Source organism: Danio rerio, chromosome 21 (genome assembly GCF_049306965.1).
Source record: "Danio rerio strain Tuebingen ecotype United States chromosome 21, GRCz12tu, whole genome shotgun sequence".
Taxonomy (NCBI): domain Eukaryota; kingdom Metazoa; phylum Chordata; class Actinopteri; order Cypriniformes; family Danionidae; genus Danio; species Danio rerio.
The window spans coordinates 31547826-31619914 of record NC_133196.1 but is presented as its reverse complement, the minus strand read 5'-3'; the positions used below and the strand labels follow the sequence as shown (position 1 = coordinate 31619914).

Here is a 72089-nt window from a genome sequence, read left to right as displayed (position 1 = left end):
TGATCCAATGGGCCAGCCTGACCACCCGCTGGTGAACTTTCAAGCCTCCGCTGCCTAGACTGCGGCCTTGCACAAGTTTGGCTAGAGGAGAACTGGTCGTGCCCAACTGAGCCTGGTATCTCTCAAGGGATTTTATTCTACACTTTCGTCAGTTGGTGAAGTTTCTTCCATGTCACTGTCGCCACTGGATCGCTTGGCTACGATTGGTGGATCGGTGGATTTGCTCTTCAGTGTTTGGACTTTCAGCAGTGACATTTACTGCTTCAATTCTGAAAACTGGACTGAAGCAGCTTCAATTTACAAGAACTTCTATGTTAAGCTGATATGACTTCATTGATCTACATTGTAAAAGTGCAATAGAAATAAAGATGAATTGCATTTGAACATGTGAATTCAGACCTTGTTGAGCATTTGACACCAGAATTAGTAATATTTTAAAGTTGGGTTGTTTCTGAGTCGGCTAATAGTTACAAATATTTATTTTTCCAACAATATGCAATTCAGAAGTTTAAATTTTTATTGTACATGTATGTTTTAGTGCTTTGTGTGATTTATTTATTTTTAATGTGTTGATTTTATTGCTTAATGTAATTTTCACACATTTTCCTTAAATGCTTTAAGCATTATTAATGTTTTAAAGAATGGAATATTTTGTAATTGTGTCTGGTTTAATGTCAGTAGTACTTAGTACAATTGGGGTTTTTTTTCTCAACAATATGCAGGTCAGACACTTAAATTAGTTTTGTACATGTATGTTAATGTGCTTTGTCATTTTCAATGTTTTTTTTCTTAAAATAAAATATTTTGAATGATTGAAATGTAATGTTTTTACACATTTTTAAGCTTGTTTTAAGCATCTCCAATGTTTTAAATAAAGAGTGTTTATTTTGTTAATATTTTGTAATTGTGTCTTTTTTAGGTCTATAGTATTAAAATAATATTAATAAAATTATATTATAAAATATTTAGGACAAAATTAAAAGGTTTACAGTAGCTAACTGTTAACTTAGGTTTTTACAGTAGTTAACCATTTTCAACCACTACGGTAACATGCTGTAAACGGATTTACAGTTGTATACTATAAATCTAAAATACAGTAACTTACTGGCAACAGTGTTGCCAGTAAGTTACTGTAAAAACCCTTTGAAATGTCTAACAGTGTATCCTGCTAGCCACTGACTCTGGCGATTCTGTTGTTCTGGTTCTTTTAAATCTGTCAGCAGCATTTGATTCTGTTGATCACTCTATTCTGCTGTTCAGATTAGAGTCAGTTGTGGGCTTGAAAGGCACAGTCCTTAAGTGGTTTAAATCTTTCTTTCTGAAAGAAAGTTTTCAGTTAAATTAGGTAACTTCTCATCCTCATTTGCTGATCTCACTCGTGGCCTCCCTCAAGGCACAGTCCTAGCTCCCTCAATTTTTTCATTATATATGCTTCCGCTAGGGGCCATCTTAAGAAGTCATGGAGTGTCACAAAAAAGTGAAAACTGGTTGTTTTTGTGTTAATTTGCTCAAAATAACGCAAAAACAAACAATTTTCACTTTTTTGTGAATGATATGTGTCCTAATAGTGTTTATAGAAGTGTCAACAACAGCTAAAAAAATGTGCTTTGGTGTTTCGTGACCCTTTAAGTTTATAGTTTTAAAATGCTAACATATCGAGACTAAAAAGTGAAAAACTAATTGTAATTTAGATTTTGCTTCAGACATTTTCTTTTCTTTTTAATGCAGATTGCTGAATTTATATCCAGAATTTTTGCAGGATTCATGAAATCAATTTGTTACTGATAACTTGCAGGTGGTTTTTTAGGGGATTAATTTGATGTCTGAGGCCTGTTGCACAAAACAAGTTGAACAAACTTGGTATAAACCTTCTCTGTTTAACTCAAGGTTTAAACATCAGTTAGTGACTTTGGACCGCATGCAGCTAATTCTGATTAGATGTTCATCAAAGGAGCGATATGGGTGAATGTGCCCAGCAGCAGCAACATGACGTCAGATTGAAGTTGTGCCCCAATGTCAGAGGACGTTGAATTTTTTTGGTGGAAATGAAAACCGGGTTGACATCAGAACCTAACGTCAGTGTCGAACATTGAACAGACAACGTTGGTGGCTCTCGCAATTTTGGTCACTTTTCAACACAACCTAAAAACAACCAAATATCAACGTCTAATGATGTTACAGCTTGATGTTGTGTGGACGTTACCACTATGATGTCTATCAGACGTTGGATTTCGGTTACCATACCTGACGAATAAATGTCAATATTAAATCAACCAAATATCAACGTCATTTGACATTGTTTTTTAACATTAAAATACCATTGTCATTGGATGCTGGCTACATATTTAATTTTGATCACTTAACATCACAACCTAAATCTAACCTAACAATAATGTTTAATGACATTGTGTGCCAGCTGGGTGCACCCTATTCTGTCACTGAGGAGATGATTGTTATTTCTGTTCAATGCCCGCACAAAAGTATTCTCATATCAATACCTGTATTCAGATTGTACCACTGAAGAAACATGGACTATTTTGAGAATGCTTTCTGGTATTTTTCTGCACAAGTCAGGAACCTTGCTGAATGTGGAGGAACAAACAAAGGTTTCGGGGGTTTGGAAAGACAAGAGGGTGAGTATCATATCATAATTTTCATTTTTGGGTAAATTTGGGTGATGTACCACTCTCACTCCTGCCATTGTGTGTCACTGTACGTGTGAGAAGGGGTCATATGAGGTAGGGCTGGGTGATAAATTAATGCAAATTTTCACGTGCATTTTGTCAGTAAAGCCAGTTAGTAACGCTTCAGCAAATATATCCAGGTGGAGCAGCTTAACTTCATAGACCCATAGTACACTAGTAAGCTATGCAAAAATCATTTTGTAAATAGAATTTAATAAAAATAATAATGACATCAAGATTTTCATTCTGTGATTGTGGTTTGGTTAGCTATTCAATGAACTATGGCTCTGTGAAATAAATGTTGCATATGAAAATACCACTTGTAATAACATGGTTTTACTTCAAACTCATGTCAAAACTTAATGATTGAATAATTCCATAGCCGTGAGTCACAGTTCATGCTATTAGTCACATTAAATTTCCCGAGTTTCTTTGTGGGCGTTTGGAGGGGTTCATGGGTTTCTGTAGGACCACTCTCTAATCCATGGTTCATGGTTCATGACAAGATGTATATGACACAGTACAGTAGAGTTAAAACCAGAAGTTTACATACACTGTATAAAAAGGCATATAACTATTAAAAGAAGTCAGATGTTAATGTGACTAAACTTTTTCTCTTTTAGGTAAATTAGGATAATCACATTTGTTTCTGTTATGCTTAATAGCAGAATAATGAGATATTTCTTGAGAAATTGTTATAATAAAGTCGTTACATACAAGATAATTATTATGCCTCTGAAAAAGCTCAGATGATGGTGTCAAGGTTTTTGAAGTTTCTGATTGGCAAATTGACCACATTTAAGGTAATTGGAGGCACAACTGTAGAGTAGTATTTAATGAAAACCTCAAACTCACAACTTCCTTGTGTGACAACATGGGAAAATCAACAAGCCAGAATCAACAACAAAAAAGCCAGAATACAATTTGCTAAATTACAGTGAAAAAAAAAAACTAACTTTTGGAGACGTGTCCTTTGGTCTGATAAAACTAACATTGAAATGTTTGGCCATAATGGCCAGTGTTACATTTGGTACATTTGGAGGACAAAGGGGAAAGCTTACAAGCCTAGGAACACCATCCCAACTGTGAAGTATGGGAGTGGCAGCAGTTTTGCTGCAGGAGGGACTGGTCCACTTCACAGCATAGATGGCATCATGAAGAAAGACCATTATGTAGAAATACTGAAGCAACATCTCAAGACATCAGCCAGGAAATTAAAACTTGGCCACAAATGGGTTTTACAAACAGACCATGACCCTAAACATACTACCAAATTAGTTAACGTGCTTTAAGGACAACAGAGTAAATGTTTTGGAGTGGCCATTACAAAGCCCAGAGCTCAATCCAATAGAAAATTTGTGGGCAGAGTTAAAAAAGCTTGTGCGGGCAAAACAGATGTGACTCAATTACACCAATTCTGCCTATAGGAATGGGTCAAAATTCCTTCAAACTATTGTGAGAAGCTTGTGGGAGGATACCCAAAACATTTGACCAAAGTTATACAGTTTAAAAGCAAAGCTAAAAAAAAATACCAAGGAAATGTAAGTAAACCTATGACTGTCTAGAAATCAATACAAAATTCTCAAAAAATTCTCTCATTATTCTGCAATTTAGCAAATGTAAATGATTTAGGTAATCCTAACAGACCTAAAATAGTAAACGTTTAGTATGATTTACCATCAGACATTTTTTTAAAAAAATAGTTATGTTCCATTTTTTAGAGTGTATGTAAACTTCTGGTTTCAACTGTATTTATAAGGCAGATTTGCTCAATACGTTTGCAACCTAAATTCAATTACCCACCCAAATTTGACCATTTGAGGAGTTCAACCCTTTATAACGCCACCTACAGCTATTTTTGTTTTCTTGACATTGCATCTTGACAATGTTTTGAAGAGGTGGAAAATCAATAAAATGCCTGATGGAATTGATGCAAATTAAAGCATCAATTGATCTACAGGGGTGTAAATGATAAACAACGTATTCATAAAGGCATGATTCGGTGACTTTGTATAATTCAAATGATTTGTAGGTAACCCGATACTACAGATCGTAAAAAAGCACCAAATTGTACACAAATTGTCAAGAGAGTTTCCGACTGTACTGCGTTTTTGAGCAGTGAAACATTGGAAAAAGTGAATGATATATATTGACTGGAGGAAACACATCGCCTTGTTTTCGAAGCCAAAGGCAGTTATCAAATTTTACACATATCTGTCTTTTATCCGTCACAGAAGAAACAACATTGGAAATCTGGTTATGTGTTCTTGGCAACATCTCTCACTACCTGCATGGACAGTGAATCACTGAAATAGACTGTTGTTGGCATGAGCTCCATTCTTTCATCGTCCATGTCAGGGAAAAAGTATAAATCTTAGTGATAAACGCTACAGCCTCTGAGTTTTATTTAAGAAGGTGATGTGGTTCCTCTGTCTAATCATTCAAAGGAGTGAAAGAACAGCCTGTGCATGTTTGGATCGGACCGCTGTGGTATTTCTCCTCTCTGGTGAGCTCTGATTTCAAGATGAAGGTGTGGAAAACAGAATATTAGTCTCCAGATGATAACCTGATATGAGAGACGTTTGGGTCATAAAACTCTCCAAAATGTTGCTTCACCTTCAAAATGTGCTAATCGGTTCCCAGATGATTCGGCATCATTGTCTGCTCCCATCTACTGCCAAACGCCAGATAGCCAGAGGATGATCTCATTAATTGTGGATTATTACAAAACATTTCACTCACATTAATTGGGATATTTACTTCACAACACAACTGGTGATGCTGAGTTGAGGAATTTGCTTAGATTTCGTTTATGGCTTTATAATGAAAACAAACGGAATCAAGATTACAATGTCATTGTGGTTTAGCACAGTGGTGGGCAAACTTTTTAGATTCAAGGGCCACAGTTTTGTAAACCAAGTGAAGGGCCACATGTCAAATCCTTCAAAAAATAACTTTTATTGATAGCGGTAGTATGCATGAAACATGTAATATCGGACAGAAACATGTCACATTAACACAAAACTGATTTTTTAATAATTATTATTGAGTCAAATTTAAAAGTCAAATGAATTTGTACTGCTATTTATATTCATCATTACTTATCAATCATCATAAAACAATAAAATAATCTCTTATATAATATAACAATAATAATAATAATAATAATAATAATAATAATAATGTAATAATTTTTACTGTGAAGAATAGAAAAGATATTGTCTGATTGATAGAAACAAAATATCATATTAACACATCAAAAATAATTCTTAAAGTTCAGAACTATTCAGTCAAATTTACGATAATCTAATTTGCACTGCTTTTAGAATTTACAGATCAATCATCATAAAACTTGATAAAACCACAAATCTTTGATAAAAGAACTTTTTAAAGTGAATGTATGCAAGGTAAACCACACATTTAACCAACAATTATTTTATAATTTGAGTCAAATTCACAACATTGTCATTTGAGCTTGTATTAATATGCTCATATCGAACATTATCAAACTACAAGATAAAACGGAAGAATCTTAGTCATGTTTTTATAAGTGTGTTTATGTGAACACTGAGCATGAAAATAAAGTTATTTTAATATCAACAGCAACACTCTCGCAAAATATCCAGCTGATTCAGTCGTTGCCTAACGACATAAAAAAGCGCACCACACTCCTTTTTTTCTTGTCACCAAAAAGGCAGTGCGGTGCACCTCGTGTTTTTGGAACGTAAATGGGCGTTCGGTGTGATCGGCCTCTTAGGTTGTAATCTTAAAAAACAGCAATACTTTCTTGGCATATTAGACATACCGCTTTCTGTCCGATATTGGTGAAGAAGTATCTTGTTGTCCATTCTTCCTTAAACACACGACATTCAGAGCCATTATTTTTTTGCCTGACTCATTTTCAGTCATTAACGATCATCGAAGTGTTTTAATATTTTAATTAACGATCGTTCGATTTTAATATCCGTGAGTGTGTTCTAATTCCACTGGTTGCGCTAACTGTACCGCGTGCAATACTGCCATTAATTGGCGTTCACTTGTATTGCATCATTAATTTACTAATTCTGAGACCGAATTGTTACTCAGAAGCAGCATCTTAAAAACTCCCTCGCAGGCCAGATGAAAGTGTTCAGCGGGCCGCAAATGGCCTGCAGGCCATAGTTTGCCCACCTCTGGTTTAGCAGAACATGCGCCAAAAGACTGTGAATCAAATGAAACACTTAATTCTAACAACGTAAACAATTTAAACAGTGTAAAACAATTGAACTTCCATCATTACAAGTTAATTTGCTTGTATAAAACATGCATGATCAATCGGCTAACAACAGTTTTACTGCTCAAATAATAAAGCTAGCTTGATCCTTCAGGTTGTGAAAAATAAGAGCACTTTTAATCTACTTAAAACATGACAATTCAGTTACGACCAATCAACCTGCTTAGGCTGGTTTGAACTTCTTTCTCTATACAGTATGTGAATGTCAAATGCAACACTACTTTGTAGATGTGTAAATATTTCCATGAAACATTCAGAACCTGAAAACTTGATACTATTGATCCAGAACTGGAAATACAAAGTTAACGTGACTAGACTTGACATGGAAAAAGAGACGAAGAAAACATCCAATTATATGAAATGAGGAAATAGTCCGGCAGAAAATAACTGAAAACTGTGTTAATGTCGCAACAGGCACAGACACGATGCTTCCAAAACAGACTAAGGTCAACAAAATCTGTGAACCGGGCCTGGCAACTTCGTTCTAACCTGAGCTCAGAATGAAAACAAGACACACCTCGGTGCTTGTGAAGCTTCGGGCGGCTCTCGCAAAGTTTAACACAAAGACCACACACATGCTTTCCTCTTGACCTCTCCTGTTGACAGGCAGTTTGTGAGCTCTTTTGGGGAAAACAGGATCTGGGTCAGTGGCGTGACACTCGTTTGGGTTGTGGTCTGGATTTGTTTATTCAAATATTTATTGCTTAAAAATTTAATATATGTTTTCAAAATAAATTTCAAATTTATTTAGGTTAAATGAAACAGAAATATGAGGTGCCTCAGTGGTTAGCACTGTAGCCTCACAGCAAGAAGGTCACTGATTCCAGCCCTGGCTGGGCCAGTTGTTGTGTTTGCATGTTCTCCTCGTGTTTGTGTGGGTTGCCTCCGGGTGCTCTGGTTTCCCCCATGCACAGTCCAAAGACATGTGGTATAAGTGAATTGGATCAACAAAATTAGCCAGAGTGTATGATTTTGTCTGTGAATGCGACAGTGTATGGGTGTTTTCCAGTACTGGGTTTCGGCTGAAAAGACATCCGCTCTGTAAAACATGTGCCAGAATAGTTGGCGATTCATTTAGCTGTGGCGACCCCTGATAAAAAAGGGACTAAGCTGAAGGAAAATGAATGAATAAATGAAACGGAAACGTATCAAGCAGAAAGAACTTTTTTTCTATTTTTTTTTTTCAGTTAACATTTATTTTATTTCAAGTAAATAAATTATTTTTTATGATTTTAGATTTAATAAATTACAATAAAGATACTTCAGTTTCAATCATCCATCCATATATGCAACTGAAGGCATAAAAAATTTGTGAACAGATTTAAACTTTGGTAAAACAGTCTTGGCTCATTGAAAGACCAGAAAACTAGCAAAAAAAATAATAAGTCTCAAACAGACCATATGCCTTAAGAGGTTCAAGTAGAATACACTCCCTGACAAAAGTCTTGTTGTCAATCCCAGTTGTAAGAGCAACAAATAATAATTTGACATCTAGTTGATCATTTGGAAAAGTGGCAGAAGGAGGATGTTTCCAATCAATCATCTTTTGAATGGCATGCCAATCATGACAAACACTTCAGAAGACCTATTGGAACCCGCATGGACCCAAGATTCTCATAGAAATCAGTCAAGTTTGATGAAGAAAAAATCATGGTTTGGGATTTACATTCAGTATGGTGCGTGCCTGAGATCTGCAGAGTGGATGGCAACATCAACAGCCTGAGGTATTAAGACATTTGTACAGCCCACTACAGTACAAACCACAGGAGAGGGCACATTCTTCAGAAGGATAGCGCTCCTTCTCATACTTCAGCCTCCACATTAAAGTTCCTGGTCAAGGTGCTCTAGGATTGGCCAACCCAGTCACCAGACATGAACATTATTGAGCATTTCCAGGCCTGATCTCACGAGGAAACGTAAGAATTTTATGTTTTGTTAGTTTAGTGGCTAATTCAGTCGTACGAAAATGTACGATTTTAAAAAGGAGGCGTGGCACCTAACCCCACCCCTAACCCCAACTGTCATTGGTTGATGAGCAAATTGTACCAAATGGTACGAATTAGATTGTACGCATTTATACGAATTATCCAGTAAATCAAAAAGTTACGAATTGCCATGAGATTGCATTGGCATGTCTGGGGTAAGATGAAGGGAAGGCATTGAAGATGAATCCAAAGAATCTTGATGAACTCTGAGAGTCCTGCAAGAATGCTTTCTTTGCCATCCCAGATGACTTTACTCATAAGTTATTTGAGTCATTGCCGAAATGTATGGATGCAGTCCTCCAAGCTCATGGGAGTCATACGCAATAATAATTATTTCTCCACTGCACCGTGACTTTATATTTTATACAGTGCAAAGTCTGACTTTACTTTCCTAATTAAATAATTTAAAATCAAAGCACGATCTTATTTTATTTAGGTAAAGTTAGCGTAATCTAGAGGCCTTTGCCTTTTATATAAGACTTTTGATGCCAAATTATCAACCAAAAGTCAAGTTATTATTTTTTGTTCCCAAAACTTGAATAGACGATAAGACTTTTGTCAAGTAGTGTATTATAAAGCTACAAGGATCCTTATGTGCATACTTTAAACTAAAATAACTTTATTCAACATTGATTCTTTTCTTCAGTGTCAGTATAAGGTGTACATTATACATGGCCACAGCCATGTCACCCTGCTGCCCAAGACCGGTTACGCACTGAAGCTAAGCAGGGCTGAGCCTGGTCAGTACCTGGTTGGGAGACCACTAGGGAACACTAGGTTGCTGTTGGAAGTGGTGTTAGTGAGGCCAGCAGGGGGGCGCTCAACCTGTGGTCTGTGTGAGTCCTAATGCCCCAGTAAAAGTGAAGGGGACACTAAACTGTCAGTGGGCGCCGTCTTTCGGATGAGACGTTAAACCAAGGTCCTGACTCTCTGTGGTCATTAAAAAAAATCCCATGGCACTTTTCGTGAAAGAGCAGGACTGTAACCCCGATGTCCTGGGCCAAAGTCCCTCTATCGGCCCTTACGATGGCCTCCCAATCATCCCCTTCCACCGAACTGGCTCTATCACTGTCTCTCCTCTCCACCAATAGCCGGTGTGTGGTGAGCGCACTGGTGCTGTTGTGCTGTGGCGGCCGTCACATCATCCAAGTGGATGCTGCACACTGGTGGTGGTGTGGAGAGACCCCCCCTCATGATTGTGAAGTGCTTTGGGTGTACGGCCATACACAATAAATGCGCTATATAAATACACATTACATTTTTGAGATTGCTGTCCTCTTTATGTATGCCACTCTCTCAATTTTGATGGATAGTAATCCTCCACAACTCAGTGCAAACTGGCATCAAATCTTCCTTTATGTTATTAGCATTGTCCATCTACAATAAAAAACAGTTCCCAAAGGACAAAATCAAGAATCACATGATGATGTTCACTCATTTGATTAAAAAAAAGTGCATTTCCTGACAGGAGAATTAAAGGACAGTCTTCACTTCCATTTCATATTGACTGTTGATCAACAGGTTTAAAATGTGTCACAAAATAAAACTGTCCTTGGCAATGCTTTATAATTTTAAACCATGTGAAAACCAACATCAAACAATCACTTCTAGGAACTCGTAGACAATAACTAGACTTTTAAAAGCTTTTCCCTTTCTCTATATCGTGGACACTGTGATTAGTCATTAACTCATCTTTTAGGATGGGAGAAGAAGCAGGTGTGTCTCTGTGATCAATCTTGTGCTCAGACAGCTGGAAACGCTTTAAAAACGCTTCTTTCCCAGTTCAAGACGTGCGTGTTAATTACACACCTTGGACTTTCCCACACATGAACTGTCATAATCACGCTCGCTGATTGCAAGGCGAAGAAAGCATGACAGGATGATGCATGTTTCCATGCAAAAAAAGCCTAATGGCCATTAGTTTACTATCTCTGTGTTTAATTGCCTGTGCTGCTCTTCATCACGACTCAAAGGATGAATGGAGTCTACTGTACGTTCCAAATCCAAACAAAAGCACAATTACTAGAAATGTGTCCTTGTTGCATGAGTTGTGATCTCTGCTACTGATCCTTATGATGCTCAGTCTGAGCTTCACACGATCTGCTTCAACAAGTCCACATTTCTCCATTGATCCATGGCAACACATGATGAATGTTCTGTATGCGATCTGTATGCATGTGAAAATGTGATGTGCAGCATCTGATGGTTCACATGTGTCTCCGTGATGAAGCAATGCACACATCAATCTCTTCTTGAGCAGGTTGTTTCAACACTTGAGCGGAAAAAATTTGGCGTCAAAGCCAAGTGCAACATAACAGCCATTTATATCATTTGTTGCATGCTGAATATTCTGGGTTGTTTGCGTTAAGTAGGTTTTTGTAGAACAAGCTGTACCAATCGGTTTAACCTTAAAATTTATTAGATCATTGTAAATGGACATCTGACATCATTTGTCCGAGAGTTGAGTTGCAGCTGGAAAGGCATCCGCTGCATAAAAGATATGCTGAATAAGTTGGTGGTCCATTCCATAAGGGGTGACGACCCCTGATTAATGAAGGGACTAAGCCAAAAACAAAATGAATGAAGGAATGAATTCTGATATATTTCACCCAATTTTGCTTTTAAAAATCTCACAATTCAGACTTTTTAAAAAAAAATTGGAGGAAATATTTAAAATAAAGGCAGAGCTGCCAAGATAGCCTTTAAACCTTTATTCGCAAGTCAAAACTGGGAGATCTATGCAGAATTTTGTGGAAAGATATGAAATTCTTACAATTTTTAAGTTTACTTCTTATTCAGACTTAATTTTAACAATCTTATAGAAATATTGTTTATTCTAGCTTTTTTGCCTATTTTTACAGAATTACTGTCTTTAAATAATTTCTATGAACACTTAATTGTGAGAAATAAAGTAGAAATCTTTCAGCAAATTGTGAGAAATTCAAGATTTATGGCATAAAAACATTTAATGTAAAACAAAACATAATAGTTCAAAGTTAAATTTTACAATATTTAATATATATAGCACTAGTATTAAGGTGAACAGTTAATCTTTATGTTAGTTCACTGAAAATACCACTGTTTTGGTAATCTTCAATCAAATGCTTTGACCATTTGCTTTAATTCTGCAATGGCAGTCCTTCTCTGATGATGTCATTTTGATGGCTTGTGCGAGGTGTGCTTAGCCATGTCCTTCTAACCATTAGTTTGCTAAAAGTGAAAGATGAGAGGTGTAGGGTGTTGGGGGCTTAGGCGAAGCCCAGGGGAGGGGTAAAGGTGGAGTTGGGTTGATGGCGATTGTGAAGTGAAGACTGTGGTGGGGGCAATCACAAAGTAAAAACCAGGGGAGGTGTGAGCAGGAGTGGGTGTGGTTGGGAACGCAAAGTGAAGGGGGGAGCACTTTCAGTCATTTTAAGGGGGGACTTCCAAGTGTAATTACAAAAAGGGCATGTGCTCTGCACAGGTTGAGCCCTACCTGTGCACATGCCTGCATCATATCTGCAGCAAATTTTTGTCTAGAACAGTGGTTCTTAAACTGTGGTACGTGTACCACTAGTGGTACGCGGGCTTCCTTCCAGTGGTACACGGAGGAATGAAATATGTTGTGCACATGCTACATATATTTAAAAATTTATTAAAAATTATGTATATAATATGCCATATATGACATATAGCCTATATTTCTGAGGTAATCTGCCATGTTTATTTTAAATGTGCAGAGTTGTAGCTGCTTTACTGGGACTACTACGCTACTGTCTTTTAATACTGCTCATTTTGGTGGTACTTGGAGAGACAATTTTTTTCCGAGGTGGCACTTGATGAAAAAAGTTTAAGAACCACTGGTCTAGAACTTTAAATTGAATAATTACCATTCTATTTCAAAATTGCGACCATGTATCTCACAATTTCAGGTTGTGCCTTTTTCCTCAATTCTTTATGATGTATTGGAATCTCAGGTTTACATAATTCTGACAATAAATTAATCATACAAATAATTGTAAGATAAAAAGCCACAATGATTTTTAATTTGTAAGCAGCTTTCATACTAATAAGAACTGCATAGATGACAAATATGTCATCATACGAAGAACGAATAATCTCTTAATATATGGAGCTCTCTGTGTGAGAATTAACAGCCTGATCTCACAAGGAAATGTTACTATTTTACGTTTTGTCAGTTAGGTGGCTAATTTGCTCAAACTCATACAAGTTCAATTGTATATAAATTTACAATTTAAGAAGAGGCATGGCACCCAACCCGCCCCTAAACCCAACTGTAATTGGGGAATAAGAAAGTCATACTAATTGTACAAATGAGAACGTACAAATTTAAACAAAATAGCCACTAAATCAAAAAGTTACGCATTGCTGCAAGATTGTGTTGGGATCACAGGAATTTTCCATGAACACTTCTCACTAGGTTTAAAGTTTGTGTTATGTATGCTGATAAAATAATCATCTTTATTGATAGAAGACAGACGTGACCCACATATATGTAGGTCAAATAATGTAAATTATTTAAATGCAGTTTAAATTCCCTTTAATGACTAATTAGATGTAAATTGCTGTTTATTTGGTGCTTCAATTTGTAGTCCGCCCACAGAAATTATATCCAGATGATCCTCATCCCTATAAAGTAGTCCCACCTCAAACGACTGTTAGACAGTTTTAAGACTCAATTAATATTATTATTATTATTTAAGAATTACTTCAAAGGGCTAGTTCCCGGTTTGATGACTTCTTCATGGACTCTAATGCTCACTGAGTTCACAATAGTGCACTAAGAGGTCAACAGCGTAAAAAAGAGTGTGGCGCTTACTCCAGCTTCAAAGCTCTATGATAATAAAACGGTATATGAAATCAAATATGTGGGGTTCATCTGTGCTAAATCAGTCTAAATCACCAGTTTGGTGAGTCCAGCTTTAAAACACTTTAATATAATGCTTTGATCCTGCCAAGAATTCAGATCAACTATAATTACAGGTCATTTAATGCAAAAGACGACTCAGCGAAAGAAAATAATATCGCACTAAATTATGTTCAACCGTTCAACGTACTATGTGTGTATTCTTGAACCCAACAATAAGTAACCGTCTACAGCTTCTGTGATCAAAGAGACTGCACTGTGGGTCATATGAGTCGCATGGATCTCCTGACAGCGGAGCCGTGTTTGTCGTACTTTGGCTGCAGTAAAGAAGTAATCAAAATAGTAATCCAGACTGTATAAATCTGTATGTCAAAGGGAAAGGTGTGTGCATGAGAACACGAGAACTCTGTAAATGAAGCACTTAAGCAGTAAACGTTTGCTTTGATGTGGCCTTGTGCAGTCGCTAAAATGTGTTCAACATGCTGAGGCCTGCTTGATCCTAGCTTAACCCACTAAATTTCAGATGGACAGCAGTCAGATGATTTTTTTATATATATATATCAGCAGGAGAGTTGTGCAACTGGTTGTTACATCAGGACTCAAGAAGTCTTGCTGTTTTATTTACTTTCTTTATCTAGATCTGCACTGTACTAGTGTTGTCATGATTCTGGAATTTCTAACCGATATGAATACCTTAAAAGGGACACAGGTAGCAAAGAATTCTGGCCTAGATTTACATTTACATTTACATTTAGTCATTTAGCAGACGCTTTTATCCAAAGCGACTTACAAATGAGGACAAGGAAGCAATTTACACCACTAAGAGCAACAATGAATAAGTACTAAAGGCAAGTTTCAGGTCTGTAAAGTCTAAGAAGGGAAGTGTTAGTAATTTTTTTTTTTTTTTTTTTTTTTTGTACAGTTAGTGTGATATTCAAATAGGAAATTGCAGATTAGGAAGTGAAGTGGAGACTAAATAGTTGAGTTTTTAGTCGTTTCTTGAAAATAGCGAGCGACTCTGCTGTTCTGATGCAGTTAGGGAGTTCATTCCACCAACTGGGCAGATTGAGCGTGAGCGTTCGCGAAAGTGATTTTTTTCCTCTTTGGGATGGAACCACGAGGCGACGTTCATTCACAGAACGCAAGTTTCTGGAGGGCACATAGATCTGCAGAAGTGAGTGCAGATAAGAAGGTGCTAGGCCAGAAGTCACTTTGTAGGCAAACATCAGAGTTTTGAATTTGATGCGAGCAGCAACTGGCAGCCAGTGCAAACGGATGAGCAGCGGAGTGACATGTGCTCGTTTAGGTTCATTGAAGACAACTCGTGCTGCTGCATTCTGGAGCAGTTGAAGAGGCTTGATAGAGTTAGCTGGAAGCCCAGCTAGTAGAGAGTTGCAGTAATCCAGTTTGGAGAGAACAAGAGCTTGAACAAGGAGTTGAGCTGCATGTTCAGATAAGAAGGGTCGGATCTTTCTGATGTTATAGAGTGCAAATCTGCACGATCGAGCAGTTCTAGAAATGTGGTCAGAGAAGTTTAGTTGGTCATCAATCGTTACTCCAAGGCTTTTCACCATTTTGGATGCAGTAATGGTTGCCCCATCCATCTGGATTGAAAAGTTATGGTGTAGAGTTGAGTTGGCAGAAACTACAAGCATTTCCGTTTTTGCGAGGTTCAGCTGAAGATGATGATCTTTCATCCAGTGTGAAATATCCAACAGGCAGGCTGAGATACGAGCTGGAACCGAGGGATCATCAGGATGAAAAGAGAGGTATAGCTGGGTATCATCAGCATAGCAGTGGTAGGAGAATCCATGTCTCTGGATGACTGGTCCTAGAGATGATGTGTAGATGGAGAAGAGAAGTGGCCCAAGAACAGAGCCTTGAGGTACCCCAGTGTTTAGATGCTGTAGGTTGGACACCTCTCCCCTCCAAGACACCCTGAATGACCTGTCAGAGAGGTAAGATCTGAACCATTGTATAACAGTGCCCGCAACGCCCAGTGACTCAAGCGTAGATAGCAGGATCTGGTGGTTGACAGTGTCAAAAGCAGCTGACAAGTCCAGCAAAATGAGGACTGATGATTTAGAGTCTGCTTTAGCCAGTCTGAGATCCTCCACGACCGAGAGCAGGGCAGTCTCAGTTGAGTGGCCTTTCTTAAAGCCGGATTGCTTGTTGTCCATGAGATTGTTTTTAGTAAGAAAGTCCAGGACTTGATTGAACACTACTTTCTCCAGAATCTTGGCCATGAATGGAAGCAGGGATACTGGTCTGTAGTTTTCAAGTAGCGTATGGTCCAGGTTGGGTTTCTTTAGCAGTGGGGTTACCCTAGCCTGCTTAAATGTAGTGGGGAATAAACCAGAGTCAAGAGATGTGTTAATTATGTGAGTCAGTGTTGGTATGACTGCAGGAGAGATGGCTTGCAAGAGATGAGAGGGAATGGGATCGAGTGGACAGGTGGTTGCATGGCTAGATAGCACAAGTTTGGACACCTCAGACTCAGAGAGCTGAGAAAACGAGGTGAGTGTGTGTGGTGTTGGTGTTGTATCTTGCGTGTTTGTTGTAGGTGCAGCAAATTGAGCACTGATTTTTGCAGTTTTGGTGCAGAAGAATGTAGCAAAGTCATCAGTAGTAAGTGTGGAGGATGCGGGTGGAGGAGGAGGATAGAGGAGGGAGGAAAATGTTTTAAAAAGTAGGCGAGGATTAGTGGCATTGTTGATTTTCAGACGGTAATACGTCTGCTTTGCAGAAGTAACCTCAGCTGAGAAAGAGGACAGAAGAGTTTGGTATGTTAAGAGATGTGCAGGATTTTTAGTTTTCCGCCAAATTCTCTCCGCAGCCCGAAGTTTTGAGCGATGCTCACGGAGAGCATCTGAGAGCCAGGGTGCAGGAGGACTGGCACGGGCTGGCCTGGATGCAAGAGGACATAATCGGTCTAGACATGATGCTAGTGTGGAGCAGAGTGTATTAGTGGCACTGTTCGAATCAAGTGCAGTGAGTTTGCGAGATGGAGGAAGAGAGTCTGAAACAATGGTGGATAGTCTGTTGGGTGAGAGAGATCGTAGGTTTCTGCGAAAGGTAACCAGTGTTGGAGTGTGTGGCGGCTCAGGAGTAATGTGGATGTTGAGAGACAGAAGGAAATGATCAGATATTTGTAGTGGAGTTACTATTGTTTGATCAGTGAAGCAGTGTCGTGTGTAAATAAGGTCTAGCTGATTACCTGATTTGTGGGTAGCAGAGGTAGGTGCTCTTTTTAGGTCAAAAGAGGCAAGCAAAGTCTGAAAGTCTGCAGCTTGCGGTTTGTCAACGTAAATGTTGAAGTCACCTAGCACCAATAAGGGAGTGGCAAAATTAGAAAAAGATGAGAGAAGAACATCCAGTTCATCTAGGAAGTGACCTAATTTACCTGGTGGGCGGTAGATGACAACCACATTTATGTAGAAGGGGTGGATAATGGTGACTGCATGGAATTCAAAGGAGCTGATTGTTGGCAGGGACGGTATCAGAGTAAATTTCCATTCTTTGGAAATTAGTAGTCCAGTCCCACCCCCTCTCCCTGTCTGACGAGGAGTGTGGGAAAAAGAGAAATTAGCAGAAAGAGTAGCATGTGTAGCAGTGTCCTCCGGCCTCAACCAGGTCTCAGTTAGAGCCATGAGATTATAGTCAGAATATGTAGCTATGGAGGTAATAAAATCAGCCTTGTTAACAGCTGATTGACAGTTCCAGAGGCCCACGGAGAGAGAGAGTTGTGAAATAGTAGATACATGTATTGAACGAAGGTTGTGAGGATTACGCCTGCAGCGTACCTCCCGTGTTTTGCGAGTGTTAGTAACAGCAGGAATTAGAAAACACATAATAAAAGTGCACTGACAACAACAAAAAAAAAAAAAAAAAAAAAAAAAAAAAAAAAAAAAAAAAAAAAAAAAAAAATAAGTGTAAAGTAAAACAATACAGTAAAGTACTCAAGTGCTTTGTCGGTGTCTTTGCTCGGTGGAGTCGCGCAGGTAGAGTCGATGGTCTTTACCCTCGTCGGTCTTCACACGAGGCGGTCTTCACACGAGGCTGCCGCGACCGCTGCCGCGGTGAACTAGTTGTTTATATAACCCCAAAGCACTAGCTGATTGAATTCAGCTGGACACGCCTCGAGAGTCAAAACAAGGGCCGAAACTGAGGCGGACGACGCGAAACCGCGTTTGCGTTCGCTACACAAGCTCTTATAGTAACCAAGGAAACAGTGGCTAAACAACTTCTAGTATTATACACAACTGAAAGCAAGTTTAAATGTCCTACAACTTTACACAAACAGCTGGAAACAAGTCCTCAAACCATACACAACAACTGAAACAAATCTTAAATGTACTTACAGGCTGCTGGTCTAGATGCTGATAAAGTGCTTGTCCTGCCGACTAATGCTAGCGTGCTCGCTATATAGTGGTTACCTGGCGTTTGGACACGCCTCCCGAGTCAAAACAAGGGCCGAAACTGAGGCGGACGACGCGAAACCGCGTTTGCGTTCGCTACACAAGCTCTTATAGTAACCAAGGAAACAGTGGCTAAACAACTTCTAGTATTATACACAACTGAAAGCAAGTTTAAATGTCCTACAACTTTACACAAACAGCTGGAAACAAGTCCTCAAACCATACACAACAACTGAAACAAATCTTAAATGTACTTACAGGCTGCTGGTCTAGATGCTGATAAAGTGCTTCTCCTGCCGACTAATGCTAGCGTGCTCGCTATATAGTGGTTACCTGGCGTTTGGACACGCCTCCCGAGTCAAAACAAGGGCCGAAACTGAGGCGGACGACGCGAAACCGCGTTTGCGTTCGCTACACAAGCTCTTATAGTAACCAAGGAAACAGTGGCTAAACAACTTCTAGTATTATACACAACTGAAAGCAAGTTTAAATGTCCTACAACTTTACACAAACAGCTGGAAACAAGTCCTCAAACCATACACAACAACTGAAACAAATCTTAAATGTACTTACAGGCTGCTGGTCTAGATGCTGATAAAGTGCTTCTCCTCATAAATCTGATTTGGCATAAATCTGGCACAGCAGGCAATCATCCGGCACTGGCATACAGCATGTGGGCCAGCCATGACCCGGATTTGGCAGTGGTCTTTAAGGCGGCACACAATACTTGGGCCAGATATCAAATGTAGTATTTGGCCCAGATGGTAACAATGAATGTGTGGATCATGTAAGTTTGGCCTAATTTGACCCACATTTAAAATAAATTTTTATAATTTTTGAATAAAAGAAAAAAAAAATCTACCGATCAGGTCCAATTGAGAAAAAGCACACCCATAGCGCACCTAAAAGTCAAGGCTTTATGGGTTTATCAATTTCATTGCAGTCATGACACACTAACATATCTGGCCCAGTTATGGGTTATTAAATTGACTGAGACCTGGACCAGATATGCTCCATGTGTGGCCCTTGTCTGGAAGCCAGACTTGGTCCAGTCATGTACTGTAATTCACTGCGGCATGTGGGCCAAGCAACAGCTGGTTGTGTGGGCCAGAGCTGGGCCAGAGATATTTTGCTATGTTGGGACCTACTGTATTATGCCCCTTTTTACAAAATGTAAGTTAAGTCTCTGCTGTCTTTAGTGTGTTTATGTGATGGATGGTTGCAACATAGGGTGATTCTAAAAACGTAGCCCTATATATATTTCTGGAGATCGCGAATTATCTAGCCAGAAGTACGTATGGCAGCATTTCGTCTTTAAAACGAATGATATGGGACGGTATGATGCCGTACGACCACTTACCACTTTGTGGACGGCTTTCCCGCTGATAGCAGTTTGTCCAGTTAGCTTGTTATGTTCGTAGACAGACTTGAGACGCAGAGAGAAGTTGACCACAACGTTGGAGTTTGAGTCCAGTGAAGAATGGTTGCAAAAATGGATAAGACACAATAGAAGCCAAAAAATTAAATAAACAAGTAAATAACAGGGTGAGAATGTGGTCAAATCTGAAAACGTGGTAAAAAAAAAAATCAGATGGGGGCTTTTCTTTTTCTGGATTCTTTTTTAAAACTGTCATTTGAGTTTAGGGAAGAGGGTGGGCGGGTCAATTGGTTCTTTAGAAAACACTGTTGGTTGGTGTAGGGAAGGAGGAGAGTGGGTCAGTCGATCAGTCAGTCAGTCAGTCGACAGGGACCTCTAGGAGGATTTGACTCATGTAAATCCTGCAGATTAACATGAGAAGAGTAAGCTTGAATGACACTCATGAGAGAAATTTGATATATGAAAAAGTGTAAACAGCGGCCTCTGGTGGATTTGCAAAAACAAAAACTGCAAAAAAACACAGTTCCTGGGATGTATTTGGCGCTCTCCAGAAATGTATATACCTTTTCAGAATGAGCCTGGGATGTTTCAGCTCAAAATTCTCCCCAGCAAGACTCTTTGAAACTGCCCCTTTAAAGCTTTGATCCTAATTTTGTTGACTGTCGGTTTAAAATCAAATGTGATTGTGTTCCCAACCCTATTTCCAAAAGAGAGAGCTACAAATGCCTGTGTGTCAGCATAGTGGCAGAATCAAAAACAAGTCTAAAGTTATATGCTAATGAGGGAGAGATCGTCACTAATGGACGAGGCTTTCCCACTCTGTCCACATATACAAAGGGATAAGTGTGATTATAAAAATAATTCAATAATAGATTTTAATCATTAGAAGCAGGACATATTCACACACTGTCACCACAGTTTTTTTAAACCCTGTTTTAAATACAGCGAGGGAAATATTCCACAGAAAGAAAAACAAGGCTAGAATATAAGAATGAGGTATATTTTGCATCACCATAATGAACCTATTTACTGCAAAACTAAATATGCTTCTCCACTGATTATTTAAACTAATAGGAACAAAAAGTCTTGGAGAAAGTTTTTTGTGTTGTCATAAACGAACGTGACACGCAGTTTAAATTGTGTATTAATGGAGAAGGATTGACAGGCGCAGCGGAAGGAAGCGCTGAGCTGAACATGAATTTAAGCACTTGAATATTAAACTGTACTTCACATAAAACTATAGAATGGCTTCAAAACATTTTGGATACAGTAGGCATGCGTGACAACTTTTAGTGCCCTATAATAGGCTACTTTTATAGCTTTTGTTGGCTTATAAATTACACAGAACATAGCCCATGCGCTTTCCCAGTACTGGGTTGCAGCTGGAAGGGGATTTGCTGTGTAAAACATATGCTGGATAAGTTGGCGCTGTGGTGACCCTTGATGAATAAAGGGACTAAGCTGAAAGAAAATTAATAAATGAAAAAATAGCTCATGCGCAAGATTGGATTTGAATTTGTACCAGCTGGCCGATACCCGATGCAGCAAAAATATGCAGTATCAAATCAATAACCAATCCATGTATCGGATCGGTGCATCCTTAAACAAAAGCATCTTGTCGTAGTGCACATCTGTGGTAGTGCAAAAAACTCTTTAAGATTGTGACATTCAAAATGCAATAAAGTGTCTTTGAAGTTAAAAAGTTAAAAAACAACAACATACACTCATTTGTAATTTCATGTAAAATTAAATAATATACCAAGTATGTCAGCAGTCCTTTTGTCTAAAGAGCACTAAATTACTAGTGAAAACAGAATCAGTGCATTCTTATCCAATCTTATCTTATTTTCTGATAAAAACAAAAGTATTACATTAATATTATTAATTCATATTATTAAATGTACCAGAGCTAACGTGGACAATTGTTTTTTGTTGACTAATATTAACAAACATTCAGAAATATTTCAGCAGATCTATTGCATAAAACTCGTTAGTTAATTATTAATACATTTACATGATTTTTTTTTCATGTTTGACATTTATTCCACATTTAATTGATGCATCAAACGTTTCCTTGTTTACCATAGCACTGTGGGCATGTGTGGGCATTGACCTGCTCGCTGAAACATCTTGAGGGGAAGTTACTGAATTTTCAATATTGCATCACACTAATGTTTATCACAACAGTACCTAAATCAATATATTTTAGTCTAAAATCTCTATAACTTTGAAGGAGATAACCTATAATAACTTTAAAGATTTAAATGGCAAGAAAAGTGACAACACACATATCTACAACACTTAACTCAGCTGTCTTATTTAAAAAATCAGTGATATTAAAATGAAAACAGCTTCAGGAAAAAAAATGTTTGCTAAATTAGCTATCTAAAATGAGCTGTCTAAATCATCTGGTTAGCAACGCTTGCATATTGGCCTGTTTGTGTTTTTGTTCATTTGTCTTAAACCACAAACCTTCTCAACCAAAACTAGTACTTATACTCACTTAATTACTTACTCCCGGGGCCATTTATATCGAAGTTGATATGTAGCCACACCATGTTGGTGTTTGGTAACATCTAATTTTAATGAGGTGGGTCATTAGTCCAACTCTTAACCCCCAACGTGAAAAACCAGGACATACACACATACACTACAGACAATTTGGCTTATCCAATTCACCTATAGTACATGACTTTGAACTTGTGGGGGAAACCACCCGGGGGAAACCCATGGGAACGTGGGGAGAACATGCAAACTCCACACAGAAATGCTAACTGGTCCAGCTGGGGGTCAAACCAGCGACATTCTTGCTGTGAGGTGACAGTGCTACCCACTGTGCCACCATGCCACCCAACCATATTTATGTAATTAACAATATTTTGACAGCACTGCACCATCCTACAGTCAAAGTGACATTACATCAAACGTGAGGAAGGCTGTAAAGGGTTTAGGATTCCGATTGGGACGGTGTGACACTTTATGTGCACTTGTGGCCTCATGGATTTACGATGACGTCTCAGTGCATGTAGATTCAGTCAAGGAGACCATGGGGTACTCAATTAATCATTGTAGCTTTCAGAATGGTACTCGCAAATGGCCAATTTGCCACACTTTAACTGAGAAGGCACTGAGCAAAAGCTCTAACCAGACTTCTACCCGACAGTCAAAGTAGCATTAAATTATGAAAGTGTGGACACGCTGAAAGACTCGTTTAGGGTGCCATTTGGGTTTGGATCAGTGGTACACTTAATGTGCAGTTGCAGTCTTGCGGACCTGAAATTTTTGCACTTGTGTTTTTTTAAGCCTGAAAGTTTTATTAAAAGTTTTAAATGATATTGAATTTGAAGTTTAGTATGTTCAGTAGCATTAAAAATTTACTTGCAGCAGAGTGAAATAAGGAGAGTTACAGCAACACCATATGGGTTGTAAATCGACTCTGTATTAGTGATATATTAACATTTAACCTGAGTTAATGTCTGTGTGGTGTTAAATTAAGGAACACCAGTCAGAGTTAATTTCCCTTAAGAGGAAATTGTGCAGTTCTCAAACTCAATTCCAGGAGGGCCACAGCTCTGCATAGTTTAGCTCCAATCACCTCCATCTCACACCTGCGTAATAGTGTCTAGTACTCTAGTGATTAGGGTTGGAGCAAAACTGTGCAGAGCTGCGGGCTCCAGGAATCCAGTTTGAGACCTATGCTTTAGAGTAAAACAGCTTAACAACTTTCAGTGTTGACCAGTGGTACATTTTAACTCGAAATTAAATTAATTTTACTCTGAAAATATAATACAATGAAAAGTGTTAATTTATCTCTATTTCTAAGTGAGAACAAATACACTCACGTGCAGTGTTACATTTAACTCTTCAAGAGTTTATTCAACACAGCAAAGTTTACTGTGTAGTGGGCTCTGTGTGCAAGCGTCTGAAGACCCCATTTTAAGTTTGGTGTTCTGTTTCAGCAGTGTTGGGAAAGTTATTTTTGAAAGTAATGCATTATAATATTGATTGAATTACTTAAAAGTAAATAGTTGCAACTCTTACTTTTTAAGGTAAGTAATGCTCTACATTACTTTTGAGTTACTTTTGCATTTCTTTTTCTTGCCTTGCTGAGGCTTCAGAACTTACAGGGTTTCATTCATTCATTCATTCATTCATTAATCCATTATTCATTCATTTTCTTTTTTGTTTTAGTCCCTTTGTTTATCTGAGGTCGCCACAGCAGAATGAACCACCATCTTATCCAGTCTATGTTCTCTTCTAGCTGCTACCCAGTACTGAGAAACATCCATACACTCTCATTTACACACATACACTATGCACAATTTAGCCTACCCAATTCACCTTAAGCGCATGTTTTTGGACTGTGGAGGAAACTGGAGCACTCGGAGGAAACCCATGCAAACACAGAGAGAACATACAAACTCCACACAGATGTGCCAACTGACCCAGCCAGGGCTCGAACCAGTGACCTTCTTTTTATTTTATTTTTTTTATTTTTTTTTTTTTAATGGAGGAGCTGTGCAAATAACAACATATTTAATGACCTTCATTTACTCGTGTTAATTGTGATGTGTTACCACAAACACTGTGTTTCAGTATAGACAGGCTAAAACTTAAGACAAGGCAATTCAGAATTGGTCTTTGACTGGTCTTCTGAAATGTTATGTATCATTCCCTGTTCGTCAAGCCATTCTCAAATGACCATTACACAAACAGTCATGTATCATGTGTTCAAGGTGTTGAGTAGGGTGCTCACGAGTGCCCCATTTGTGGCCACTATATACTCTTGAAATGTGATTGAGACCAGCTTCACTTATATTTTGACATTAAAAGTGCCATTATTCTGTGGAATACCTCAACATTTTAAGATGCCATTTGTGATTTGATCACTCACTCTAACACAGGAGAATCCTATTTTTTTTCTTTGCGTGTTTGTTTGTTGTCAGGGAAAGGCCAGGTTTCTAAATTAAAGATGAATCAACAAGTCAAATTGACAGCATGGGTCAACCTTACTTTATTAATAAATAATGAACAGTTCATTGTGGTGAAATGCATAACAAATGAAATTGCAGCATGACAGAGAAGCAATGGCTCAGTAATAAGAGGACATGTGTATGTGTTAGCTTGATTCGGATTCAACAGCTATGAATCAGAATCAGGGACCAGAACTATCTGTTTTATAAGAGAAACATTTAAAAAAGAAAATCTGAAATAGTAAGATAATTGCTAGTTTGGTGTAACCTGGTCTAACTAGCCTTCTATTATTTAAATCCATCCAGGAGATGGCATGAGAAACTTGCTTAGGCTACTTTAAGATCATTTTTAAGGGGATGATTTTAGTTTACTTTTTAGAAAGATATAATCATTCAAATGTGTCAAAATGACAGTTTTGTGTATTGTTTGAATGCCATCACATGATCTTGTTTTATCAGTAACCTATTTTACAACCTCTTGAACATTGACCTGTGACAAGCAAATCTCCGGTCATAATATGCTGAGTCTTTACAATGTGACTAATGGGAATTTTACTCCAGTCCGGGTTTTACACAGTTTATTAATATTTTTGATTATCAGAACTTAAAATACATCAGATTTTTTTACTGTTTTTGAATATTAGAATTTTTCTCAAATTATTTCACAAAATTAAGCTATTTTTAACATTTTTAAAGTTTCTAATGAAGTGGATTACTGCTAATTATGCAAACTGCTTATTGAGAGTGAGACTACAAACATGGAGTGATGATCCAGAGCTGACTATATAAGAAGAGGTGGACTTGGAAACACTGCTGCTATTTGATTTGGCTCCTGTTTGCCAACACTCCACAGTAAAGATGAAGATCGTCATTCTGGCTGTAGTTTGCCTGACTCTCAGCATCCACGCACAGAAGCCTGAACCCTGCAGTAAGACCTCCTGATCTGTTGTCTTATTCCCGCACATTATAGATCTAAAAATGTACTCTTGTTTTGGATTCTTTGAAAAGTCTTAATAGATTTTGTTTCTGTTTCTTGATGTCCAGAGTCTCCACCTTTGCTTGAGGGCGCACTGACAGTGGTAAGTGGGCTGTATTGTTTGTTAATTTAGTTTTAGTTGAATTTTTACAGCAAAATAAAAATAAAAATGGTGTTTTCAAATATTTATAGGAAGTTTGTGTTCATTAGTTGGAAATAAATAGTCTACAATTATACCATTTCTGCATAAAATTCAACAAGATTACTTATTTGAAATGATTAAAGAGATAGTTCACCCTAAAATGAACATTGACTGTTTACTTACCCTTAAGTGCTTTTGAAGTAGTTTATGACATTCTTCTTTTGAACACAAAATAATGTTTTTTTCAAGAATGCTGAAAACCTGGAACCATTGACATAGTACAGTACTACTTACTAGTAAATAAATAGAAAATTACCAGAATGATTTTACCCCTTAATTCAAAAAAGTGATGTTCACACAGGCACGGATGTTCCGGAATTGTTCACATATCCATTCCAAAGTACCGGTAAATTCTTACATCATTAACCAGAAATGAGCTCTAAACGGCCATGCTTGTATTTGTCAACATAAAAGGGGACGGGCTATTGTTGATAGTTTCACTTTAATTTATATCTTTAGCATTCATGAAGCTGCTTTGTCCCGGAGACATCCAAAGGCAGAAACGCGAACCGCAGATAAATGTTTACACATTTGACGACATTACAAATTCTATGGATGGAAAAGTATTGTGAACAATTACGATGAAAACATATGGAGGAACACTTTCACATGTCGAGATGTACATAATATGTGTGTGTGCTGGCGCTCACCAACTGCTTCACGTGCAACCGCGTCAAGCAACTGAAGCAGAGCTTGAAGGTAAAGAAACATCGGTTGCTTATCTTAAGCATTTTATTGATGTTTTTCTTCCACAGTTGGAATTAAGAAGGAACATAGAAACATCTGACTAACAGCAGCTAAATGTGTCTGGAAAAATATTTAAAGGCTTTATTTTTTATCGTGGATGTGAATGCGTCTGAATATTCTGATTGGCTGCAGTAGACATTTCCACTCAGCTCATTTGTCTCCTAGGTCTTGTTTGTGTAATTCCAGTTTGTTATATTTAACTTCAAGTATGTTTGTTTATCTTTTTGTCGGATTCCTTGTAAAGTGTCTTTGAGCTCTGGAAAGGTGCTATATAAATAAAAATTATTATTATTATTTCAAATCAGCACGCTCTAAACGTGAACGCCCTCAATTTTGCTTCTGCGTTCACACAGAGCAGCATTCCGGCAAACTACCAGTAATGTTACAACTTCTCTCTTCGGAATATTGTCGGAACTAATTTACGGGTATTTTCAAAAAGGGCCAGTTCACACATGATCCCTTTTTTTTGTTGCTGGTAATTTTCCCAGAAAGGTCTGTATGTGTGAAAGAGGCTATTGTCATTGACAGCGATACTAGAGTGACGATGGTTACAGGTTTTGAGATTCTTCAAAATATCTTCTTCTGTGTTCAACAATCTCAAACAGGTTTAAAACTAGTAAATGTGTTGATAATGACATAATTTTCATTTTTGGATAAGCTATCCCTTTAAATAATCAAGCTCTGAACAGTATTTTTCTTGTTTATTTTTGTTTTACGTACAACTTCAAAAATCTCCCACTGGAAGAAAAGATACTGTTCTTAGCTGTTAAATTGGTCTCCCGTCTTGTCAGTTACCCAAAAACCCATCAAAAACTAGCATACCAAAAACATCCAGAGAAACCAGCAAACCTGCTTAGGCAAGTTGAAGATGATTTTGTAGCAGATACAGAGAGCTATCAGATTTTGTTTTTGTTCAATACAACAACATATTTTAGTGTTTGAATGTTATCAGCTGATCTTGTTTTTGTCTGTAAATTATTATATGACTAGCACTTGTAAATCATTATATGACTATCACTGAATTTTTATATGACTGCTCTTCAGGAGTTTGTGTAAATATTGGCATTTATATTCCAGCAAAACTGCTCAGATTCCTTTACAGAAAAAAAAAAGAAAAAAAAAAACAGTCTACTGTCGGTCGCTATTATCTAGGTTTAAATAAACTGTTTAACAGTGTTTGATGTCATACACTTCACTCCAAAAATAACGTGGATTCTTTTTCATGAGTTTTATACTACATGCTTCAGTACAAAGCATCATTTACTGTATAATGCCCACATAAATATCAAATTAAAATAAATAATGATTTTGTTTTATAAAATCAAAGCATTCATTGTTAAAGTTACTTGTCAGTTTGTAGTAACCTATTTTAAATACTTTAAAGTTGCAGTATGCTAGTTTGAAACCCAGTGGTTGAACTAGGTATTACATTACTGTATCAAAACAAATACACGCGCAGATTGCCAGATTGAGGAGCGAGTGTGACTTAAGCCGCGTTCTAAATTAAAGCAACAGCGCACGATAGAGGGAATATTTTACATATTAAAATTTTTTTTTTTTCCTAACCAACTCCTTGAACTGATATATTAGAAACGGCTTCTATTTCTTGCAGCTGAACAACAAGACCTCATGTGCTTTATTCAATGTTAAATGTTAAGAATGTGAGTTTAAATGTAATTTTACATCACATTTATTCCTGTAATACTGAAAGCAGCAGATATAGGTCACCTCAGATCTTGAAACTAGAATAAACCAATTGAAATTGAACTTTAGTACTGTGAAATAATGTAAACCAACACATAGTGATTCAGCATGTGCATTTAATATGTTTAATATGGTTTAATATGTATTAATTAGATTATAAACCTTACCATTTCATGAGTTAATCTGGATCTGTGCTTCTAAAATGCTGTATTTAGATTTGTATCTTGTTTCATCTGGTGCAAAAAGCCAAATATCTTATTACTGAAAATCTCGTCACGTAGCGTGTTGTTAAGACATGGGGTTACAATGTAACCTGCTCACCGTATGTTTATCCTCGTAATATTTATATTATTTGCTAATAATTAAAAACCTTATGTGGAACTCTGAATCTGCGTCTCATTTCGGAGTTTGCTACTGTCCACTGGAGGTCGCATTTCAGTCACGGACGCATGCTTTGAGAGCCTTTCTAAATGAATTATTGAAATACGCAGTTTTCCAACGAGGAAACAAGGGGTGCTGAAATATAACTGGCTAACCCACCATTGGGCAGGTTAAAAGAACCAAAACAAAGACAACGTTCCAGCACAGAAAACATTTTCAAAGCAGAATATCTGATTTCAGCATTATTTTTGAGATAAACAAGAATGTTCACTTGGCATGTTTCTTATCATATCAGCAAACAAATTATGGTATTTTATGCTTTAGAAGAGACAAAAACAACAGAACAAACAAACAAAAAGTGATGAACATAATTGTTTAAATGTGAACCATACACCATTACAAATGATGCCATTTTGCATTGAGCCTGTAAAAAATCTCTCCTCTTGCTAATTTTATCTTTCTTTCTTATGAAGTTTCTCCCAAGCCAGCACTGGCGTGTGTTTGAGAAGTTCTCCTATGATGCCATTGGGCAGAATGTCCGAGTTCTCGCTGCTGGCACAGATGGAAACCAGACCTTTTTAACTGACTTGCTTCTGCTTTACAGAGAGGTAAAATGACTGGATTCAAAGGAAGAACACTCCACTTTTTGGCAAATAAGCTCATTTTACAACTGCCCTAGAGTTAAACAGTTGAGTTTTTAACCTTTTTTAAATCCATTTCAGCCGATATTCAGATCTGGCGGGAGCACTAATAGCTTAGCATAGCATAGATCATTAAATCAGATTAGACCATTAGCATCTCACTCAAAAATGACTAAAGTATTTAAATAATATCTAAAGCTTGACACTAGTTACATCATGTACTAAGACCAAGAAAAGTAGCTTTTTTTTTTTTTTTAGGAAATTATTTTTCAAGATTTATTGGAACATAATATAATATTTCATAATATTATTGTGCCTGCTGCAGTCATGGTATAGCAGCAAAGTCACTTGATTATTAAGCCAGAATGAGAGCAAAGTTCCTAGAAAAGGAACCTAGAAAACAGCAACTTTATTTTTTCCTAAGGGTACAGATGAGTAAAATTTTTTATTTGGACAATAATCTAAACTTGGATTTTTATTTATTTATTTATTTTTACGATAATGCTAATGGTTTAATCCAATTCAATGATTTATGCTAAGCTAAGCTAAGCTAAGCTAAGCTAAAAGTACTCTTGCCAATGTCTGCGATCAGCTGAAAGGAACTCAACTCTTTAACTCTTGGTAACTTGTAAAATGAACATATTTCCAAAAATGTGGAGAGTTCATTTAAGAGTAAATAATAAAAGTCTCATGAATAGTGTTTGTGTTATTGATGACTGAGAGTTTGCTCTCCTCTAAACAGGGGGTCAGTTATGAGATCCACTACAGAAACCAGACTTGCATTAAGCAAGCATTGAAGGAGCCGTTCAGACATCTTGGTGTTCCCCATAATGCCCATTTCCTGAGTCAGATGGTTTTGGGCAGCAGCTCTCTACCAGGACAAGGACTGCTGGTTAATGTCTGGAATGGGACATGGGAGGAAACAAAAAGTAAATAAGGATTCTTAGTCAGGCTTTTAACATTCAGAATAATACGATAATGAACACCAGAAGGTTTGATCTTTATAAAAAGTAGATCATTATATGTGTTTGTGTGTGTGTGTGTGTGTGTGTGTGTGCACGCATGCATGTGTAAAATAAATGATTTAAATGACAGATAAAGTAATGTATGTAATAAGTATGTTCTCTGTACTGTCCTCTGCAGGCCATTATCTGATGACCTACACCGAGTTTGGCTGTATTCCTGTCTCCATCGCTGATTTCACACAGAAAGCGGAGTTAGGCGAATTGACAAGGTAAGTGTTCAATCTTCTGCTTGCCTGTCCCGAACAGAGTCTGTGCTTTTCATTAAAAGCCAGGACCCACAAATAATACTGTAATCAAGTCTGCAATCTTGTCCTTTACTTAAGCACACTTGTAGCTCACTGATGAACAACAACAGGAGATTATGCAACGGTGTCCCTCTTAACCAATTGCACGTGTTTACTTTGCCTTTCCTCTTCCTGTGATCAAGGCCCTTCTTCATGTAAGAACAACACGCACATAAATAAAACAAAACAAAATGTGTGCTTCATGAATGCCGCAAAAGTAAACAATTGAGTGTGGACATAATTATAATCACAAAAATCAGATGCAGGCGGAATATTTTGAACATATTTTTAAAGATATTAGTTTAAGAACTCATTTCTAATAACTATTTTGTCTTCGTCATGATGACAGTATTTATTATTTCACTAGTTATTTTTGCAAGATACCAGTATTCGGCTTAAAGTGCCATTTAAAGGCTTAATTAGGTTAAGTAGGCTAGTTAGGATAATTAGCAGGGCCAGATGAAATCTGCTGACGCTTTTTTGCTATTTTTGCTGAGAATTTTGGTAAAAATCTGCAAATTTATGCAGAATTATTTTGGTTTCACCACTAAAACCTTAATATGTGAAGTAAAAAGTCAAATCTTTTAAATTTCTATTTAATGTTTACATTGCAAATCCAAATAGATTCACTTTATTTGGTAAACAAAGCAAGTCTCTCATAATATATCTACCAAAAGACAGAAAAAACTGCATTGTACATAAATCAAATGAACATATTCATATTATTTATTCATTCACTCATTTTCTTGTTGGCTTAATCCCTCCATCAATCCGGGGTTGCCACAGCGGAACGAACCCCCAACTTATCCAGCTAGTTTTTACGCAGCGGATGCCCTTCCAGCCACAATTTAGCCTACCCAATTCAACTGTACCGCATGTCTTTTGACTGTGGGGGAAACCGGAGCATCCGGAGGAAACCCACGCAACGGCAGGGAGAACATGCAAACTCCTCACAGAAACACCAACTGAGCCGAGGTTCGAACCAGCGACCTTCTTGCTGTGAGGCGACAGCACTACCTACTGCGCCACTGCCTCGCCCCATTTTCATATTGGTCAATAATATTACTGTAATTAATTTAAAAACTGAATAAATTTATATTCACACACATTTACTCAAGTAAATATACAGAATTAATAATGGGCTAAAAAATCTGCAGAATTCTGCACGCACAGATTCCGTGTGGGCCTAATAACTAGGCATGTCAGTGGACAACATGTGGCTTTTTTTTTTTTTAAATCTTAAGGGGGTTACAGTTTTTCTTGATTGCTTCGGTGCAGCCGTCTACTGAAACTTCACATTTTCAAAACAGTTAACACACAGGCCTTAACAGCGGCACTCATGGTCAAAATGACACAATTTGCTTGCAAAACGCACATACCGAGTCAAAACATTTACAATGTGCAACAAAAGCTAGTTTCACCTTCAAACAACACAACTTGCAAACAAGTATATGAGCTCTTTCAATTCATCATTCCACAATGGACAACAAAACACAAAATACAGAACTCGGTGTGAATCAGTGCACCATTGCTTGCCATTGTAGCCTATTACCAATGCCATTTGTTATCTTTCTATTTGGACTGTCAAATTTGCCTTTTTGCAAAGAATTAGATCAAGAATAAGAAATGCTTTGGCTGAAAACTGAAATACTGTAAAAAAAAAAAAAAAAAAAAAAAAAAAAAAAAAAAAAAAAAAACAGACGACAGTAATAAAATACTAGAGAGAATAAAATACAGATAAACTAGAGTAAACCAGAGATTTACTAGAGTAAATATTAGGGAAAACACAGTCAAATCTTTTGGGAGTATAGGACATAACCACTATTGACCTCCTCCATCCATGCTGGCACAGAACAACATGACCACTGTTTTTATTGTTTGCAGACTAATTGCTAATTGAAGATTTGTGTGAAGGAGTGTCAAACTGGTGCTTCAGTGAATTCATACTGATCTTGGTGGTTTCCAATGGTTAGGAATAGATGGTTTCTGTTTGGTTACCGTAGCTAAAACAATGGAGTTTGGACTGCTTGAATGACATTCGTGTAAACTGTTTTGAAAAATGGTGTGGAAAATGTGTCAACCCAATGAGAAAGGGTTTACACATTTGCAAGACCTGTCTTCTCTGCTGGGATAGTGATAATGAAAATGAAGTGGAATCTAGTTTCTTTAACCAGGTCAAAGCAAACCAGAAAAACTGTAATGATGTACCATTACCATGTACCATTGTCTTGTTACCATGTACAAGACAATGTTTTTCTTCCAGCATTTTGGAATATATAAAGGAATGACTATGTAAAGGTTTTTTTTCCTCCATGTAAATCTTTCAGATTGAAAATTGTTAATATGTCTGTTGCTCCTCCTCCCCTGTTTGTTTGTTTGTTTGAATGTCTTTTGTTTTATTAATCTAAAGTCAATAGAACGATCACAAAAAAGAAAAGACTTTTGTAATAACGACCGTAAAAATTAATAAATTTTTTTTTTTAACTGCTTTCATTCTAAACTACAATAAATAGTCATTCCACAGAATAAAAAAAAAATACTGTAAGAAATTGCCTCACTTAGAAAATGTTTGAAAAATAATTATTGTTAAAATTTAGGCCATGTTTTCTGACAAATGTTTTAGCTTCAGAAGAATTAAGGGTACTTATTTACACCTGTTATATCTTATAACGTGTTTTATAAAACTTGTTTCATGTACTTACTATAGTAATTAAATGTTAATCAAAGGTGGCAACACCAAGGCTCCAAAAATACAAGTTTATTACATTTAAAAGACTGACACAAAGAGTGTAACGTTTCGAGCCACACGGCTCTTTATCAGACATCAGACATCAGGCTTGTCTGATGAAGAGCTGTGTGGCTCGAAATGTTACACGCTTTGTGTCAGTCTTTTTAATTTAATAAATTTGTATTTTTGGAGCCTTGGTGTTGCCGCCTTTGATTAACATTTAATTTGCACCTTTTGCATTTTTTTTTTTTGGCTGAGCACCCAGTTAAGAGGGATGTGCGTGCTTTTGTACAGTTTTTGCATTACTATAGTAATTGCAATCAATTGTATAACGGCATGCAAATATGATCATTTTAAATAACTTCATCCTGACCATAACCATATACTATAGTAGATACATGTAACTACTAAAGTATGTAATCACATGCATATAATAATTAACATCACTCAGCAGTTAAATAAATAGGAAAAGTGTAACAAGCACACCTTAAAATAAAGTTTAACCAAATTAAGGATTCAATATTATTCCTAATTTTCACTACAAATTATGAGTTTATTAGAAAAATAAAATTGTAATGAATTACATTTATTTATTGTGAATTGAACAGTTTATCTGCAAAAAAATATGTGGATAATGAAAACTCATTATTTTCACTAACAATCTCTTATTCTGCCTAGTTGTCATTTTCCTGAAAAATAAAAATGTAACTCTAAACTATATATTTTTTGAAATTCTGAGGAAATGTTGCTTTGTTTTCTCTCTCTATATGCTTCTTTTACACCATAATCACCCCAGAGAAACTGTGAGACTATGCAACAGCAAACAAACTTACAGCAAAGGGCTTTTTTAGGGGTAAAAGGAACTTTATCTGCATGAGTATAATATTAGTAAACATCCTGATGATTTACGCTCTAACTGTAACTCGGAGAACAATTTTACTAATTTCTTTGTAATGATAACGATAAACTATCAACGAAAGATCAATCGGTGTGTCAAAAGTTGAACTGAAATAAAAGCTAATTAAAAGGGTTAAAAGAGAGCAACTCACCAGACACTTTATTAGGTACACCTTACTATTACCGGGTTGCCTTCAGAACTGCCTTAATCCCTCGCGGTAGATTCAATACTGGAAATATCCCTCAGAAATCTTGGTCCATGTTTACATGATAGCATCACACAGTTGCTGCAGATTTGTCGACTGTACATCCATGATGTGAATAGCTCATTCCACCACATCCCAAAAGTGCTCTGTTGGATTTAGATCTGCTGACTGTGGAGGCCATTTGAGCACAGTGAACTCATTGTCATGTTCAAGGAACCAGTCTGAGATGATTCTCGCTTTATGACATGGTGTGTTATCTTGCTGGAACTAGCCACCAGAAGATGGGCACACTGTGGTCATAAAGAGATGGACATGGTCAGCAACAATAATCAGGTAGGCTGTAGCATTGACACAATGCTCAGTTGGTTCTAATGGGCCCAAATTGTGCCTAGAAAATATCCCCTACACCATTACACCAGCAGCAGCCTGAACCATTGATACAAGGCAGAATGGATTCATGCTTTCATGTTGTTGATGCCAAATTCTGACCCTTACATCCTAATGTCACAGCAGAAATCGAGACTTATCAGACCAGGCAACGTTTTTCAAATCTTCCATTGTCCAATTTTTGTGAGCCTGTCCAAATTGTAGTCTGTTTCCTGTTCTTAGCTGACAGGTGTGGCACCCAGTGTGGTCTTCCTCTGCTGTAGCCCATCTGCCTCAAGGTTTGACGTGTTGTGCATTCAGGGATCCTCTTCTGCATACCTTACACCTATTTCTGTTGCCCTTCTATCAACTTGAACCAGTCTGGCCATTCTCTTTTCACCCCTGGCATCAAGGCATTTGCACCCACAGAACTGCCGCTCACTGGATATTTTTGCTTTTTTGGACCATTCTTTGTAAACCCTAGCGATGGTTAAATGTGAAAACCCCATTAAATCAGCAGTTTCTAAAAAAAAGTCAGACCAGCCCGTTAGGCACCAACAACCATGCCACGTTTAAAGTCAGTTAAATCACCTTTTTCCCCATTCTGATGCTTGGTTTAAACTGCAGCAGATCATCTTGACCATTTGTACTTGCCGAAGTTGCTGCCATGTGATTGGCTAATAAATTTGCGTAAACGAGCAGTTAAACAGGTGTACCTAATAAAGTGGCCGGTTAATGTAAACGTGTACAGTATATATTTCTACTGCACAGTCATAGTATATGCACTTTTGTCTCAATAACAAAATTAAATGACAGTGATGAGAAACGCTTCTGAAATTGCAGATTTTTTTTTTCCACAGCTTCTTCGACCTGGTGGAGGGAATCGAGAACCCTGACGTCTTCATCCCTCCCTCATTCTGTGACTCTGTGGAAGTGTTGCCGCCCAGGAAAAGTGCATCGAGCTCTTTCATCCCTGTTCTGTAAGAGGAATACCTTCATGTTTGTGCTGAAATGACAGCACGTACACCCACCATCTGTGGTTTAAATGTCTGTTTTAAATCCTACATTAAACAACATGCACACAGAGACTACTGCAAGTTCTTTTTATTCTCATGAAAGTCAAATACAGTCAAAGATGATAAAGCAATCACGCTCCTATCATAAATGACAGGGAGATTTTTAACTACAAGAATCAATCAAACAAACAAACTCTAAATGAAGTAACCATATACAACTGAAGAACAAAAAAGATGCAGGTTATTCAAAGGAAAAACTGTACAATGTCCAGTGCCTGATGATATAGAGCAGATTCTCCAAAAAGAGTCTTTAGGGCGGGAGGGTTGTCAGGAAGTTTTGCAGTGTTGCGTGTTGGTGTTCACATTTCACAGGTTGGAGTCGAGTCAAACCCACAGCACAGAGACCTGCTGCTTCCGCTACTTGTACAGTATGTCGTAATGGCCTGGTCGGTACAGGAGGAAAATCTTGGGCTCTCCGCCTTCAGGAAAGATGTGGTGATTGACCGTTCCTCCTTCTCCTCGGTCCATGTACTCCACCTGGATGCAGACGCCCAGAGCCTGAGCCAGGGCTATGATGTGGATGTGGTCGCTCTCTTTGGACATGGGCTCCACCTCCTGGTCCAAAACAGAAGCACAGGCTAGTTTGAAAATGTTGCAAAGTCATTGAGGGTACATTTACATTGACATCAGTAATCGAATTACTTACCTTTATCAGAATAAGACTATATTATGATTCACGGCGTCTACACTGATCGATTAATGCGCTGTTACATCCTCACACAAAGCCATTCAACGTTGCCGCTAGAATTCCACATTTTATCAGACAGTTCATAAAGGTAGCATTCAAATGTTTGTCACGCTATACGTGAAAAAGTTGGCAGCGGATACAAAAGCCATAATGCTCTTTTTGTTCACTCTAGTGTGCTGATGCGCCACAAAAATGCAGGGATAAAAGTCCTACACACTGATAACATGTGTGTGCATGTCTCCACTGCACTTCAAAATTGTGACTAAAATAGGAAGAGTCAACATATTCATTCAACTTGTGTTTACTTTGAGTATGAATTCAGCCAGATTAAAGAAATCAGAAATCTCATAGAAGATATCAGAGTATTGTCTTAAAATATTGTCTTGAATATTGTTGTCCTTGTAAATGTACTGAATATCCTGCGCTTAGATAATGTGATTACTTGTGTTTACTTTGACTATGACTTTAGTCGGATTTAAGGATTATTTCATCCCAAAAAATTATTCTGTTATTAATTACTCGCCCTCATGTCGTTCCGATGCCCAAAGACTTTTATAAATCCTTGGAGGACAAATTAAGGTATTTTAGATTAAATCTAAGCTCTCTGACCCTCCACAGACAGCAAAAGCCCATCTTTTTATTTCAAAACATTTTATGTGTCTTTATTTGTTTTGCAATATTTTGCTTGCATTTAATAGTATTATCTTTCAATTTCTAAATATGTTTGGTGACTAAAATAATATTTTAATAAATATATCTGTTTAATAGATTCGAAAACATTAGGAAACAACATTAAAGAGAACTTTTGTGTGCAAAAGAAAATTTGTTTCCCAACGTTTTCTTATCCATGTCAGATCAGGATGTGTATTAAATATGAATAATAAAATGTATTTTTCCATTAGAGTCAGCAGTGCAATATGTAAGTGTCATATTGCTGGTATTAAACACACACCCTAATCTGATGTTTATTACATACAGTGTTCAGCATAGTTAAGTACACCCTATTTTGAAAATAAATATTTTTATCTATATATTGATATTTTTCTCAGTGAATATAGGCAATGTATTTTGGTGCTTTTAAACAAAACAGATTTATTAAACAGATATATTTATTAAAATAATATTTTAGTCACCAAACAAATGTAGAAATTGAAAATAATACAATGAAATGCAAGTAAAATATTGCAAAACAAATTACAACCTACGAAATTTCAACTTAATCTTCCTTTTTTTTTTTTTGCTTCTCTTAATTTTTCCTCCTTTTTAAATTCGTATTTAATATTTGTCTATAATATTTTTATTTGGGTTTACTAGTTTATGGACCATTATTGTAAATAATTTTGTCAGATAAGCTTCAATACTGACTAATCTAGAATACATGCACAAATATAATATTGCAAAGCTTCCTATTAAAAATATGAATTTAAAAGAGAGATTTATGAGGGATGTACTTATATATGCTAAGCACTGTAGGCCAGGGGTGTCAAGCTCAATTGCTGGAGGGCTGCAGCCCTGGAGTTTAGTTCCAGCCCTGCTTCAACACACCTATTCATAGATATCAAACAAGCCTAAAGCATTCAATAAGTTTGTTGGGGTGTGTTTAATTAGGGTTGGAAGTTGAAACTACACTGTGCAGAGCTGCGGCCCTTCAGGAGTTTGACAGCTGTGACATAGGCAAACAAAAGTTTTTTGGTATATAAAAGATTTTGGAGCATCTTTGTATGACTACATTTCAACCACTGAAGTCACAAAGAACGTTTTCCGGACTTTGAATGTATCAGGACTCTTGCTGTCTATATAGGGTTAGAGAGCTCCTGGACTTCATATAAAACATCTTTCTTGTGTTCCAAAGATGAATGCAAGTCTTGGTGGTTTAAAACAACACAAGGGAGTTAATTATTACTGAATTTTTACTTTTGAAAAACTAACTCTCAAAAGAAGACACTCTTGTTAATCAATGTATTGTCTAATCATTTAAATAGTATTGGTCAATATATAAACACTTTAAGAAGAAAGTGTTACCGTGGTGGAGCTGGGTGAAAATGAATCCTGCTGTGGTTGAAGGTTACCTGTTGGCAGAACTCTCGAACAGTGCGTCCGCCCTCGATGAAGTGCTGGAAAAAGTCTTCCTCTCTCTGCAGGTACCCGGAGGTCACCAGCCGCAGGTAGACGACCAGATAATCTGACACGCTCTGCTCATTGAAGGAGGTGAGCAGCTCACCTACAGACGTTTGCTTATCACAGGCCTCAATCAGGTCCATGAACTGCAGCAAACAGACAAGAGGAAATTAATCATCCAATAAATATATTAATGAGAGAAAGGACAGAACAAAAAGGGGAAAACAGTTTTGACATCTTAAATGTATCAACTGTATTATGGAATTATAATTAGAGATGCACTAAAACAGGGCTATTCAATTAGTTTGTCATGGGGGCCGGTTCATGAAAAGCATCCCAAACGAAGGGCCGGAGAGATGTGACTTGCTATATGAGTGATGACACAACTGCATATAAGAGCCCATATGCTGTATTTGTGCTCATTAAGACACCCACATTGGCTTTTTCTACATTAAAATGTTAATAGATTGTATTTTAAAACAACTGCATTGTCCAATTGACTTTTTTTGTTTACAAACTTTCGAAATGTTGTATTTCGCACAACAAAAGCAGTGCATTGCTGAAGTAGGCTTCTTCTACATTCAGACACATTCATATGTCATGTTTTGAACAGCAAAACAATTCTTGATGCAACATTATAGATTTTGGTTGTAAGATATAGTCTGAAGAATAATCATGCTTTCACGGTTATCACGTCTAATGTAAATTAAGAACAGCAAGCTTTATATTAGGGAAGCAGCTATTTAGATTAACTGTTGTTATCATCTGGGTTTATGCAGATATAATCATTTTAATAATAATTAGTCTAACATAAATTTTGTTTACATTGCACTAAAAGACACGCACAACTCTATCCATGAGATGTTTTCTACTGTGTGCGCCCAGACAGGCAAGCGCATTGCTCCGCTTGTGCGCGCATATTGTCATTCTTACATTAGAAATAACAAACTTGCAAGCGGAAAAGATGTGATATGGGAACGGCCGCTGCTATAGCGCACAGTTGGCAACTTGTCATAACTTTTCCATGCAACAGAAATGTGGATTAGAGAAGCCTTTATGATTAATTAACTGTGACACATTAAAGCGCAGGTAATAGTAAAATCAGCTAATCGTTGCATCCCAATAAATGATAACAGTGCATTGTACAAATTTTCTACAAAACATATCCAAATGTTTTTCGGCTGTCCGCACCACCCGCTTATGGTGGCTCAAGCTCTGCGCAGCCTCTGCAGCTCATACTGAATTAAACAGACGCACGTCACTTTAAAGCTAGCGGCCATTTTTCGACTGAACTAAATTTATGTTTATGTCTTGGTCACACTATTTGGAGGGCCAGAACAACAAATTGACTAGCCCTGCACTAAAACTAATTTTAGGACAAAATTTTGTCAAAAATTAAAACTAAAATAGTATATCTATATTAAAATGAAATGAAATTAATTGTATTTTTATATTTAAGTTATGTTGAATTTGTTGAAACTATCAAAGTGGACAGCTACTGTGAAATCCTTGCCTTTCAAACTAAATTTATTTCAAGCAGACATGTTAAGTTGGGTGTTAACTTTAACTTTGGATGCACATTTACGTGGCATCCAAAGTTAAAGTATAAAAAGTGTATTAAACAAATAGTAATGGATAAAGTAAGAGGAAGAAAGGTGGTATATATGTTTGCTTTGCATACTTTTTCTTCTGGCTAAAAACACATGAAGCCATTTATAGAGGCTGAAAATCTGGTGCATCTAGAAATATAATGGCGATGCAAAAAAGCTGGACTAAAACTAATTAGTTATTTAAGTGTAATACTGCTGAACTGTACATGAAAAAAGCTACAATTGACCTGTGGTCTCACTATAGAATTTGAGCACTAAAAATGTTTTGTTATGGTCTCGAAATGATTTCACACTCACACACCTTTTTTGAATAAACATAAATGTAACATAGAATCATAAATCCAAAACAGAAAACTAAACTCATAATGGTGTGGAATCATTTGTAGGGTAGTACATTTTCATTTTTTGGTGAACTATCCCTTTAAAACCTTCAACTTTACTCACCCTAAATTCTTTCCTGAAGCTAAGACATTTGTTCACCTTTAGAACCCAAATTACTATTTATTTTTTACCAAATCTGAGTTATTTCTGTGACTCTTTTAAATCCCATAATGTTCATGAAAAAGGTACAATAAATCCATTTAACCCGAGCAGTTTAATGGCACACACTTGTATTACATGAACATATATAATTTAGGCTTTATTCACATTTAAACTGTATCAGTGAACAAACAGAAGTTCAGGCAAACCTGACTGAATGTTATTGGTTTCCATGTGCCAGGCAAGCATGCTAAATCGAATCTGCTCTCATATAAAACTATTCTACAGAATCTCTACAGAAGACTTGGATTGCTCAGTTCATATGGATATATTTTGAATCATTTTACAGTGCTTCAAAGCATCAGATTTTTAGGTGAATAGATTGCCGCTTGAGGGACAAATCTCTCAGCAAAGTGAAAAATGAAACGAGGATGAGAAAAGGACAACCTTTTTATTATAGAATGAACTAAATTTTAATTAACAACATGGATCTTCTAGAATAACACAGAATGTTTAGTTCATATTCCTCCAAAGACGTACCGTGTTGTGAAAGTCTTCAATGGTGAACTCTGTGAAACCCTGGCTGACCAGATCCAGTTTACTCTTGGCAGCGATTGCCTTGAACCTGCCAAATGAACAAAAACCAACAGATTCTGTGCTAGTTTACAGGAGCTACCTGAGAGCATTCATAATTTCACGTAAATGATCTTAACAGGCTTGACATAACAAGCAGCTTGTCTGACCACAATGGCTATGTTTACATGCACCCATTACCGTCAATCCCAATGAATTGAATCTGATCGTAGATCTGCTTACATGTAATCTAAACATTGTAATCTGATTCAATTGTCCGTTTATGCATGTTTTATATACATTCCCATTAAACTGTTTGTGTTAACAAATTATTAGGTTCAATGCAGATAAAAATTTAGATCATTTTTTTTTTTATTTTTAAAGCAAGCTATAGTGTCTCAAAATAAAAATATCAGTTTTCATTTAATTTCATCACTGACATTATATTTCAAAATCACTATATAAATATAAAATGCAAATTATATGTAAATATTTATCTACATATATTTATCTAGTTTTTTTTTACAGTATTTGTGCATTTAAACATTTATAAATAAATATACACAGTACACACAAATATATTATGTAAATACAAACATTTATCTTTTGAGATTAATCGTTGGACAGCACTAATATAACAAGCACTTTATATAATATAGTCATGCATATATTTATATACACAACAATTTACACAATACGCTCAAATATATTTAGTAAATATAAACTTATTTTGCATTCTTTGATATATATTTATTTTTCCTCCTCTTTTTGGCATTAGCAAGTCTTATTTTTTCCAGAAATTCATCACTTCATACTAATTTCTAATATTTTACTTCTACTGTTTATTTTATTTAATTATTAATTTCTATTGAGGATACAGTGCATTTTAAAAAAAAAATAAAGCTACCTCATAAAAAATATACAGCAAGCAGTTTTACTCACTTTATCATGAATCTATCAAAACATGCAAAGGTTAATTCATGTCAACATTGGGACACATGCACAGTGCATAGACATTTGAATATGACTGAGAAAGACAGTCAGATTCGAGCTTTTACATGGTCTTTGCTGCTGGATCAGACTTTAAAAAAGTATCAAATTCAATTGAAATTTCATTCAGACTGAGCTTATTTGGATAGATTAATGTGTTTTACATGAATGTTTTATTCCAATTAAACTTTAAATCCGACAACGTATTCATTATGCGGGCACAAGTAAACATAGCCAATGAAAAATGATGTGACAATGGCTGCCAATTATAAAGCATTTACCATCTTAAAGGACCACTTCATTGCAAAATTAAAATTCTGTCAGCGTTTCCTCACATTAATGACAATCCAGAGAGCGTGAAAGACTTTTGTTTATGTTCAGAATATAATTAGAAGCGAGTTGTAATAAAATCAGGAAAGATTTATGTTCCTCGACTTAAATTCTATTCATGCAAGATACTAAATTTAAACACTTTTCAAAATTAAAAAAATATATATTTTTAAGCAGGTTTTAGGTAAACAAGTTGTCAGCAGAGGAACATAAATTCAGAATTGAGTTCTGAAGTAAAGCAAAAGTCTTGTGCATTCTTGTGCACCATAATTTGGTGATTAAATGATGGCTGAATTTTCATTTCGGATTGAACTAAAGGATATTATTATACACAAATTTTAATTCTGTCATCATTTAATCATGCTCTAATTATTCTAAACTTAATTTTCTTCTGTAAACAGAAGATATTTTGATAGAAAACGGTATCCTTCGACTTTCAACTAGGGATCTAACTGACTACTAGTTTACAATATTCTTAAATATATATTTTCTTTAACTCACAAATGTTTTTAACCACTTGAGGTTTAGCATTTATTGAAAATGCTGTTTTTTTTTAGCTGAACCCTTAAGCATCCAGCTTTATGAAGCAATATCCATTCATATTCATTCATTCATTTAGACACATAAACAGCTGATGTTAATTCATTGGATCTGAATGTAGACTATCAGAAGTTTACCGGTGTAATTCTTTACTGTCTTCAAGTAAAGACTCCAGATGTGAGAAACCAAAGGCTCTATAGAAACAGTTTCCATCTGGTCGCGTTTTGCGTACAGAAGAGTACTTCTTCTGCAAATCCTGTTGACAGCAACATTTATAACAGATAACAGAGATTAAATGTATTTGTGCATTAAACACTACTCTTTTAGCTTTAGTGTATAAGATAAGGGGATAAGACAAAGATGATAGTTTACGCATAACAACCTATAAGCATTGACTCTGAATGGAAGCTAGACTTACTCTTATCTTCTGCTGGTAAATGGTGTCTTCGTCAGCATATTCTCGCTTAAGCACAGATAACTCCTGTCTTTCTGACACCAGAGAAATGCTGGTTGCTATCTGCAATGATATTCACGATGGGTTACAGTTTGAAACACTTTTTAAATGAGTAAGCAAAATATGTACAACAAGTGAGTGTAAATGGGCTGAAATGAAAGAAATAAGCAGGGTTTCAACAACTTTAGATTCCTTTCTTTTTATTATTTAGATTTTTATCATGTTAAAATGTCTGTATCATTTTTACACATTTTCAGTTTTAGTTTTACTTCAAGTCATAGTCTTAAAATATGTTTAGTTTTGTTTATTTAGGTATAACTAAAATACTATTATATGTATTATTAATATTTTCATTTTTATCATGTGTTAAAATGCCTGTATCATTTTTACACATCTTTATTTCAGTTTTAGTTCAAGTCATAGTCATAAAATATATTAAGTTTTATTCATTTGGGTATAACTAAAATACTATTGTATAAATTAATAATATTATCATTTTTATCATGTGTTAAAATGTCTCAATATCTTATTTACACATCTTTATTTCAGTTTTACTTCAAGTCTTTTTATTTATTAAGGTGAAACTAAAATAATATATGTATTAATAATATTTTCATTTTTATCATGTTAAAATGTCTCAATATCATATTTACACGTCTTTATTTCAGTTTTACTTCACGTCATAGTCTTAAAATATATTTAGTTTCATTTATTTAGGTATAACTAAAATAATATACATATTAATGATATTTTCGTTTTCATGTGTTAAAATGTTTTGATTTTTTTATACATTTTTATTTCAGCTTTACTTCAAGCGATAGTCTAATTTACTTTTATTTATTTTGGCATAACTAAAATACGATTATATGTATTAATAATATTTTTATCATGCATTAAATGTCTCAATATAATTTTTAAACATCTTTATTTCAGTTTTACTTTAAGTGATAGTCTTAAAATATGTTTAGTTTTATTGTTTTAGGTATAACTAAAATACTATTACAATATTTTTTATTTTATCATGTGTTAAATATCTTTTTTTTTTTTTTTAACAGTTTTTTGTTCCACTTTTACTTCAAGTCATAGTCTTAAAATACGTTTATTTTTATCCATTTTGGAATAACTAAAATACTATTCTATGTATTATAAATATTTTAATTTTTATCATGTTAAAGTGTCTCGATATCATTTTTACACATTTTTATTTTAGTCTTACTTCAAGTCAAACTAAATGGAAATAACAAATGTTGCCCGGGCATGTTGCCTTCCTGAAGTACATAAATCCTGTTTTATTCTGAAGGTTTTAATAAAATATATTTTTTCGAACTTACACAAATTCCACTGTACCAAAACAAAACCATCAATATTAACGTTACCCTAAGAACATGTCAAATTTCATAACAGAATTGAACACCACATTTACCTCTTGTTGAATTTTATCTTGCTGTGCAATAATGGCTTCATCATATGCGAGACAATTCAGCCCTGTTAAGAGAAAAAAAAAACATTAAGCCGATGATATTGACGAATATATCGATGCATTGACAAAACAGGCAAACAAATAAATATTTAATTTTATCGCTGTTAATACGAGCGTAATTATGTTTCTGCTTTTGTTTCCATGTGCAATTGATTTGTATGTTTATGTGTCACAAGAAAAACACATTTGTTTGTTAAACAGTTATACTGACTAAGCAAAAACAACTGCTTTGAAACATAAACAATGAACCCTCTGCTATTGTTATTAGCAGGATAGCAATGCGCTAACTGCTCGTCTCTTAACTTATGCGCCTCCGCCAACTCAAAATAACACCAGGATGTGCAAGTCGACACGAATCAAAATCAATTCTGGCCAAAACGCAATTAAACCTTATTTAATATTCTCACCATCAGCCTCCTTTTGAGAGATCTCCTGCTGTTGCTCTTCCGCCATGTTCCAGCTGAACAGTCATTTCCGGTCACCTGATTGACAGGCACCGCTTGAGATGAATCGACTTCCGGTCAACAAACTTTACCTGAACGCACGTTTCGAACATTGTTTTTTTCTTGTAAAAGCTACATGTAAGTACATTTCTCGACATTGTTACAAATAATTTAGAATGACCACCAAGTAAACATATAAGGCCCTAGAGAAAAACTCATTTTCTAAGCGTCTTTAAAATAAGGCTTAATATATACAAACAACTAAATTCTGAATATTATTTAATATTGTTTTTTAACATTCAGTTTACACAATGTTCATATATGTGGAGCTTTTAAAAAAGAATTGGTTAGAATAACAAAATAAATGTACATTAATTGTGATTTGGTGTCTACTAGGCATGGGACGATAACTGTTTTCAACATAACTGTTACCACGCTTTGGAAAAGGGTTTTAAAACTGCCCAAACTTTCTGCAAACCGTTCTGAAGGTATGTGTAAGATTTTTATTTACTTTTTTTAGGACAACAGTATCTTCAGGAGAAAAAAAAATCAAAAGAAGCCCTTTTAAATGGTAATAAAATGTGATTTGAAACTATTGAAGACAGCTGACTTAAATGATTGATTTAAATGATTCAGCCTGACATGTTCATTGCTCCAAAATAATTGAAATGTTTCTCGAAATAAAATATATTGTGGTAAAAGGGGGAAAAGGTTTTTGTTTTTAACTACACATTTTAAAAGAATGTTTTAAAGCAGTAATCACAATCAAGTAAAATAGTGATAGGTTCAAGGTTATCATACCGTCAGAATCTTTTACCGGCCCATGCCTAGTGTCTACCAAACACTGATTACTGAACTCTTCTGACATCAAACGATGGTATTGTGCACTGTGTTGCCCAAAAGTGAATATAAAATGCCCAAACGCATCTTATTTGTGTTAACTTCTTAAAGTCAAGTGCTGTTTTGGGCTTTCCGCCTGTCCAAATTTGAAAGCTACCCAAATTCACATGCAGAGGTGTAAATACAAAAGTTTGGTATCATTTTAAAGAAAGCCCCTTCAATTTTTATAAAACACTGTTGTAAGTGAATAGAATAATTGTATATTTTGTCTGTGTTATAATAAACCACATCAAAAAAGAGGCGCTTTTATTTATTTTTTTGTAAACTCAAATTTGAAAGAGTACCTTTTAGGTTCTGTGTGGTCTAAGTTTCTGTAATTAATTTAGGTGGTTCCTGCACGTGTCAGTAATCATAGGAAAAAAAGAAATATGTCTCGATCATAATCTTTGTAAAAGTTATTCTTTTCCAACTGATAAGAGAATAGAACCAGGGTATTGGGCCAGTATGGACCTTTAAAATTTAAAGAATGCAGAAGTAAATGACATCACAGACCCGGTACCAGACCAAACAAGAAATCAAAACAATCACACAATTATTAATATTATTTCATTAAATGTAAAAATGCTTTTGTGAGCACTTCTGATAAAAGGTCCAAAAGTTTTGTTGACTGTTTCTAACATTTAACTTATATTTGTTGCACAAGCCTTGCAAATATACCTTAAATAAATAGCTTTCAAACAGGATTTTCTTAGTTAGAAAAAGTGCATTATATTGTGTTTAGTTCCACTACTGTCAATAGTAAAAGCAAAATGAGAGCCAAAGATAATGTAAGATTTAAATAATGGTTTATTTCAGATGTAACAGCTTCAGGTTGAGAGAATTGACACACCCATTATTCTATGTTATTAAACAGTTGACAACAAGGAGCAAACAGCTCAGCGTAAAGAAGACCGGAGTGTCTGGAGGAATGGAGAGGTAGCTGGGTGCCTCAAAGAAGAGAAGTTGTGCAGGTAAATCTGTGCGATGGTGGTCCCGACATGTTAAAAGCGATAAAACCGGACAAACTGCTTTCAGTCCATGACAGATGGATCACTCAGACTCGACCGAGTCCCTCTTCTTGTAGTTCTCCAGGTTGGACAGAACCCATCCGGCTGGTCCCAGGATGGCCAGAGTGAATATGGCCAGAGCGGCTGTTGTCTCCTGTAGAAACACACAATAAATGTGGGTGTTAGGCTGGTACACATTGTTTTTTCACTGTAATTTCCAGTATAGAAGTCATATAAGATTATTACAACATATGCACTAGTCAAGTTTACAGAATTGAGCTGTAATTTATTTATTAAACATTTATTCTGTAGCTAAGGCTTTTTAATCCCCAAAACTTTAATATATATATATATATATATATATATATATATATATATATATATATATATATATATATATATATATTTTATTTAACCTCCTTCAGACAATCTAATACTATTGTCAAAAAAACATTCGACAAGATGTTTAACTAATACTGTGTTACTTGGTGATTAATAGTCAATAAATATACCAAAACTTTTACCACTTTTAGCAAACCTATTTAATAGCTTTAGTCAAGTTCTGAAATAAGTCATTCTGTGAAATGATGTGGCTTCTTACACAGAATAAAGCGTGCAACATTTTTTTATAATAGCATTCGAAGCAGATGCTGCAGATTCTGAAGCATATGTTGTTGTGGTCAATCCCGTTGAATCAAATGAAAGCAGTTTAATGTTCTGTTTGTCTTGCGCTACAAAGATTTACCATTGAGTGTTATTTCCTTGTTTTTTGGGGGCATATTTGGTTGGTTGGTGTAACTCATGAGGGAGAGCGCACCTTTGGAGTACATTTTCACATCACCATACTTTCCTCACATGATGTGCAAGACATTCGCAGCTTTTGCAAAATTGCAAATATGATTTTATGTTGATATACATCATTCAGTCCTAGTTTTGTCCATTCTTTTACATGGCAATGGCATTTTGAGAACTTAAAACAGGTTTTAAAGAGTGCTTTTAAAAATTATGCCATTATCTTTTCTGTGTAAACATTCAAAAAGGGAATCGTTGAAAACGGTGATGATACTATGTGTGTGTAAAGGCTGGGACACACCAAGCTGACAGTCGGCCGTTGGACTTTGTCAGGCCAGCCAGTTAGTTTGGTGTGTTTCACACATCATCTCTTGACGGGTTAAATGTTGGATCAAGTTGGCATGATTCAACATGTAGAATCTGCTAAAGAGTGTGCCATGGTTGGTTATTATTCAGCAAAATAAGAACATGAACAAAAACAGAGCATAAAGATTCTAGGTGAAATTTCACAACATTTCTCAAATACTTGCAACAATATGGATAATTAGATTATCAGACATATTTGCATAAATGAACCTCTCCATGGTGAAAGACAATTACTGTGGGACAAAAAGTACTAAATGCTCCTTTGTTTTTATGCTTTGCAAAATAGTTGCATTGCAATTCTCTTTTAATGATTCTGGATCAATTCTCACGAGTTCAGAATTGATTCTGTATTCAAATTAGTTTTGTTTTATGTTGATTGGTTGCAACAATTTGGGCCTGTGCTGGCACCTGCTCTAAACAGAAACAAAAGGCTAATCGGCCCACATATGCATGCTGCAGAATTTGCTTTATTTGTACAGATGGATAATTACAGACAGTGCTTCTGATCTGTTTTGTGGCCGCATTCCTTCCGAAAGTGGTGCCATGCTGTGCTACTCGTCCATTATGCCCAATGGATTTATAATCACTAAAGAATGCAAACAGGATACAAGATGTGGACAGGATTAATTGAACAATTTAACTCGATTGAAATTAATGAGCGGTTATTTTATATATATATATATTTTTTTTTATGCCTTCATAGTTCACTGACAAGTTTTGTACAAAGTAAATATGCTCACAAATTACAAGTGAGATATTTCTGAATGAAGGGTGCATTACTTGTTTTTAAAATAATTGAAGGAAACAAAAACTACTATGATTATTTATCCAAAACCAAACAAAAAGTACTCAGGGGTAGCTCAAATATTTTGTCGGTGCTCTTTTTGTAAGGGATTCACCAAAATAACAACCGAAATCAGTCCGAGGCACTGGAAAAATGTGGAATATTTAAAAAGCCTTTGTTCACATCGCTAAACCTTAAAAAACCTACATGTTTCGGCAAGGAACTGCCTTCATCAGGGAAACTGTCATACTATGATTATTTATTGAACATCAACGTTGATGAAATCAAAATACATTGCCCAACAATTACTTTTTTCTTATAAAATGGAAAATATGCCATCTCAACACATTTCTGGCGCAGCTATCAATCATCTTCAATCTAGTGCAAAGTAAGGCTTAAGAATGGGTCCATCGTCCTACTTGACCAGAGATCAGTTGTGGCTGCAAAGTGGCCAAAGCAGTATAAATCAGCCTTAAAGGCTTTACTTACAGGCTGGTTCATTCTTCTGCGTCGAGTGATGCCTTACATATAGCCATGCATTTACACTTGAGCATGCTGTTTGTGCTGCTCTGCAATAACTCCATCGATGTACTGGCTGGCAGCGTATTTTTATGTTACTGTATCCAGTTTCTGTGTGTTTTCCACTGTGATTGTGCGAGGGCTGTACTGGACCATACACATGCGTTTGATGCAGAAGTATAACGGATGGCTTAATAGATCGGGGTCATGTGACTCCACACACGGTAGGAAAAGTAATTTAAAATGAGATTGATTATAGGTTCTCAATGTCGATTTCGATTACATTTTGATTACTTTTCGATTAATCGGCCAGCCCTAGCTCAGTGTTCTTTAACATTTTCTTAATGTTATAAACGAGTTAAAAAATTGTTATGCTATTTTTCCCTTGCAAAATAAATATTTTTTTTTTTATGGAATGTTTTTTGTTATTGTTTTTTTTTTTTAGTAGTTGGCTTAATTACATTCAGAGCTTATTAATCCTGAATAATTCTTAAAATGATATTTAAGATGACAGTACTGTAATAAAGAGATTCCAATTGTTAAACAAAAGTATACGTAGAAACTCTACTTCTGATTAAAATGTAAAGTTGTAAAGATATTATGCACAGCAGAAGAAATTGGAAAAAGATAAGTTAGGAATCACTTTTGGAATCGGATCGTGACCCACAGAATAAGATTAGATCTTGAAGTCCCCTTAAGATTTCTACCCCTAGTAATTATTAGATATACATGTTAATACTAGTACTTACAGCTGCAAGTATGTACAATACAGATGTTACTTATAAGATAATAAGTGTTTAATACTAATAAGTGTTTCACATGCACGGTCATTACAATAACTGGGTAATGACTAGGAACTAAACTTGCTACCTAACCTTATGTAGTTACCATATACAACAAAATACTTTTTTCTTTTTTTTTAATGAACACTGTAAATACTCATTAAGTACAAACTGTAAAATATAGTGCAACCATTTAGTTTTTTTTTTTACTAGTATTACTTATAGTATTTATAAATAACAGTTTGTAATTCTATAAATATATATATATATATATATATATATATATATATATATATATATATATATATATATATATATATATATATATATATATTTATTTATTTATTCTTAGTATCTATTATATATGTATGACAATAAAATAAATCAGTTTATCAAATACTATTGTCTTTTAGGTATTCGTAACTACAGATTACTAATATCTAATAATGAGTATTAACTACTGAAGAATAAGTAATAACGTTATTATTTAATAATGAATAAGTAAAACTGCTAAATGGAAAATATTTCTTTCGTATCTAAAAATTAGAACTTGTAACATGAAAAACAAAGCTAGTATATTTAATCAAATTTATGTAGTTTACAACCTATTTAGCATAGAGTGCCGTGATCCATCGTATCAAAACCACGACCTTGTGAATAACCGCTAAAGATTTCAGCGGGTGAGGTTTTCAGTAGAGTCTTACACCCAAAACATCGTTAATACAACAGTGCAAAAATATACCGTTACATATTCTCTTTTAACATCTAAACACAAAGTCAACCGATTTGGTTTGCGCGTTTGGCTATGTTGCAATCACAGTGAGTTTAAAAATGAAGGCTATGCAGATTACGGCCTGCCCTTCACGAGCTCTAGAGACCAGCGGCATTCGTCTGATACTCACAACGGGCCCCAGCGCCTCCTTCGCGGGTCGCGTAACGAGGTTGGCTCGCTGGGTGATCGTGGATCCCCGCAGAACCGGAGCGGCGCGGACGCGAGCTAGTCCCCTCAGAAGTCCAGACATCTTGCTGCTCTCAAATCGAGTATGTAATGATGACCAGGAAGAGAAAAGTGATACCGGAATCTGCTGCAAGGGTGCAGCGAGCGCTCATGGGAAACGTCAGCTTGTTTTGTGGGTGTTGTAGTTTTTGCGCCTGAGCCATTTGTACTGTTGTTAGTTAGTCCAATGTTTCCCAACCCTGTTCCTGGAGGCGCACCAACAGTACATATTTTTGATGTCTCCCTTGTTTGACTTATAAACTTCAAGTTTTGGAATCTCTTCTAATGTTTTTATGATTCGATTCAGGTGTGTTTGATTAGAGAAAGGTTGAAAACCTGTATGTGTGTCTTATAGGAACAGGGTTGGGAAACTCTGAGTTAAACTGTTTAAAAACAAACTTAAAATCATGCACTGTCACTATTACACATAATTTAGTTTGGTTACTACATCTGGGTGGTTATGCAATAGTGACAGTGTTTCTTCGTGTTGACATAGTTAAATGGTGACTGAATAAATGTCACTTACGTGTTACATAAATGTCTGAGTTTGTAGAAACTGATGAGTTTAGCAGAACTTGTGCCAACTGACGCAAAACGACCAAGTAACTATGATCTGTAAAGGATACATTTACTGTTTAAGTATTAAACAGATGTTACGCTCCAGGTCAGACTGACATGTTTTTATTTTTGAGTTGTCGGAATATGTTAAATTGTTTGTTGTTTTAATTTTATTTATGAATGCATATCACTTAAACATCTTCATTTTGACCAACTAATTATAAAGTTGTTTACGCAGCTTCACAGACAGAAGAAGAAAAGAAAAACAGAATTATCAGTTTTTCTGTCCCTATAGCCACAACCAAAATATTACACTTAAACTCTTTAGGTGTGCCATTTATTTCTATTTTAAGATGGAACTATGCTTATTTGAACAATTACACCTTTTAGAGTAATCTCCATTGCATAATTATGTATAGAATTACCAGCACCCCAAAATTGTTTGTATTTACAGCCTTAAAGAGGGAAAGTGCTTTATTTTGAGGTCAAAACAGATTTTTTTGTATTCATATGAATCAAATATATGATGTATATGACAAAATATATAATGAAAGTCACTGCTATTACCATGTAATGTGCATTTAGCAAAAATCTATTATTTTGGATTTTAATAAACATCACTATGGTGACGTAACTTGACTTTCGTCTTCCTTATGTTGTGGAAATGAACGACCATCATTAAATCCCACTCTTAACAAAGCTGATTAACACAAATAAAACAATCTCTTTATATTTGCATCATTATATTTCTTTAACGCTGACTGCCTAACCATATACGTATGATGCATTTGTCAGATTCATTATACACATTAATGTTATAGATTTTGTCCTTCAAATGTTAATTTTGATAAATATTGATAATGGATTTTAAAATGTTTTACTTTTTTATTATTTAAGATGTTTACATATTTTATTCATTCATTTATTTAATTTTTTTTCATTTCAATGGTTCTTAAATTTTAAACAGGGTTTAGGACTAAAACCAGAGCCTTCATCAGCATTCAGAGGGTCTGGTACAGCAAGATTTACATTTTATTGCCGAGCCCTAAAATCAAATTTGTCGCTTTTTCATATATAATTTATAAAAACGTAGTATATATTTTATTATAAATGGTTTTTCTGTGCACCATATTGTGATTTATTTGAATTTTTTGCAATGGCATCCATTTGCTCTGTATCAGTGATTCAACTCACTGGAGGTGGAATAACTTGTAATAAAATATGTGCAAAAGCGAGTGAAAAAGAAACATTTACAAACCTTTGGTCTCCATATATATTTTTTCCACATCCTTATTTACTCTTTTAATACTTAAATACAAATGTATGTAATCTGCCTGTGATCTGCTGTAATAAACCATTGCACAAACAACTAACAAAGCAAATGACTTGTTTAATATTGTTTATTATATTTTCCTTTTCAATTTAAATGCCCATTTGTACACAAGACTTCTTATGAAAGATCTAAAAATATACAACCCACCCATTTATTACTTTTTGTGTTCATAATGTTTTTCATCATTCATTTAATAAAAAACTACACACACACACACACACACACACACACACACACACACACACACACACACACACACACACACATATACATACATACATACATACATACATACACACTGTATATAAAACAGTACAATATTTCTAAAGAGCACAAAGCTCCATTTCACAGTTTGTACAAGTAAATAATACTTTTTAACATATTAACTGCAGTCAGAAAGATTTGAAAAACCACACACTATGTATCATTTAAATTCAGTGAAACCCTTTACAGCCTTTTGTGGTTTTCATATTAACATTCAAGTCCTCTTCAGTATTTCAACCATCATCTCTATATGTGTATTCCAGATGTACTGAAGCACTTGACTCAAACAGACTCTTTCAGGAGGACGCAGCTGGGATCCTTCATGGCCAAATCCAGTTTTTCAGGCAATCTTTTGGAATTTGTCCGAGCCAAACCTCTGTAATGAGTAAGAGAATCACAAAACACATTATGGTTACCCATTTATGCTTCTTTTAATTATGTTATGTACACTTTAACTTTAAGTGCCGCATTCTCTGTTGCATCATCATGGATCAGATCCAACTAGCACGAAACATTAATGTGTATCAAGATTACCTATCATCTATGTCCTGGATAGTATCGGGCAAAGGTTGTGAAAGAGTTTCTGGAAGAAAGAAGGCAAATATTCCACTGACAATAGGAGCCCCGCCGTATATAAAACCAGGTATCCATGGATAATCATCTCCCAGAAGAAGAACCATCGGGGCCACCATTGCTCCAAACCGAGCCATCATGGACACCCACCCCATCCCGCTCTGACTAAGAAGACACAAAACAAAATAGCGTAAGAAAAATAGTGTTAAATAGTTTAACTTTATTGTTTAGTATAATTGCTTTTCCTTCTCATATGTGATGTTAGTGCAGATCAGTGCAGTGGTTTCTTTTACAAGAAAAAACGACTCTTTGTTGATTAATAAACAGTTAAAACCAGAGAATAGAGAAATAATCTATCCCAATGGTTAAGAAGTGTTACAACCATTTGCACAAGCGCAGTTCAATTTGTTGCTGGCACTAGAGTAATTACCGGATAACTGTAGGATACAGCTCTCCTGCGTAAAGGTAACAGCAGTTGAAGGACGCAGCCAGACAGCCCTTTCCTATCACCGCCAGACTGGTGCGTAACATCTGCAGGTCTGCACATGCACACAAAAACAAAGAGTCACGAACACACAGTTCCCTGATCAGCGCTGTGAATGTCAAACTCACATACGTCACAATGTCAGGATCTTTATTATGATGCTGAAGGTCAGACAAACATTCAGATCTCACAGGAAAAACAGCTACAGCATTGTTTCAGCTGGTATTGCAGCAATGAAAAAAGAGATTACTTGAAAATTCTCAGTTTTATGGGATTTATGATTTATCATTTTTATTTAGTCTGTAAACTGCTGATGACATTTGTTCTTTAACAAAGTGTTTCAAACGTTTTTAAAAGTTTTTTGATTACATAAAATTGCAAAAATTATTCTGAATTTTAGACAACACAATAGCAGTGCTTTAACTCAAGAGAAACTTTAAAAGTCTATATTTGGTAGATTAACACTGATTTTCATTTCAAAATATTCAAATGAAAATATTTGTTATTTTTATCTCACATTTGCTAAAAGAACTGATTTTTGTTAAGGCTTTTCACAAACCTTATGGCATTATTTGCCTCAATTCTTGTTTTGAAAATACACAACAATTTTGTACATTTATTTATTTTATTTTGGACTAGGCATTGGACTTACGGAAATCAGTCTAAAGGGACTGATTTTCTGAGGATAAAATGCTATATGACAACATTTTTATTAGAAAATTTGAAGAAATTTAATCAGACCTTTATAGAATATAACAAGTATTAGCATTTTACTCAAAGCAGTATCTAATAAAAATAGTAATGATTCCTTATATTTATAAAGCGCTTTTCTGCACAATCAAATCGCTTTACACATTTATGGGGGGAAACTCCTCATCCACCAGTGTGCAGCATCCAACTGGATGACATGATGGCAGCCATATTGTGCCAGACCGCACACCACACACCCGCTGATTGGTGGAGAGGAGACAGTGATGAAGCCAATTATGATATGGGGATGGTTAGGAAGCTATGATGGACAGAGGCCAGTGGGCAAATTTAGCCAGGATGCCGGGGTTAAACCCCTACTTTTTTGAAAGGACATCCTGGAATTTTTAATGACCACAAAGAATCAGGAACTCGGTTTAACGTCTCCCCCGAAAGACGGCGCTTACTGAGCAGTGTAGAGTCCCTATCTATATACTGGGGCATTAGGACCACACAGACCGCAAGTTGAGCACCCCCTGCTGGTCCCACTAACACCTTTTCTGGCAGCAATCTAGCTTTCCCATTTAGTCTCCCATCCAGGTACTGACCGGGTGCAGCCCTGCTTAGCTTCAGTGGGCGACCATGTTAGAGTTGCATAGAACTAGCTGCCGCTAATATCTAAAAAAAATACAGTTAATTTGGAGAGACTTTGAATTTTTCAAGTAATCTTTTCCTCCAAAGCTTTATGTTTGTTTAGTAAATTAACATAATGCACAATATTGAGTGCAAATAAAATTCATGGATTATTTACAATTAAGGTTTTGTGCCAAACAAAATAATTATACTCATGAAATATTACAAATCTTAAATTTTTCTAAAAGAAGCTGTTTTTTCAAAAATATTTATGTACAGTTTGAAGTTATATTTAGTTTTTTTTTTACTTAAATATATTTTCGACCAGATCATTCTAATTAGTTAAGTAAAATGTAATCCAGTATCTGTTCATAAGACAATGAAACAGCAGTTTTAGTATTATTCCTGCACTCCATGCACAGCCAGGCTCTGATTCTCACCAGAAGGCACCAGAAGATTAATGAGTATCATTATGCCAGCCAAGACCAGAGCGCCGCACTGAGATGGCCGTCGTCCTAACATGCTCATGCATATCGTAACAATGATTTTGGCCGGGATATCCACCGCTCCAAAGATGATCTGGATGAGGTAAATGCTGACCCCAAATTTCTGTAGATCCATGGAGAGACCGTAGTAGGCAAAGCTGGTGGAGAACCTGAGATTGTACAGTTCAGTGTCAGAGAGTGCTGGTGTTCAAAAGCTTAATGAACTGACTCTAGTTACAATTGGTTAGAAAGTATTGCATTTAAGGACTGGTTCACTTCTAGAATCACATTTCCTGATCATTTTCTAGTCATCCTAGAGAGTTTCTTACTTTCTTCAATCAAAAATGATTCGTTTTTGAAATGAAGAGTTTTCTCCATATAGTGGACTTTTATTGTGCTCAATGGTTGAATTATTTTTATGCAGTTTAAATGCAGCTTCAAAGGGTTCTAAAATATCTTTAGATGAGAAATAAGGATCTTTCATTTATTTAAAAAATAAATAAATAAAATTATTCACTTTCCGGTGTTACTGAACACTCAGAAACAAAGGTATAAAACCTGTCACTGTTTTTTCAACAAACCTTTAGATCCACATTTGTACCTTAAAGGTACATATTGATACATACTGTAAAAAATACAACCTCATAGTACCTCCATTCTCAGAAATAAAGGTACAAGAGCTATCACTGGGGTGATACCTTTTCAAAAGGTGTACATTTATAAAAGGTCCATATTGGTACCTCAAAAGTATACATTAGTACCTAAAATGTTTAAGAGGAACACTTCTGTACTTTTTAGGTACTAATATTTACCCTTGAGGTATTAATACGGACCATTTAGTTACAAATGTGTACCTTTTGAAAAGGTACCACCCCAGTGACAGCTTACAAAAAGTACAAAAGTGTGCCCAAATTGTACCGTTTAAGGGACCAGAATGCACCTAAGGTAAATAAAATGTAACTTTTGAAAAGGTACTGCTCCAAGTGACATGTTTTGTAACTTTTTTATTTCTGATAAACTTGTGTATAGAGAAAAATACTGAAATGATTCCTCAAAAATCTTAATTTTTATAACCCTTGAGCTAAATTACTGGCTGAAATTAGTACTATGATTTTATTCTACATTTCTTATCCTACCCAATACCTCAACCCAACTTCTACCTTACTAATAATTAATAAGCAGCATTTTGGTCATTTATTGTGCAATAAGTCTTAGTTAATGGTTTGTTAACGATGATTGTACCTTAAAATATAGTGTAAATGAAAATTTTTATTCTAGAAGTGAACTAATCCTTTTTAAATAAAACAAATACAACTGAACTTTCTTAGTAATTACCTCCGTTAAATAAAATAGTTGACTTTTGCCCTTAATTGTCACACTTTACAATTAGGTTTCATTAGTTAATGTATTTTCTAATATGTGCTAAAATGAACAACGTAACAGGATATTTTTTGATGTGTAATATTTTTGACATGATAATGTAGTTATTCACAGTTTTTTAAAGTGCCCACATTAACAATATCACGCATGTTCATTATCATGATATATTGCAGTTAATTGACTGGTGGGGTGGACTGACCAGACAGCACTGAGGCAGATGGTGATGGTCCTCATGGTGGATGTGCGCAGGAGGTCTAGAGCGCTGTAAGAGCCTTTTGAACAGGCCATTTCCTTCTTCATGGACTCCTGCAACATCTGCTCGCATACCATAACAGAGTAAGCATTACACTTGATTCAGGGCATGCTGACATTGAGCACATCCACATTAATAAGCTGATAACTCAAAAAAAATCAGTTTACTGAAGCAATCTGCTGTCTAGATTTTCACACAAATCAATAACCTGCCACTGCAAGTAAATTGCATTGACAAGACTTTATTTAAGAGATAGTTCACTAAATGACTAATGAATGATATTTAATCACATATTTCTTCACTTTTTCCAAACTTGTTTGGAACTCCTGTTGAACACAGAAGACTATACTGGCGCAAAAGCAAGGGTGTGTTCGAGTCCACTTTTGCTATTTTAAGGATGGAAAAATACAGTTTGCGCTGCGGTGCATGGTCTAACAGGGTTGTGATTAATCTCTTAATGAGTTATGGGTGTGCTTTGAGCATAACGTGCATTAAACCAATCAGAGTCTCATCTCCCATTCCATTTAAGAGTCAGTTGAGTCGCGCCATGGTGCATTTTACTATTTACGTGGCAGACTTTGTGAGTGGAAAAACTGAACGCTTTACTAGCGAGAAAACAGTTAAACAGACCATCTGCAGCATTATTACTTAATTTTAATTTTAATTTAATACTTAATTTTAATTTTACTTTACACTTCTACTTTCGTGGAGTAAGAAGACTGTATTGTACTTCACTGAAGACATCCATCAGCCTACAAGTTTAATTTTATTTAAGTGCAAAAATTTGTTTCAACTGTTTCAACTGTTATGTGATATGCATTTGATATGCATTTGTTTCAACTGTTTTTAAATTCATTTCTAATTTTCAGCAAATGAATAATTAACAATAATAACAAAGTGTGGTCAAATATTATATCCAAACACACATCCTATTCTTATGCTCCATACGGTTATGCAGACGTCTCCAAAACCCGACAGGTGTACAAATCTAAACTTGTTTTTGTTTAAAGAAATATAAGTATGCATATAACAAATAACACTGCTAATAATAATAACATTATACAACTGCAAATTGTCATGAATAAACTGATGGAAATAATAATTTTTGTAACAATTTAATCCTTTAATTCCTTTTCATATGCATTTGGACCGCATAGCGCATAACTAATGTGCTATGCACTGGACTTTAGACCAGCTTTTATTTGGTCAATAGTGCAGTTTAATTCAGTTTATCAAAATAGCAACTCACCAACAATGAGCCCTAACACACCTCCTTTATAGACCGGTACACTCATGAGTCCATAAAGTGGTGCAAATAAATTTGCCATTTAAACAATGTGGCACAAATGTGAAAATTCAGGTTGCACTGAACTCGGTTAAAGAGTGTGCATGTAAACATGCAAATACTTATAACACTGTACCTCAAGGTCAATTTTATCTCCCTCTGCACTCCGTCCATTAATGCGAGCCACAGTTTTGAGGTTTTTGACTGCCTGCTCTGGTTTTTTGGTCAGGACCAGCCAGCGAGCAGACTCTAAGAACCACCTGTAAAGGAGAAAAATTTTGAAATGATTGCCAGTACATATGTCAGAATTATACTTAAAATACAGGAGTTGTAAGGGGTTGATTTGTATAGAGTGGTCAACATTTGAACTGGATCAAGACCTCATTATCAAAATGATCCTAAAACTGTCATGCAACAATCATCCATGTCTAATTTTGAAAACTGTTGACTACTAAATATAAAGAATTTTAATACACGATTTTCATTTCTGTGTTACATCGAAAATCATAAAACTTGGAATTAGCATTGACTAAAATAATTTGCATAAATAGTTTATTCATCATACAATTAATCTTTCACATTTTCATATAACTTTACTTGATGTACTAAATAATTAAATCTAAAAAGGCAAAAATGCATAATAAAATTACTGAAACTCTGAGTAAAATGAAAACAAAATAAAACAATAAAAAAATCATCTATTAATAAAAGCAACAATAGCATCTCAATGACGTAACAGTACACATTTACAATAACAATATTTTATGAAAAGTTTAGTTAATAAAATAAATGTAACACTTATTATTCAAATTATTAACGTAATAGTATATTGTATAACACCAATATACACCATATATATTCAAGTTTTATATTTCATCATTATATTTTTGCCCCTATTTTTTAAAGATTAATAATACTACTCATAATAAATTACATAAAAATAATGCTATAAACAGAAATAATAATAAGTTGTTGACCACCAAATTAATGTGTATTAATTTTTTAGAATAATAACACTGAAGCTCAACTTTTTCAAACACTTAAATAAACTAGACTATGAATTGAAATAATTGAAAAATGGAAAAAAAGGTTTATTTGAATTGTAAAACTATTCTAAAGTATTACTGTTTTTAATGTTTCAAATAAATGCTGCCTTAATAGTAAAACATATGTTGAAATGCAAACGTATTTGTTCTTTACATTTGTAACTGAGTGGTAAACGCTGACAGTACTTGACATGATATAAGACGTGAGTTTGTTCAACAGATAGCGTGGACACACCATGAGTAGAGGAAGGAGACGTAGAAAGGCAGAGAGACGGCCAGTGTGAGCCAGCGCCAGTCTCTGATGCAGTAGGCCACGGCTGCCAGGATCAGCTGACCTGTGGTGTAGCAGTATCCTGTTCCAGTGCCCACCACTGTCCGCACACGTGTGGGGATCCACTCCACAACTGAGGTGGACAGCAATCACATTTCAGGACACCAGATGGCACCAAATACAGTGTGAGTCAAATGCTGCAATTCCTTTTAATAGACGGCAGTGTATGGCAAGATGTTTTATTATTTAATCTATTTAAGTTGGCTATTCATTTTTTACAAACTGGCTTTTTTAATTCTGTTCCTTCAAGTACTAACGCATTTCTATGCTTTTTGTGTTGCTAGTACCCATTTAAAATACAAATGCTTATTTCATGAATGACTAGTAACCTATTTATTAACATTACACTTCAAAATGCTTTTCTTACTTGTTTTTTTTATTATCTTGTTTCTTGTCCAAATGTCTAAAAACTTTTAAATCAAGAATCTTTTTTTTAGGAAAGCAAAACTTATTGTCCTGTTAAGAAATGATTAGCCAAAATGAAGTGACATTTCCTTTAATACAAGCTAAATAATCTTTTTAGTGTAGTAAAAATTTCAGGCACAACGATTACGCAGTGGGTAGTGATGTCGCCTCACAGCAAGAGGGTCGCTGGTTCGAGCCCCAGCTGGACATTTCTGTGTGGAGTTTGCATGTTCTCCCCATGTTCACGTGGGTTTCCTCTGGGTGCTCCAGTTTCCCCATCAGTCCAAAGACATGTGCCAGGTGAATTGGGTAAGTTAAAATTGTCCATAGTATATGTGTGTATGTCCTGGTCTTCCAGGTTGGGGGTTGAGCGTTGGGCTAACGACCCACCTCATAAAAACTAGATGTTACGAAACACCAACATGGTGTGGCAAAATATTAACTTCGATATAAACGCCACTGGGAGTAAGGAAGTAATTAAGTAAGTAAGTAGTAACAAGTTTCACATTTTGCCATTAAAGTCTAGGGACAGCTGTGAATCAGATATCTCATGTTCAGTATTGAGTAGTACGTATTCCAGTTGCAACTAGTGCATTTTTTCCCTACACTTTCAGTTTATACTAGTACACATTTATTAGATAATTGTTAGGGGTGTAACGAATCACGGTTCAGCCGTGATTCGTATGGATCACAACCCACGGTTCAGAACACACGTGACCCACGGATTAATACATTTTTTTACCTGTTGATAAATCCTAAATTTGTAACGATCGTAGAAAGATCGCCTCACGTGTCTTACAAATCACATGTATGTAATGACAGGATGTGGTGGGTTTCTTAGGTTATTAAAGGTGTTTTCTGGCACTACATGTTTAACCTGCATCAATGCATTCAGTGTAGGCTGCACAATTAATCATTAAAAGATCGTGAACTCAACACCCACACAACATAAAATATAAATGATGATCATTTGCATATGTTTATTAATCCCCCCAAAAAATTACCCACCCTTGGGTTAGTCCATATTTGACCCAACACTAGGTTAAAACAACCCATTGTTTTTTGAGAGTATTATCTATAAATAAATGTCTGTCAAAACCACTGTCTAATAAATTATTGCTATTATTTAATAAATGCTTACTAGTAATATTTATTAGTTTTGGAATAATTACTTTAGAAATTAATAGAATGTAAAAAAACAGAAAAACTACTATGAAAACATGTATCAGAAGTGGAAAACAATCGGGTTTCATAATGACAGATCCTAATAGAAGCCAATGGCAATTGTTTTACATGTATTACTAATAACAATTATTTATTAACTAGTCACCACTTAAAGTAGAAGCATCTAATGAATAATTATTAATATTTAATACAAACTAATAGTATTTACTGACTGAGTACTGTCTATTTATTAGTTCCCAGTATCTAATTGATGATTAATAGCATCTAATAAATACTCCATAATAGTAGGGCATACTTCAAGAAAGAACAGTTGTAGTCAATAAGCACTAGTGCCTAATAAATAAAGGTATTGGTATCTATAGATGAAGTAGCCTACTAGAAGCATCCAAACAGATACCAGTGCATTTTTTTAGGTTAAATTTCTAGATACTTTTTTCTGCCATAGTTAATGTTTCATCCATACTCACTAAGAGAGAAGGAGTTGAGAACCAGGCCAGACAGAGCCATGCCACAGCATACGCGGAAAACACAAAACATGGTGAAGGAGGTGGAGAAGGCGACACATGTTCCTCCAATGGCCATCATCAGGTTAGAGATCAGTAGTAAAACACGCCGGCCAAATCTAGATCAGAAACAAGAAATTTAATGAGTGTGTTGTTGCATTTCTGGATTCAAAGTTGTTATACTGAAGTGTAAAAAGGTGTCAGAACCTGTCAGAAAGTCCTCCAAAAACTATTGCTCCAACAAGGACACCTCCCATATAGGTAGTTTGACTCATTTGCTTTAGCGCACGGTAGTCACAAACCAAGTCCCACTGAAAGAGAATTATTTTTATTTAAAACATTTATACTCCGGGGCTGTTGAATGCCTGAATGTACAATTACACATGCAGCCTACAACAATCAAACATCAAAAGCAATTAAAATGCTTCGATTGGAATGTGTAAGAAACTAGTATTACACATATAAGTGGTCATAGGGAAAAGAAACCCTGACAGTTGTTTTAAATACATCAGAACAATGTCTTTTTGTGGTGTAACCATAGTGTATTAAGATAAAGTTGAGTTATTGTAAAATAATGTACACTTTGCTTTGGATAATGGCAACATCACTTGCTATTCATTCATTAATTTTCTTGCCAGCTTAGTCCCTTTATTAATCTGGGGTCACCACAGCAGAATGAACCGCCAACTTATCCAGCACGTTTTTATGCAGCGGATGCCCTTCCAGCCGCAACCTATCTCTGAGAAAAACACTTGCTATTATTTTATAATAATTCAACAGCCTATCATCAATTATTTCTTACATATAACTAGGCCCACACGGAATCTGCGCGCACAGAATTCCACAGATTTTCCACAGAATTCCGCAGATTTCTGCAGATTTTTAGCCCATTATTAATTATGTTTATTTACTTGAGTAAATGTTTAAATCTGAATTTATTCAGTTTTTATTCAGTAATTTATTACTTTTTATTTGATATATTAAGGTTTTAGTTATGATACTCCGCTGGATACTCCCAAAATAATTCCGCAGAAATCCACAGATTTTTACCAAAATTCTCCTCAGAAATAGCAAAAAACGTCCGCAGATTCCATCTGGCCCTGCATATAACTTTCCACTTTGTTAATATGCAGATGTCATACCCATGCAGATGGTTTTCGAATAACAAAAAGTGTAGTAGCCATGTCTTTTAGAAGATTGATTACCATTTGTATGACCATAGCTTCACTACAAATATGGTTAAGTATGGTCAGTGTAGAAAACTGTCATTTGTGGTTACTGGTCTTTATAAGAATTGTTCACCCAAAAGTGAAAATTTAATGATTTACTTTCAAAATAAGATCATTTAAAAAATGTCAGTGACCAAAATGTTGATTGTCACTATTGAAGTACTATGGAAGTCAATGAGATGTTCTTCATAATTGTTTCTTTTATGTTCTACAGAAGGAGGAAATTTGGAATAAGGCTTCAAATGGAAGGTGGTAAGTATTACACTCTTATCTCATGTTTTTTTATTTGTTTGTTTCTTTGGTAGTAAAACCATGGTTAATTTTCATAAAGTTAAACAACCTTTAAAATTAATGTTATAAAACAGTTCCGGCTCATGGTTCTGATTGGTTGAGCTGGTGTTCTTTGTAAATTACTCTGCAAACATACCACTGAGATTGTTGCTTGGCAATCATTCAGCTATCAGGACTGACCCAAATAAACGGTTAGATTTCTCAATGTGGCGGAAGCTACTCTTAAACAGGAGCTTGATAAGCTACGAGCTACTCATCAGCAAAAGTAGCTACTGTCAAACCAAACTTCTAATAGAATAAGCTAGCTACACTAAATCTACTTTTTCCACAAAAGTATAAATTACAAAAATGTGAATAAACATTCGTTTTAAAATATTTGGGAGTTTAAATAGTTTCAAAAATAATTACACTTAAAATAGTGTAATACAATTTTAATGTCAAAGCTTAATGTTTTATTACACAGTTTTCAAATATATTACACTGTCAAGAGTCAAAGTTCAAAACTGCAACCAATGCAATAGCAAATTAATTAACCTAAATTTCAATAATAAAATAATAAACTTAGATAAAGCACATGGAAGCATTTTCCAAAAACAAAATGACGTGGCTCCATTGACATAGTTTATTTTATTGAAGCCCTTGCACAACATTCTACTTCAGTTTAATTGCCAGCAGTTTGAGTACATTATGTACTGAATTTCAACTTTTGTTCCTTGCACAATATGAACAGTAATAAAATAATAAAAAAATAAATGTAAAACCTTGATGTGATGTACCAATAGAAGGCTGTAAACACTACTGTAGCAATCTTGTGAAGTGATGCTATAATGCTTCAAAACATTGCAGGTTCACAAAATGGAATGTGGACAAGCTAGTAGTTGAGCTTCTTGTAGCGAGCTACTTCCTAACACTGATATGTTCTTTGTATCACTGTAGCTTTTTGTAACATTGTATATCATTTCTCTGCAATATTTGGTTCCTTTTTACACAGATTGCTCTGGTGTGAACCAGGTGCTGGCTAGATTTGTCTTTAAACAATTTTCTAAATCCAGAGCAGCTGGTTTGTAAAAAAAAAAAAAAAGAAAGAAAGAAAATGTAGTGCCGGGTCTGCATCAAGCAGGCTCCTGTATGCTCATTTTGTCTGCATACCCTGTACATATTTCAGGCTTTTTCCTCCATTCTGTGGGAATAAAATATGTTTTCCGGTTATACCTTAGTTTTAGCTGTTGAAACTTATTTTAAAGCATTTTATTTTCATATTTTAAGTAGTTTAAGACCATCTTGAAAGTGTGAAGCCCTCTAGTAAACCCTAGAAACACTGTTTTATTTCTAATATTTTATGTTTTCTTCTTTCTAAGATTTCAATTTTTTTCTCCAATGTTCTATTTGTTATTTCTAACACTTTCTTTTACATCATTTGGACTCAAAGCACTTTAAATGAATGAACTTCATTTCTTTATTTGAAATCAGCTTATATAAATTGTTTGCAACAATATTAATTGCAATAAACCTTTTTTTTCCAGTGTATCCTCAATTTGTCTGCTTTTTGTGCATAACCATTTTAGGCCATTTCCTCCGTTTTAGGGGAATAAAATATGTCATTAGCTTATATATAAAGTTTTAGCTGTTGAAACTTATTTTAAAGCATTTTTTTTTCATATTTCAGTAATTTGAGACCACACTGAGAGTGTGAAGATGCCCTCTAGTGAACCCTGGATACACCGTTTCATCCTACTGTTTTATGTCTAATATTGTGCTATGACATTATTTGCACTCAAATCACTTTCATTGAATCACTGCACAAACAGGCCCTTTATTTCTTTAAGCTGTATTTGTTAATATATATTAATAATAAATCACTTGCCTCAGTAATAATAGTACTGCTCATTTCAGTCATGTTGTAGAACCATCCGTCCTCACAGCTCTGCGTCTCCGTCTCTGCCATGCTCTCGTCCCACAGGCTCTCTGAAGTGTTGAGGCTCAAGATCTGCCACTGAGGAGTGGTATACCGTTTGCACCGCTCCAGTTTGCCATTTAGACCCAGGGGCACCGTGGCCCGCAGCACATCCATAGCATCAGTGGAGGACATGGAGAGGTTGGCATGAGGTTGGCAGTGGTGTGGGGGCACAGCGGCCACAAAGTTCTGCAGTAGGTTGTGGCTGGCCATCATCAAGATTGGCATGCTCAACAGGGTCACGTGCAGGACTTGGAAGCGTCCCGTGCTGCCTACCTGCTCCAACAGGTCGGAGAACGCCATGGGATTTCACAGGTATGAATGCTCACGTGACGAATGCGTGCTTAATAACCTAATGTTCTGCTTTGAGGAGCGAGTCGGTCGTAAAAATGTACAATCTGTGGGAGTAAAATAAGAAACATTTATCAAAACCCCTACATTTGTTTGTTCTCAAAATAGAATTATATTGCATTCATAAAGTAATTATGCTGCAATATGAAAAAATAATAACAAATACTTTATTTTTATAATCATTTATTGCATGTAACTCTAATGAGGATAACATTGCCACTGTCTTTTTTAAAAGTTGCAAACAGGACAGAGTTTGTAAGAGTATTTGCTCACACATAACAATAAAGTTCATTAGTTAATGCATTTACTAGCATGAACTAGACATGAACAATAATTGTACAGCATTTATTAATCATAATTCAACATTTACTAATGCATTATTAACATTCACATTCAAGCTGGTTAATGCACCGTGAGTTAACATGAAATAATGCTGAAGAACTGTATTTTCATTAATTAACAGTAACTAAAATGAACAAATACTGCAGTAAATGTATTGTTCATTGATTGTTCATGTTAGTAAATGCATTACCTAATACATCCTTATTGTTTAATTCAATTTACCTTTATTTGTATGGCGCTTTTACAATGTAGATTGTGTCAAAGCAGCTTCAAATAAAATATCTTAGTAGATTGCAACAGTGTCAGTTTCAGTTTAGGTCAGTTTAGTGTGGTTTAATAATCACTACTGAGAGTCCAAACACTGAAGAGCAAATCTATCGATGCACAGCTCTACAGATCCCGAACCATGCAAGCCAGTGGTGACAGTGACGAAGAACAAACTTCACCTTCACAGTAAAGATGCTATTTCAGTCTTTGTTTCAAACTTGATCTCATGAGGAAATGTAACTATTTTACATTTTGTCATTTAGTGGCTAATTCGTTGTTCAGTCATACAAAAATTTATAGTTTTAAAAAGGAGGTGTACCAACCTTGCCTTTAAACCCAACCGTCATTGAGGGATAAGCAAATCGTACTAAATTGAATGAATGAGATTGTACGAATTCATATGAATTAGCCACTAAATCAAAGTTACGAATTGCTGTTATATGGTGTTGGAAAAACTTCTCATTAATGTAACAGCAATATCAAAACTGTATTTTTCTAAGTTTATTAAGATATTATACCTTAAATTCAATGCAATTGAATACAGATTTTACATTTTTATATTATTACTTTATTATTTTATTATTATTATTATTATATTATTCAATATGCTATATTATATAATGTCTTACATTACTTTGAATACATTCATTCATTCATTCATTCATGAATACATTGAATTTACATTTAAAAAATAATTAATTATAAATATGGATATTTTATGTACAGTGCCTTTAGAAAATCGTCCTACCCTGTAAAAATCTATAGCTTTACTTACATTACAACCTGGTTTCAAAAACAAAATATAAATAAATATAAAGTTGGCACAGGTTAGGAGAAGACTACAAAAACATTTCAAATGCTGGAAAAGTTATTAGAAATTAGATTTGATTTCAGGCTGTGTGACAAATGAAGTCATTATTTCAAAAGGGTATGAGGATTTTCTACAGGTGCTGTACATTTTAAAAGGGCTTTTAAAAGTTGCAAACAGAAAAAAAAGATTAGTGTTTTACAAGGAAAATTATATTCAAGTCATTCTACTTCAAGCGTTCACATTTATTTCATTGCATTATTTGAATACATTTTTAAGGTAAAAGTTATATCTGAGCAAAAATTTATTTGACATATTTTTGTGTATGCAGCATATTAGCTTAAAACGTTAGGCAAATTGAATACCAGATAAAAGTATGTTAAACTAAATTTAGAATGTATGTAGAATTAAATTTGTATGCAATGCCTATAACCATTTTATGCATTATAAGCATTGTCAAAAATAATACCACATTTTTAAATAAGTATTCTAGTATGTTTCACAAGTAAAAACTGTTTCAGTCTAATTCACTGTGTTGCTTTTTGTTTTTGTTTCTAGGCAATTAATTGTTAAAAATACCCCATGACTTTTGGTTTATGCCTTAAATGCAAACACGTAATAAAAATGAGATATAAATAATCAAGTATACACACACCTGCTTGAAGGATGTCCTGAAATTTTCCCCTTGAGAAAAAAAAAACAGAGCTACAAAATGATTCTCATTCAGAGAAATGAATAAAGTAACTGTTATGCGCAGTTGTGTAATCAGCTCTGAAATTCCTCAGGCTTTTGAGTGGAAATAAACCACAACAGGTTTGCTGTAGATTACAGCTCCATGAAGTCCAGGCAAAGATGAAGTTGTTCTGCCTCTGGAATCCTTCACTAACCTTTGAGTCCTGAGGCTGGTCCAGTGTCCTGCTGTTGGGGTCTTACTGTGAGGAGCAGAGCACTACTTGGGGTAGATTAGTGTGCAGGACTTTATGTCTCATTATAAATGTGAAAGGGGAGGGGATTATGGAAAAATTAATGATTTTAAGGCATAATTACTGACAGCAAGCTTAGCTGTTGAGTGGGACAAAGGATGAACATTTTGTTTACATGACAAATTGAGCAAGTGGGAAACAACAGATAAGACAAGTAGAAGAGTAACCAAAGATATTTAGTCATCGACAGGCTCCTGTCTGTCCTCAGACACTCCAAGTTCAACCTTTTACCTCATCAATACACTCAGTTTACTGGGAGACCATGAATCTACATCTAAATAAGGTCATATTAATAATATAGCTTTTTTTTTTTTACTTTAATACAGTGCCTACACATTTTAGATCTGTTAGTGTGGTTTATTTGAGTAAGTGTGAACATTGCTGATTACGAAGTGAACTGAAAAAGTCCTAATACGCAACCTTGAGGTCTTGGCCACTTAAATGAAAATCAAATTCTGTCATCATTTGCTCACCATCCACTTGTTCAGAACCTATTTGAGTTTCTTGCCTCTGTTGAACACAAAAGAAGATATTTTGAAAAATGTGTGAAGCTGGCACCCATTGATTTTTTTGTTCCTATTTTGGAAGTGGATGGGTGCCAGCAACTAGTATTTGTTTTAAATATATATATATATATATATATATATATATATATATATATATATATATATATATATATATATATATATATATATATATATATATATATATATATATAGTGTTTAACAGAAGAAAGAAACTCATTAAGGCAACATGAGGGTAAATAAATGATGAGGTTTTATTTTATTTTTATCCATTTAAGAGCACACGCACTGGACAGTATGTGCACTGGACAGTGACGGGTATAAAAACTGGCTAATCTTCACAAATAAAATCCACAATAATGCTTCAGAGGGAAATTTTAAGGCTAAGTGTATTTTGAAATTTGGAAGATGTTAAGTAAAACTTTCTAACATCTGGCAATTTAATTAGAAAATGCATATAATTTGTGCAAAATGTGAGGGGTTGCATGTTTTATAATTGATTCAGGGAAATGGACATTGCAATTAATAGGGATAATTGAATATAAATGTAAAAGTATATTTGATATTAATGTACGAAATGTGTTAAAGACCTAGCAAAAAAAAAATTTCTTGCATTTATACAACACTTGTTTCCCGTTGGTTAATCAATAGTTCCACACTAATTTGTGGTCTTGATACCCAAATGTAGGACATTCAAGTTCAAGAGCGGATACTGGGACAGGCCTAGAACGCTCAAACATTTTTTTTTTTTTTGCGCGCGCGCGTGTGTCTGTGTGTGTGTCTGTGTGTGTGTGTGTGTGTGTGTGTGTGTACGTGTACCTTGTACCTATAGCATAGGTTGTAAAATGGTAGTAAATGCTAAACTTACAAGGATTTTATTTTATTTTTTTATTACCGAGAACCCATCTGCCCTAAAACACTAAATACCTATAAAACTGCAAATATATACAGTAGGTGTGGGTTTCTGTTGTTAATTTAGTAAATTTAAGGAACTTTTTTCAGGAAAAACTGACCAAAGACTTTTTTAATTAAAAATATTTACATTTGAATTTATATTTTTTTGGTTTATTATAATTATTATTGCATTTTAAAACTATTAATATTAGGTTAATCAAATATTATTGTTACTCATTTTAATATTAAAGCATTCACTCAATGTCATTCCAAACCGCCGTTCTTCTTCAGGACACAAATGAATGTATTTTAGATTACTTTGAAGACCTTGCTAATCCTACAGACAGCAACAGTCCTGGCTTGTTCAATGTCAGAAAAATACAGTTTTCAAAAAAGCTACTGTCAAAACAGTAAAACCCAAGATTGGTGCAAACCTAAACTGAAACTTAACTGGCTGGTCAGCCAATCAGCTGCAAAGTACAATGTATCTTCAGTAGTTCAATCTTAATAATATGAATCTACGAGAATACTGTTGTACACATAAACAAAACTAATGACTTTGTTCTACAGTTTCTTCTCCTAGTTGTCAATATAGAGTGCATGTTTTTACACTGATGTGTGCCCCAGATGTCTCTGTTTGACACAAAGCACCTGTGCATCCAAGGAATTTGTTAACATCCTAAACAAGCACAGAACTCTAATGAAAGCAGTCATTATTGGGTGAAAAAATCCTTTAAAATGTATGTAATCATTTTTATGACCTTTTATAAATTACATATATTTATTTAATACTGTATATGTTCATTCCAGGGGTAGCAGGTGACTGTCGCCTCACAGCAAGAAGGTTGCTGGTTCGAGTTCCGACAGGGCCAGTTGGCATTTCTGTGTGAAGTTTGCATATTCTCCCCATGTTCGTGTAGGTTTCCACCAAATGCTCCAGTTTCCCCCAAAGTTTAAAGACACGTGGTATAGGTGAATTGGGTAAACAAAATTGACCATAGTGTATGAGTGTGGATTCCGCTGTGGCGATCCCAATCAGGTTCTTAAACAAAGGAAAATAAATGAAAAAATAAATGTTCATACCAGTATTACAAAATAATCATATAATTCAATTTAAATGTAAGACATTTATTTTGTCTAATATTTCACAGACCCCCTAAAGGGATAGTTTACAAAAGAAAAGATCATTTCCTCACCATTTACTCACACTCATCTGGTTCTAACCCTTTATAAGGCACTCATTGAAATGACCTATTCATTGGAAAGTGTTACTTGGGGTTAGTCAATTATTTTTTTTTTTTACTTTTTTTGTTATCTATGACTATTAAGTTATGATATATGGTTCCTTGTCAATTTTTATCCCCCTCTGTTGAACACAATAAGATAACCCAATGAACG

General features: G+C 35.3%; 4 protein-coding genes and 1 long non-coding RNA gene across 7 annotated transcripts; 2 read left to right on the top strand and 3 right to left on the bottom strand.

Moving 5' to 3' along the window:
• Nucleotides 1-25390: 25390 nt before the first annotated feature.
• On the top strand, nt 25391-35823 carry epdl2 (ependymin-like 2). The gene is made up of 6 exons (XM_680487.9): nt 25391-25506; nt 25623-25657; nt 29062-29196; nt 29972-30158; nt 30373-30463; nt 35596-35823. The coding sequence occupies exons 1-6, from the start codon at nt 25437-25439 to the stop codon at nt 35717-35719; spliced, it is 642 nt and encodes a 213-aa protein (XP_685579.4). The 5' UTR covers nt 25391-25436; the 3' UTR covers nt 35720-35823.
• Nucleotide 35824: 1 nt separating this feature from the next.
• Nucleotides 35825-45551, bottom strand: otub1a (OTU deubiquitinase, ubiquitin aldehyde binding 1a). Its single transcript, NM_001002411.2, is given in 7 exon segments — nt 35825-36366; nt 38569-38763; nt 41248-41332; nt 43278-43396; nt 43559-43657; nt 45018-45079; nt 45482-45551. Coding segments are annotated over 7 exon segments (804 nt in total). The 5' UTR covers nt 45528-45551; the 3' UTR covers nt 35825-36168.
• Nucleotides 45552-47185: 1634 nt separating this feature from the next.
• On the bottom strand, nt 47186-51775 carry cox8a (cytochrome c oxidase subunit 8A). Its single transcript, NM_001303053.1, is given in 2 exon segments — nt 47186-47557; nt 51549-51775. Coding segments are annotated over 2 exon segments (231 nt in total). The 5' UTR covers nt 51669-51775; the 3' UTR covers nt 47186-47446.
• Nucleotides 51776-53583: 1808 nt separating this feature from the next.
• On the bottom strand, nt 53584-69255 carry slc22a6l (solute carrier family 22 member 6, like). 3 transcript variants are annotated; one of them, XM_073934407.1, is made up of 12 exons: nt 69178-69255; nt 68946-68974; nt 66433-66920; nt 63256-63359; nt 63013-63167; nt 60860-61028; nt 59715-59838; nt 58240-58355; nt 56616-56830; nt 54802-54910; nt 54333-54536; nt 53587-54174 (listed from the first exon to the last, which is right to left on the bottom strand). In XM_073934407.1, exons 3-12 carry the CDS (start codon nt 66823-66825, stop codon nt 54081-54083), a joined length of 1683 nt encoding a protein of 560 aa, XP_073790508.1. In that variant the 5' UTR covers nt 66826-66920; nt 68946-68974; nt 69178-69255; the 3' UTR covers nt 53587-54080.
• LOC141380010 (uncharacterized) lies at nt 54261-65634 on the top strand. Its single transcript, XR_012397223.1, has 5 exons — nt 54261-54561; nt 58214-58376; nt 60845-61078; nt 61479-61669; nt 64492-65634. It is a non-coding gene; the product is annotated as an uncharacterized lncRNA (long non-coding RNA).
• Nucleotides 69256-72089: the final 2834 nt, after the last annotated feature.

Coding starts and splice junctions, on each gene's coding strand:
- epdl2 (XM_680487.9), top strand. CDS start 25,437: ATGAAGATCGTCATTCTGGCTGTAGTTTGCCTGACTCTCAGCATCCAC. Junction 25,658..29,061: donor TTGAGGGCGCACTGACAGTG/GTAAGTGGGCTG, acceptor TTTCTTATGAAG/TTTCTCCCAAGCCAGCACTG. Junction 30,464..35,595: donor GAGTTAGGCGAATTGACAAG/GTAAGTGTTCAA, acceptor TTTTTTCCACAG/CTTCTTCGACCTGGTGGAGG.
- slc22a6l (XM_073934407.1), bottom strand. CDS start 66,825: ATGGCGTTCTCCGACCTGTTGGAGCAGGTAGGCAGCACGGGACGCTTC. Junction 63,360..66,432: donor GCAGTACTATTATTACTGAG/GCAAGTGATTTA, acceptor ATTCTCTTTCAG/TGGGACTTGGTTTGTGACTA. Junction 54,175..54,332: donor ATCCAGGACATAGATGATAG/GTAATCTTGATA, acceptor TACTCATTACAG/AGGTTTGGCTCGGACAAATT.